General features: G+C 40.2%; 4 protein-coding genes across 9 annotated transcripts; 2 read left to right on the forward strand and 2 right to left on the reverse strand.

Annotated features, from left to right (window-relative positions):
• Positions 1 to 246: 246 nt before the first annotated feature.
• On the reverse strand, positions 247 to 17,176 carry IDS (iduronate 2-sulfatase). 2 transcript variants are annotated; one of them, XM_072876566.1, is made up of 9 exons: positions 17,157 to 17,176; positions 8,463 to 8,599; positions 7,229 to 7,406; positions 6,271 to 6,359; positions 4,843 to 5,043; positions 4,062 to 4,232; positions 3,275 to 3,401; positions 1,571 to 1,744; positions 247 to 862 (listed from the first exon to the last, which is right to left on the reverse strand). In XM_072876566.1, exons 1-9 carry the CDS (start codon positions 17,158 to 17,160, stop codon positions 360 to 362), a joined length of 1,584 nt encoding a protein of 527 aa, XP_072732667.1. In that variant the 5' UTR covers positions 17,161 to 17,176; the 3' UTR covers positions 247 to 359. The 2 variants fall into 2 exon arrangements, with proteins under 2 accessions (XP_072732667.1, XP_072732666.1); XM_072876565.1 differs by lacking the exon at positions 17,157 to 17,176 and adding an exon at positions 9,320 to 9,517 and having other exon boundaries at positions 248 to 862.
• On the reverse strand, positions 17,169 to 48,684 carry LOC140658330 (protein EOLA1-like). 3 transcript variants are annotated; one of them, XM_072876572.1, is made up of 4 exons: positions 48,200 to 48,684; positions 47,323 to 47,606; positions 45,681 to 45,894; positions 17,169 to 17,301 (listed from the first exon to the last, which is right to left on the reverse strand). In XM_072876572.1, the coding sequence occupies exons 2-4, from the start codon at positions 47,573 to 47,575 to the stop codon at positions 17,184 to 17,186; spliced, it is 585 nt and encodes a 194-aa protein (XP_072732673.1). In that variant the 5' UTR covers positions 47,576 to 47,606; positions 48,200 to 48,684; the 3' UTR covers positions 17,169 to 17,183. The 3 variants fall into 3 exon arrangements, with proteins under 3 accessions (XP_072732673.1, XP_072732675.1, XP_072732674.1); XM_072876574.1 differs by lacking the exon at positions 17,169 to 17,301 and adding an exon at positions 34,675 to 34,888 and having other exon boundaries at positions 48,200 to 48,679; XM_072876573.1 differs by lacking the exon at positions 17,169 to 17,301 and adding an exon at positions 34,675 to 34,891 and having other exon boundaries at positions 48,200 to 48,679.
• TMEM185A (transmembrane protein 185A) lies at positions 29,995 to 41,257 on the forward strand. 3 transcript variants are annotated; one of them, XM_072876569.1, is made up of 7 exons: positions 29,995 to 30,149; positions 32,964 to 33,140; positions 34,554 to 34,761; positions 37,534 to 37,617; positions 38,568 to 38,744; positions 39,078 to 39,201; positions 41,013 to 41,257. In XM_072876569.1, exons 1-7 carry the CDS (start codon positions 30,112 to 30,114, stop codon positions 41,255 to 41,257), a joined length of 1,053 nt encoding a protein of 350 aa, XP_072732670.1. In that variant the 5' UTR covers positions 29,995 to 30,111. The 3 variants fall into 3 exon arrangements, with proteins under 3 accessions (XP_072732670.1, XP_072732669.1, XP_072732671.1); XM_072876568.1 differs by lacking the exon at positions 29,995 to 30,149 and adding an exon at positions 31,111 to 31,169; XM_072876570.1 differs by lacking the exons at positions 29,995 to 30,149; positions 41,013 to 41,257 and adding exons at positions 31,111 to 31,169; positions 40,072 to 40,133.
• LOC140658328 (uncharacterized) lies at positions 42,782 to 44,727 on the forward strand. The gene is made up of 2 exons (XM_072876567.1): positions 42,782 to 43,336; positions 43,992 to 44,727. Exons 1-2 carry the CDS (start codon positions 42,782 to 42,784, stop codon positions 44,652 to 44,654), a joined length of 1,218 nt encoding a protein of 405 aa, XP_072732668.1. The 3' UTR covers positions 44,655 to 44,727.
• Positions 48,685 to 70,586: the final 21,902 nt, after the last annotated feature.

Consider the following 70,586-nt stretch of genomic DNA (forward strand, 5'->3'; position numbering starts at 1 on the left):
CACAGAAATTTCTCTTTTTCCACCTTTCACACCAGCAGTTTCAGCACAGATAAGGAATTTGAATTCTTCATTCACTACAGAAGAGAAGACCACAGAGATGTTTCAAAGTATGGGCCTGCATACCCTGTGTGGCCTTTTCAGAAGTGCTGTGAGCTTGTGTTTGAAAACATGACTGCAGAAGCTCACCGACTACTTCAGTGTAACAAGGGCTGTAACAAGACAGAGGCAATAGCTAGTGTTATGATACAAACAGGATTTTAATTCAATCCAAGTGTTTTCTGTACAACAGAAAGGTTTTATACAAAAAAAAGGAAGTGTTACTTCAGTTGCAAGAACATGCACGAGGAAGTTTCTGAACCCTAGTGCTTCAGGAAGCCAAGAATTTTTTTGAAAAAACAACCATGTGAGGTATTGTTATAGATGTTATAATCCTGGTTTGGATCAGTCTCCACCATGTACAACTCTCCTGCATGGACATCCTCAAAGTTAGCACTGAAGTTGTTAGGATTAAACTGAACCCATACAGTATACCTGTAGTCAACTGTACGCATGGAATAGCCCATGATTCTGATGTCTTTCAGCTTCGGCTTGTCAGAGTTCCACTGAGGAGTGTCTGCAGGCCGGGGATATTGGCTGAAAGCAACTGGTTCTTCATTGAAACACCTGTAAGTGTCGTCACACCCATCCTTCTCTTCCTCCACCTTCTCTTCAGAGGCATTAAAATACCGGACAATGCTTGCCCCCTCAGTGCACAGTGCAACGTGAAATGAAGTCTCTGGGCACACAGGAGGAACTTGCAGGCCAGCAAGTTCAGCAAGCGTTGAAAACAGAGACACAAGCTCAACCACTTTTTTGCTTTGTCCTAGAAGAAAGATCAAAATACAAGTTATGGAACATGACTGTTTGACAGACACTGGTGGAACATTTTTAGAAACTTATTCTGATAATTAAGTCGGTGTTTTATTGAAAGTGCTTTGTACTGGATTTGTGGGGTAACAAAAATCAAGGCAATTACGGTGTGGCAGTTAGCTCTGAAGATGCTAGTCTATGCATTTATGAAGTATTTTTAACAAGAAAGTTTCTGCACTTATGTTTCTCAAATGTGCAGCCTTCAAGACAATAATATTCATTACTTTGAAAAAGAACTCTTCAGAAAGCCAAAGCAAATTCCAGTGTCAATAGTTTTAACATGAGAGTGCCTCTATCAAAACAGTTTCAATGCCATCATTTTAAGTACAGATGCTACACAGAGAATGTTTACTAATCACTGTTAGAAAGACAGCAGCCGCCACTACAAAAGGTAGGTCAAGTATCCTCTTAGGTGTCTACATCACACAAAAATAAATCACCTGCTGTGTTAACGCAGACATCTAGCTGTTTCCACTAAAGCAGATCTAACCAAAGTAAGAGTTTGTGTCCAAGGATTCCCTTCACCATCTTGTTCTCCATCAGTACAAGCAGCACAGTCAATGACACTGACTCAAGCTGCCTGCAGGCAAAGTATCATTACATCACCACCTCCCCTTTATATATATCCACTGCAAAGAAAAAATAAATGCTGGAAATTTACCTTGAGGTACCAAGCCTAAAATATGGCTAAAAGGATCAAGGTAGGGGAAGACCCTCTCTCCTTGACTAACAGAGGAAGTTGTCATTCCTGGTACATAAAACATCAGTGGCACACGGGTAGCAACATCAAAATTGCTGTACTTTGCCCATTCACCATGTTCTCCCAGGGACCATCCTAGATGACAAAGAATACAATTCAGAGCAGATACTGGGTTGTAATTTAGTAGTCATTTCTTTTTCACTATAAATTGACTCTGGCTGTTGAGGCCACTAGTCTGTTATCACGGTTATATTAAAAGGCAAGTAACAATCTGTATTTACATATTACAAGATTTTTCTCTAATGTGAAAGCTATTTCAACAGCCACCTAAATCTTGCAACTTGATACTCTTTTATTAAGGAAATAATTACACCTTCCCTTATTTCCCCTACTCTAGATTAGAATTAGGAAACCAGCATTAAAATAGCAGAAAAGAGGAACTGGGGTGTGTTACAGTGCCTGCAAGAGTCTCCAGATCAACTCCACAAAGCACTCATTTAAGTTTTGGGCAGCTGCCAGCTCTCCAATACTCCTGTTAACGCTGCAACTGAACATCCCTTGGAGCCAAGGCTGCTATCTATGCCAGACTGCCGTATCAGGATGTTACCCCTGAGGAAGCAATAGAGATCAAAACTCTTTAGCTCTCCTCTTCCTCTTGGAAGAGATGCCAACATGACTTCCTTCCAGGCAGATTTATTGCCAACTTCACTTTGGGGGAAGACAAAGGAGCTCTATGACAGCTACGTTAACACATGATCTTTTTGGATCACTTTGCTAGCCATGGGACTGGAAACACCAACTGTTGACAGTTAACCACAGCAAGGAAAAGAGGAATTCAGTTTACAACGGAAAGTCCAAGTCAAAGTGGCAAGCCAGAAGGAACATCTAGAGTCACTTTAGCACCAGAAGTACTAATCCCATTGCTCTACAACTCATAAGGGCTTGTTTATACACACACACTCACAGAAGTCAATGCAAATTAACTAAATACGTGACTTTAAATTGATTTAAGTTAAGCCATATCCTAACTGTTAAGTCAGCTAAGCCATCCCCCAATTAAAGGGATCATGAGGAGGGTATTTTAATGAGAATTAGAATATTGAAACAAACATTAAATGCTCGAGGTATTTGTCCCACAATTGAAATTCAGGTTTTTTACCAGCAGGATCCAGACTGTGCAACGCCTCAATTATGAGGGGGGAGCCATATTACTATCAGTTTAGATGCTCTGCAAGCAGCAATGACAAGTGCAAGAAAACACACTTCAGCAGTTAATGAGAAAGCCTGTCACCCACTGTACCAGATGGCTCTACAAATTGTAAGGGGGGAGGAGTGGTCGTTATCCTCTCACAGCACTGTTCCCAGCAAGTCACTCCTTGGACAGGAGGTGGGAATACACCAAGCTCAGGCCAGTGTCTTGAAAGACAGTCTCGTCACTCACTAGCAAACCCTCAACCTGATTAAAGAGAGGTGCCTGCAGGGGGACAGGACTGTACAGCCACAAAAGCCTGTGTCAGTCCATTTAATTAGAGACAGACTAGCCAAATATGCAAGGTATGGTAGCTCTCCCGTACATTATATAAACACACACTTGATTAGTATCCCAGCACTGAGTTGCACAGTTAAGTTATTAACAGTGAGCTGGAGAAAGATCTAAATGTTTACCATGATCAGCAGTAAAAACTACTATTGTGCTATTTGAGAGTCCTACATCATCCAAAGCATTCAAGAGCAGACCAACTTGCGTATCCAGGTAAGAAACTGCTGCATAATAGCTCTGACGAATCTGCCGCTGCAAGTTAAGAAAACAGGGGAGAGAGGAAAAAAGTTAGCTTTTCCCCAGACACACACACAGGAAAAGCAGTGGGTGGCTGTGTAAGTAAAGGATTTTACTTGCAAAGCTTTATTTCTTAAGTGTCTGAGGCCCGATTAATGTCCCAGAAAAGGTAAACAGGGAGGGGGCAGTTAGAAAATTTTATCTATCTCCTAGAAGTTCTTTCAAGCAAGATGTTGCAAACCAATCAGTTCTGCTTCTCTCAGGGTCCAGTCAGTGCAACCTTATTTTGGCATAACCACTGGACAGTCAAGGAAAACCTTGCAAAAGAAGATACACCGAGTGGTGGCTTGAAACAGATAAACAGATTCAGATAATGAAAACAAACACAACATTGGTAGCTGCTACATACATTCCCTTATATACAAACCAGGAGCACATACTACTATCACTATTCGACAGCCGACCTCTTCCTCCCTGCCCCCACTAGCCTGACTGCAGTTACAGTGAAGGTTTGTGTACAAAGCTAGAGGTGACAGTATGCAAGGCAGGGAATTCGTAGCATTTGCAAACTGTCAGTTGCTGAATACCAGGGAACATGTAAGAGCAGCCAACTGCTCCCTTGCATTTGAAGAAGTTAAGGCAGTTTGACTTCAGTGCACTGTATTGACAGCTTACCTGGAAGTCATCTGGAAGTGGTCCATAAGGGAAACTAACATTTAATGCTTCCACATCATCCCTCTGTCTGATATCCGTCCAGGGGTTGTACGCCACAGGAGGTAGTTTCTCAGGCACCCAGGGATCTGGGGCTAATGTGATGTTTTCCAAGGGGTACAACTTCAGAAATTCCTTTACAATACAAACACACAGAAAGACTGACCTCTAAGGTCTATTGTAAACTTTGTGTTGTAAAGCAGCAACCATATCCCCTTGCATGACCCTTTAATATTCTTACAGTTTACAATGCTTCACTCCCCCAGAGTGTAAAAGGTAACAATACTAGGCTAGTCAGCCCCAACCAATTCCTGAAAAATACTGAGTTAGTAAGTACCTAAAAACAGCCTCCTGTATCTCAAAGCAACACTGAAACAAAAGGTCCAACATCACTTCCTCTGAAATGAGTAGGAGTTTTGCCACCAACTCAAACAGGGAACGGAGTACAAGATCTTGTAAGGCCTCATTATGTCATACTCCATCAAGCTGAACACTATCTCCATGCAATAGCAGTCACTATTACGGCGGTAGAAGCCTGGCTTTTGGCTGAGTGGTCACAACTCATTCTCATTAAACATTCTGAAACGCAACACAGGCGACTGCTAAAGTTACACCAAATCAAGGTTGGTTTTCAGCTTGCCTTCCAGAAACAATAGCAATAAAGCATTTATTGCTGGAAACAGCTTTCAAAAGCAAAAGCAAAGCTTGTCTGAGTTCCTTTCCCTGCAGGCTCGAGTTTCCTCACCTGTGGGTACCTCAGTGGGATATGTGGTTTGTGGTAACCAACAGCCAGGAAGAATTTTTGCTTGTTGGTTTTCATAACATTCAGTAAGCGTATGGCCTCTTCAGTGCTCTGAATATCAGGCAAGGTGCCACTAGGCATTTCTTTCACATCCACTGGGCACACCAAGTTAGCATACAGTTTTCCATCTTTTCCCCTACAAGTCTTTAAAAAAAAAAAAAGAATTAGTTAAGTAACTTAACTTCTGTAAAAGCAAAGAAGAAATCCTCTGTTCTGTAACTTTCAAACCAATTTTCTTCTCAGTCCTTCTACCAATAAAAGACTGCAGATTGGATACAAAAAGGAATTTCACAATTTCTTTGAACACTAAAGGTGCCGAGTACATTAGCATACAGCTTCAGGAGTTGAAGAATGCAACTTCCATGTCTATGGAAAAGCAGAATCCTCTCTAAAGCTGCGCAGAAGATTAAATGTAGTCATATGGGAAAACACACAGTTTCCATGATGAATAGAATCTCTGACCTATTGGCAAGAAGGAAGAATTTGGTTACGCTTTATATGTGCGTTTTCACTCCTTCTGATCCCAAGAGCTCCTAGAACGCTGCCTGGAAGCTACTGACTTAGTTTGAGCAAATGCCAGCAGCGGCTGATGTATAATCAGTGAAGAAAGATAAATTAGACTAAGCAGTTGCCAGGAAAAGGTGGCCTCAGCAGGGTGTTTGGGAGAGTTGCTAAATGAACACAAAGAAAAGCATGTCATGGATGCAGATACTGTTGTTGTTAAAACCAGTCTTTTTCAGCAGTAAATGCAAGAACAAAGCATCACCAAGGCTGTCTGTAGCCTCATGGCTGGAGCTCCTAGCTTTGCAGTGCATAGACGCCCGCACATGATGCTATTGCAACGTTTGCATAAACGTAAAACAGATTCTTTTGGGCCACGCTTAAGAGTAACATACATTCTAGAGAACTGAATCGGACAATCAAGTTTCAGATTATTTAAAGACTATTTTAATTACGACCTCGACCTGCTCAGCCCTGAGCTCTTTATTGAATGAAGTTCACCAAGCAGAGCAAGATTAGTGTGGAAGTTGATGACTGCACTTTTCAGACAGAGGAATTCATGACCTAGACACAAATTAAGACCACTCTTTCTTGCAAGCACTTTTGTATCTCAGTAACTTCAGTTTCCAAACACTAATTTAGAAATACTTAAAATATCTGCAGGATGGGCACATGCATTAACATGACACACAACTGAAGAGACAGGCTTTCTTTTGGAAGGCTAAGAAACAGAATATCACACTGGACTAGTTGTTTCCCTGCACAAGGTTGCAGTCTCAAAAACTACAGAGTATAGCCTGTCCTTGACACAAATAACTTGGTTATATCCTGAAAACCCTTCTTTGTTAGGGTCCCACAAATCGCCCTTACCTTATCATTTTCATATTTTTCAGTTGAAGGATGAAAGGGTGGAATGGACCAACTGTATGGATAGTCATCACTGTAATTGGATGAAACCCCTGAAAAGGGTAAAGACATTAGAAATGCTCTAATAGTTCACTGAACCAGGAAGAGCTCAAACCCAAGTTTAACTTGTTTTCAGGGTTTTTTTTTTTAAATATGCTAAATGATCTGTGACAATTGAGAAAAAGAAAACCAAGAAATAAAAGTCAAAAAGTTTAAGACAGACATTTTTCCCTGAAATACACCTTTTACTGGTGAGGGAGACTCAAGCCTCTTGAAGAACCTTACTTGAGGGAACAGCAACAAAAACCCCACCAAAAAAACTCAGGATTAATAACAGTGTTCATGTATACCCTTAATTAGCTTTACTATCAACTGAAAGTTCATATATCCACACAAGTTTAGTTCTGGGGTAAAGAACTACCAAAAAGAGGGTCAGTATTACAGTATTTTTCAACTCAGTAGTGTTATTGCTTTTTAACTAGTTAACTAATTTCCTATTTAATTGGTAGTATTAGTCATACATTCTATATCTCCTGATCCAGACAGACAGCCTATTGTGACATATGAAACATGTATATGCAGAACTAAGATAATGAGGCTGTTCAGTAATTTCATCTTCAGCAGATACCTAACTTCCAGACATATTTTTAGGATGTTAGACATTTATTCCCACAATCCCTAGACAAGATATGAAACTATTCATTAGACAAGAGTCATCTAATATATTCATCTCGAATGCCTTAAGATTTAAAATTAAGATTTAAAGACAACCTACAATCATTGTACAATCTGGCTCATGATTATGATTTAGGTTGTCAATGTAGACAAGAATCACACAGTTGATACTTATATGTAAAGTCTGTTTGTCAGAATATACGCATTAAGCACGTTTATGTTAAGCAGATGACAATCCAAACCATACCAGGATGAAAAACTTTCCCCACAGACAGGGTCACGTAGCCATTCTCCTTGAAATACTGGGGCATCGTGGAATAGTTTCCTGCATGTACTCTCCAGTAGGAGTAGAAATCGTACAGCCGGGTAGTATCAGGTCTGCGTCCAGTAAGAAACGACACTCTACTGGGAGCACACACAGCTTGCTGAGGAGAGAGCCAGCCAAAAAGAGAATCAATTTGGAACAAAAAGCAAAACACACATACGAACTGACTTAGGTGTAGCTGGGCAAAACATCTGAAGGCTCAGGAACTGCAACAAGTGTTTCGTATCACTTCAAGGTGGAATGAACAGCATCCTTATTAAGAATATTAATTCCCGATTGCAAGCTTTTAGCAAGATATATGTTTACCTATCTATAATTTTTCCTCGAATAACCAAAGATTTTAGTGCTTAGGAACTGGTTATGCAGCAAGTAGCGCAAAAAAAAAAAAAGTCAGGTTGCCTTAAAGACAGTGCTTTTAAAATCTAGTAGCTCACACTCACACAGAATTAAGCAGAAGTGGCAGATGGACTGTGCTGACAAAAGCCCAAAGTCTAGTTGATCTGGACTGCCTTGAGAATAGTGAAAAGGATAAACATACAGAAGATCCAGCTTACAGTCCAAAGGCCTCACCAATTGTTTCAGATTAGCAAGAGCCAAGAATTATTGCTTTAAAGTCCTAATCCCCAGTCAGAGTTAGACTCAAACTTCTAATTTCTTAGCAGAGAGAAACTTGGGAATGTAGGCATCCTATGCAAAGTATTCAAGTAAAGAGCAATTTGTGAGATTTTGAGTCCTGTATTTAAAGAGTGATGCTTATCACACAAGCTGTCCCTTCATAAAAGTCTATAGAATAGATTTCCTCAAAAGAAAAAATTAAAAAGTAAAAAAATCATCTTTGTTTATAAACAGTAGAAAAGAAAGAATTCTGATTTAGTAAAGCAGCACTTTGCTGCTAACAGTGAAAATGTTTGAGTGACATTACGCTCCTCCAAGGGCTACACAAATATCCTCATTCAAATACCCTGTTTTCATTTTTCTCACCTTAGTACAGATCGGTTCATACAGTACAGTTCAGCCCAACCATTTATTTTCTACTGGAAATACTTAACGTTCCTAAGTACCTGCTTTTTCCAATGGTCTGCCTAACACCTACTGTGATAAAACCAGTAATTATTTTGCATAAAGAAAACATTTTTTATTAAGTTCTTTATCTCACCTGTGCATATGCATTGCTGAACAGAATACTTTGAGAAGCAAGTTGATCAATGTTTGGAGATTTCACCAGCTTATGTCCATAACAGCCCAAAACAGGACGCAGATCATCCACAACTATAAAAAGGACATTCATGCCATCTATGAAGAATCATAATTAGGAATATATTAACTTGAGCTCCAGTAAGCAGAGGCTACTTTATGCAGATTTCTTTATCAGTTTCTATCCTGAAGTATACTTAAGAAAATAAATAAATAAAATCCGCAAGAACATCTAATATCTTTGGAAGGAAATGTAAACGCTGGGATTAATTCCTTCAAGGTGTCGGAATTCTTATTTGGCCTAGAGAGAACTACAGTGGTTTTCACGGCCCTTCCTATGTCATTGCTTCCTCCCATGGTTCTTTCTTCAGCTGCGTTCAGACGGCTACAGAAAGGTGCTGTGAATGGAGAGGTATTTTATAGCTCTACCTCCTGCTGCATTCTACAGCCTACGAGCTTCGAGAGGGCTGTTAAGCCACAGGTCAACCTCGGACACTGTTACGCTATATAATCCTGCTCCAAACAGGTAACAAGAAAACACTTTTAAAACATTAATTACATGTATACTTTTAAAAACGCCCTCTCCAGGTGGCAAGCCGCATCACGGCTCAAGCGGCGTACGACCTGCTGAAGGCGTTTAGTCAGCAACCGGCCAAGCTGCAGACGGAGCCCTGCGAGAGCCGAACCGCGAAGCGCCCGGGACCCGCGGCCAGGGCCCGCCCGGCCGCTGCCCTTGCAAACCCGGGGCAGCTGCGGGGACGCCAGCGCCACGGCCCGGCCCTTCCCTCCCGCCGCCCAGGAGAACGAGCCCCGCCGCACCTCCGGGCCCCGCCGCCGCCCCGCGAGTGCGGAGCCGACGGGCCGCCGCCGCCTCCCGGGCGAAGGCGTCGCGGGGCAGCCCCAGCAGGCAGAGGCAGACGCGCAGGCAGAGCCAAGCGGCGGCGCGGCGGGGGGCGGCGGCCGCCATCTCCCAGCGAGGCCGCGGGGGCGGTGGGCCGGCTTCAGGCCCTCCCGAGGGCGGGGCCCACCCCGGGCCCGCCCGCGCCCCAGCCGCCGGCGCAGGCCCACTGCCAGGCCTTAACCCTCCCCGCTCCAGGCGGCGCCGCCGCCCGCAGGACGCCGTTCCCCGCGCGCCCACACGGTGGCGCCGTGGCGCCGCGCAGCAGCCGCGGCCGGGCGGCGGGGGCGGCGGAGGGCCCGGGCGGCGCGGGCCGAGCGCGGGAGGGCCGCGCCGCGGCAGGGGAGCGGCCGGGGGCAGCGGCGCAGGGCCCTCTTCCTTCCAGGAGCCCTGGGCGGTTACCGCAATAGCTCCCGGGGACAGGGAACACCGGGCGGCATTCCCACAGTCAGCTCCTTCTCCTGCAAAAGGCGCTGGGGAATGAGGAAATGAAGGTTTAGTACTTAGAGAAGCTGTCTCGGAGTCGTACTCTACTTTAATCCTACTTGCTAATCAGTTCTACAACCAGTTAGCGCTTACTTTTGTTCTTTAAGCGAACACTGTATTTCCAGAGTTTCCCCAAGATGGAGCAAGGCCAGGTGCGCGCCGGCCGTTAGTGGGAACGCCTGTTCTGTGGAGCGTGCACGTCTCCTGTCAGTGCTCCTGCCTGGGACTCGCCCTCTGCGAGATCTGGAGTCAGCTGGGTGGGCTCAGGTACTGGCCTGCGCCGAGGCTTTCTGCTCGGTGGCTGTCGGCCGGCAGGGCCTCGCTTTCAAGCCGATTGACCTTTTTTTTCCAACTTGACTGTTGTAGTGGTCTAGAGGGCCAGTAGAGGACAGAGAAGTTCTGATCACTTTTTTCACCAGTCCTTCAAAGACCAGTCTTGCCTTTAGCAGACAGAAAAGCTGCATATTGTCCCTTCCCCATAATATTAAAAACTTCAGGAAGAACTAGTTTTAGAAAAAGCTCTGAATTTTTAAATGGTTTCTATCTTTCATTGTAGAAGAGAGAATAGATTTATTGCCAGTATTCCTGTACAACATAAACTCACTACTAACTATACAGATGTTTCCCAATCTACAACTGCAAGGTTGCCGAAGATGAAGATGGTATAATAAGGCTGCCCACAACAGGATTATAAAAGAATTAAAAGACCGTAACTATGTAGTCTTAAACATTTAACAAGCAGGTGAAGGGATGACAAATATACCAATATTGAAAATATACAGCCAACTTTTCACTCACTCACATGTGAAAACTACTATGACCATGGTACCCGTGATGGTATGGGGATTTTTCTTTTTTAGCAAGTGTTAGGTTCTCCTCTGACTACAAATGGCAGATTAACAGTGAAATGTACTGGCAAATATCAATGTCTTTAGACTGTTAAAAAAAATAGGGGAAAAGCCTCAATTTACAGCAAAGCAATGCATCTTTAATAGAAACTATAATTTTATTCTTTCTGTGCTTCAGGACTGTATCGGTGGCTCTTTCTTATCAAAATTAAAATGTTGGCAGCATGAGTTCTGAGACAGAAATGCCTTAATTCATCACCTTTTTTATACTGAGGACTAGCATTTGGAAAGAAAATCGATAGCTTAGCGTGAAAAGTTCAGATAGCAGAGCCTGCCTCATCAGAGGCAGGCAGGTAGGTGGATTAGTCCTTCTGTGCTGCTGGAATTGTGCAAATTGTGGTATTTCTGCAACTCTGAAGCAGATAAGCACTAAGAGAAATCACCGTGAAAACAGTCCTACTGTCCAGACTTTCCTAGATGCTCCTCTTTTTTCCCCCACCTAGAAATCTTATTCAAAGGGAATATAAAGATTCTGAAGGCTTGTTTGGGATTTCTGCATACCCTGCTGCTTTCTCAGAGGCAGTAGATTTACCAGATGCAATTAATTCACAGCATGTCCAATACATAAATAGCAAAAAGCACGCACAAAACTTGATGCCTTCTCGAGATATTGGATATACTGTGCATGTGCACATCAACTGGAGAATACACTTGATAAACCAAGCTCTTCTTGGGTAGGTTGGATCTCCTGCACGCTTGCTGTGTTGGTGGCTCATACAGTATCTCCCATACATGCAGGCACATACACTTTCTCTAAACTATTACAGTGAAGTTCAGTTTTACGTGGATCTTACTCTTCCTTTCTACACAGACTGGAAATGCTTGAATCAAATCAAGAACCCTGTTACTACAAATTCAGTTACTACCGAGTACACGACATGCAACCAAATCATGAATATGAAAATTCAGTGTATTTGATGATTGCATATTTTGGAATTAATTTTGTGTATAAGCAGGTATATCTCACAGGTAGCAGCAACTCTCCTAGCATAGATCAGCTGCTGGAAAAGCATTGAACAGTGCATCCCCAAGTGACACTTCTCTTCATCTGGAGACTTTATATGGAAAAAGCCAAGGAATTATTTTGCTATTGCACATGCATTTAATTACCATAACGCTTGCCTCTCTCAAATGCAAATATGTTAAGTGGTACTTGATATGGATTTCCTGGTTTGCCTAACATGAGTATTTAGCAATCATCTCAAGTTCAGTCCACTACAAGAACAAATTACACAGAAAAATTCTTTTTCAAACAGCACACAAGTTCTGATGCTAAAAAGCAAATTGGGATGATGCCCTGTGAATGACTGCGGACACTGAAATCACAGCCCTAATAGTATGTCTTGACAAACTGGTCCCACAGCTCAGATGTCCATTCCACCCCGGATGTATGGGCATCTGAGCTGCCTGTCATTCAGCTCCTGAACTAAACCACTGCTGTATTGGGTGTGATGAGTCAGGAGTGTAATAGGAAAGATTAAACCTAAACCTTGCCTGAACTGGAGATACCTTGTACAACACTCCTCCTTAGTCACTCTGCTAGAAGTCCCAGAAGCCCTTATGAATGTCAGTCTCCTCCACCTACCACCACCACTGAATATCAAATCTGACAATGTGATAGCTTAGTAATAGGCTGAGGCACATACTGAAGCTTTAGGGGTCTACAGTAGTGCTTGCACAAGTGTTAGTAATGTAGATGAGGCCACCAACATAACAGCTAAATATCTTAAAATCAACTATTTTCTATGACAGACCCACATTAAGACATGGTAAAAATTCAGCACAGCAATTATTTTAGTGGGAAAAATCCTAGTAATGCAACTCCGTAAGAAATGGCTGTACTATCAGACCCACAGTAGATCTTATAAAGTAGCATTTTCATACCTGGGGATGCTTTCCAAGAAAGGTTCCACATGTACACTTCCTGTTTAAGGGAGGATTTCATCAGTTTTGTTTGGAAACTGTAATTCTTTAGTGTTCAAACTTCTTGAGCCAAAACCCAAGAAACTGATAGGTAACAGTCTCTCAAGTCAACATCTAAGGAATAGGTTATAAAGAAATTAATGCAAGTATCAGAGAAATAATTGCATTTTGCTTTACAAAGTATGTGATCAGCTTGGCTGTCTCTGCTGTTCCCCTCTGCTGCAAAATGGCTTTGATCCTTCTCTGTTGGATGGAGGACAACAACATGCCAAGGAATAGCTTCCAAGATGGGAATCAAAACTAACATCAAGATTTGCAGGTTTTCATGTTCTTCATTTCCTCTGACAAGGAAGATAAAGTGTGTTTTTGAGACTAAGTGAATATGGCCAGGCACTATAACATAACCCAGGTGTTGAGCTCTGCCTAGGAAGATGTCTTGGCTCTTCACATATGTAACCTGTCCTCGCACATGTCCCCTGTTGATTTTACCAGAAGCTGCATTTGGCTCAAAACAGTAACTGCAAATACCACGTTAGATTCATTAGCAACTCTAAGGAATTCTTCTGCGTCACTCAGTAATTCTAAGAAAACAGGTTTTCACAAACAAATGGCTGGGCACTGTGATCAGTTCATTCAAACTCTCAAAGAGCAATGCTGTTTTCAGTGAATCAATATAACTAATCACAAATCGATTATCATTTATTTCTCATGCATTATAGAAAGTATTGACTAACCACTACAGGAAGCTTCTGACTGGCAAATTTATTTATCACTAAACTGATTTTTTTCAAAAAAGCACTGTTTTCCTTTTTGTTCTATGGACTGTTGAAAGTCATTTCTGTACAAGTTCTTATGAAGAAAATGAGAGAGGCCTGTTAAAAATATTAACACCTGCATTAACATCTGTAGCCTTCTTTGGCACATACGGTGAGCAAGTGAAATACCTATAGCAAACATGGAGCTGCCTGAACCACTGAGACATAATGTTGCTAAATCTCTAAACAGCATTTTTATTTTTGAAAGATTCCACAGCTCTACTTTCAGAACCAAAGCAAACATACTTTTAAGTCATCTGTGAACATTAGCACTCAAGGATAAGCTAAAAGCATCGTATCAGAGGCATCTGCATAGAATTTCAGTTTGTTAACATTCTTACAATAAATGATAAGATACCATTGTAGTCTGTCCTTGCAGTCTAATCTGCAGAGCTATGCACTAGAAAATACATTGCAGGCCTTAGATAATACATTCCTAATCTGAAAATACTCATTATAAGCCTTCATTTCCTATACAGTCATTTCTCCATGGCTGAAGCGCGTCATGCAGATCTGCTCACGGGCAGCACGCTCTCTCTCCCCGCCAAGTCCTAGGTGAGCAGTCTCACACAATGAGTTTTCCTAAGCCCATGTAGTATCAGAGCTGTTTCTAAGACACTATTTAGACTGACTTCAGAGTACTGGGCAATAGGTGTGGCAGGTGCTGTTACCACCACCAAAAGCAATGAATCAAAGGCACACCTCAGTCACGGTTTCTCCCATTTCCTGTTTGGCCTATAAACATGGCAAATTAGATACTACCAGCTCCATCTCTGATGTGCTGGCCAGAGAAGCGATGGGTGGATTGAGGAACTGGAGTTCTTCCTGACCCTCCCTGCACCCATGTCAGGAAATGCGCCTACAATTCAGGTTATGCTCAAAGAAATCACGCTGTCCCAAGTGCTTAGTGAGGGCAGACAAGCACACTGCAGCGTAGCCCCTGAGAAATAACTTTCATGCACATAAGCATTGACACAGGCAATTCCTCCAGTTACATGGTGAGTACAACAAAGAGATAAGGCCTGCAAACAGGAAAGCCTGTGTAAACAAGATGCCATGTAATACTACTGAATTCTTTAATGTGGGTACCTGGCAAGGACTGGTCTATTATTTAAACATTTACAAACTCTGTTTTGTCTGCTATTCTGGATTAATAGTTGCTGCAGATTTTAGAGGGTATTTTGGATGGCATTCTCAGTCTAGTTACAAAATACAGTTGTTAAAAAAAAACCAAAAATAATCTGACCCCCATTTATTGTTAATCGTGAAATCTAACCAACCCTCTATTCCTCTTGTTACAACTGCCTTAGAGGGGAAGTGAATAAGCTCATCAGGACTCAGGTATTGCTAACAGGGAGGTCACCTTCTTCTGTTAAGCAACGCTCTATTTCAAACATTAAAACCTTGCAATTAGTAACTTGACAAGGACACCAAAGTACACGACTGCTTTGCTTTGACTAAAGTGATGTTTCCTGTAGTGTCATTCTACTTACAAAGCATGAAAGGAGCGATTCCTGCGAAGATGCGGATCCTGCCTCCCATATGCATGCAAACTGTGGGATGCAAAGCAAGTGTCATGAAGGGGGAAGCACAGGGGAGGATAACCAGGGATCTGTAATTAGGCAGAGCAAGGCAGAATTAAAAATTGCTCAAGGTTAGGATAAAGCCTTTTAGAAATTAGCAAGGACTTGCTACTCTTTAGGATTCTTCTAATGACACTTTTTGTCATGCTTGACTAAAACAGAACGGTGGTAAGACCAAGTTACATAGAACTAGCAATTGTAATTGTGAGTAACAATGTCTTTTGACAAGATCAAATTCTTCCTTCCTCTGCTATCTCCTTTCTTCACAGTTCACCTTAGGGAACAGATCTGTGAGGTAGAAGATTCAGAACTACAAAAAAAATTTTGCTCACAGCTGCTGTAGACATTTCTTGCACTGCTCTGAGTTTACTGTGTACACAGCAGGAGACTGGTTCTGTTACTGTGCCAGTAGCTTCCAAATTCTGATTTGCAAGACCATACAAGCTGCTCTACAGCTACCCATGAGTTAACACTGTTTCATGTGCTGAAAATGGCCTATACCTCCAGAAGCGTCCCGTGAACGTGCCAGATATGACTCCAGTACACAACAAGCTCCGCAGCAGGCTTTCTGGTCCACCAGAAGAAAAATTCTTGAGAACCACATTTCCACAACAGTCACTTTCCCAATTCAATATGTAACACATCAAGATAGGATCCACAATGTATTCAGAAACTGGCACTTCCCTGAGTATGACTGCAGGATGGAATAGCTTGTGTCTGGTTACTAAAATCATGATTCTACATTTCATTCTTTTGTTAGCATAAAAGGAGACAAAACTCAAAGATTATTTCTGTCTAATCTGCATTCTCAATCTCCTACCATAATAGCTGTCAGTGTACTGGATCCCAAAGGCCCTATGCTGAGTTTACTCAGCACTTTTAAGCATGATACTTCAATGAGGTAACTAGTCCTTTCTGGATACCATCATTTTCCCTTGAGTCACTGAGACTCGAAGGTGTTTTGCAGGTGTTTGATGAACAGCTCAAACTAGTATGCCCTTTCCAAACACTCTTTTTCCCATAATTTGTCAATAACATTCTATGGTCCAAAAGGTTCAGGTAAAAACCACAAAGGCACAAATAGGTCCTAGTATGTGTTTGTTCAAGTGAAATAATATCTCCGATCACTTTTTACATAAAGGACTTTCACATGTACCATGTTAAGTCATGAAATGAAACTCATGAGCCACCTTTGCTTTGAAATGCTCTAGCAGCAATAAGCTTTGGAGAACAGATTTGCTGGGGGGAGGTAGCCATAGTGATAGTGGGGAGCAGCAGGATATGAAAACTCCAAAATCCATCAGAAATTAACTGGAAAACCAGGGGAGTAAAATAAAGACAAAGCCCCTGCAGGTCTTAAAAGGTGAGACTGAACATAAATTGTAACTTTATAAGCATCAGCAACCAAAAATAAGTATTGATCTAGCTGTCAACTTTCATGAACATGATAATGCTACAAGCCTTCTTTTAAAAATAAATAAATAGAAACCACTTTGCACATGCTCAGCACAAACTCCAGCCTCAGCTGAGCAAAATTTTCTGCTGCTCCAGGCAATCACAAGGGAGGCACAGAACCAAGCTGCTAAGGAGCGAGCAGTTGTGATCTGGTTACTGCTTCTGCAGTGCTGCCTCATGGGCAATGCTCCTGTCTGCCTTTAGAAGCTAGCAGGCGAGGGAGTGTGGAGGCAACTGCGAGCTAAGCTTTCATGCTGTTTCAATACTTTGAGCAGAGAAGTGTTTGTTTCTTCACAAAGAAGATTTCATCCCTTTGATAAAAGGATGGAATTAAAGAACAGGGAGAAATGGGAGACAAACAGATTATGGCCCAAATTGTGGTCACTTATTTTGCCCATCTAGAACCTGATTTTCCAACCTTTTTGTTGTTACGTAACCCTATGATACAGGTTTGAATGAGCATAGCTCCTCATCATTACTACTGCAGGTGTGAGTGGCCTAGGTCCCAGGATCTCAAACACAGATGCCCAGTGGGTAAGGACTACAAAGTGGGGAAAAAAGGACCAGTGAAGCCTGGTTTGTACTCACCCATACACAGGGTAAGATTCAATTGCCTTAAAGGAGAACATTCTTTCTCTTCCTTGACTTCTTCACAGGACACCTTTCACCTTCAGCAACAAAAGTATACGCAAGGTGATGCTTCACTAGACAACCCCAACTTACTGCAGGAATCCTGTGGGGAAAAACAGCATGTGATCATGTCATTGAAGATTGCTTTGCAACAGCCTGGCTGTGTGAGAATACCAATGTTTTAAAATGTTTTCTTCTTGTAAGACATACGCATGTTCACTACAATACAAGTTAAAAACCAAATCCCTGGTAGACGTATGTAAAGCTGAAAGCCCAGGGAAGATAAATCACCTCATTCTGTCCTCTTACTTAGTCATCATTTGTGAGTTTGGACTTGGTAATCCAACACTCCTCTTTGGATCACTGAGCTGGAGCTTTCTGATTTTTCGCTTGCATTTAATTTGGACAGCTCCTAGATGATTCTGAAAGGTCATCTTGCTAGATCTCAGACCTGAAACCAAGGTAAAAAAAAAAGTGCTCATCTCTTTGATCTTGTTCACTTTCATTCCCTGTCTCCCATCCAATTTTGTTAACAATTGGTTTTTTGATTCATGGCTGAAACATCAGAGACTTAAGTGAGTTGTATTATTTTTAGATATCTTTGTGTGTCTTTTCAATGTGGTGAGATATAAGTAGGTCCTTGTCAAAGAATAAAATGCAGCAAGTAGCTGGTTAGTGTTTTATCTCTGTAAAAGCCATGTAAATTTGCCACAATCATATCGACATTTAACCTGATCCTTTTCCTTGAATACATTGCAGAAGGAGCTATGTTATATCCAATTACTGATAAGATGAAGCCTGATTTATCATTGTCTTGCATCACTGGCTAAAGTATATGTTGCACAGTGTTACTACATCAGGGTGCCAGTATTTTAACCCACGTGCTATATTGCTGCAAATTATTACACTGCTGCAAGGCATGCTGAATGGAACTCACCTCCTGTATAAAAAATCCAAAAACTGTTATTTGGTTCAGTGGCATTTAAGCATTTATCTTGTGCTATCTGGCTTGATTTCTGAAAGAAGCCAGAGGAGTCATGGACAGAAATCTCATTTGAAGTCAGTGTTATCCAGACACGCAGATCCTTGAGATTCTTGGAACACCTGACTGGTGTCAGTACTAAAATTCTTAATGTGAATAATGCTTTAGGTAAAATCACTAGGTGCCTTTACTTAAAAAAGGAGGAATGTAAATAGTTAGAAGCTTAGTGTTGCATGCAGAACTCCCATCAATTTCCCTAGGCATAATACGATAGGCACAATCAGTTCCTTTAACTCACAGACTCTGCCCCTCCTGGTGAAAGGTTCCGTTCCTAGTGCAATTTCCTTAGTTAAAATACAAATCTTTAATGACAACAAGAGCTCCTAATTTTCATAAGAGTTGACAAGTCAGTCTTCTCACATGAATTATCAGGTCAAGGTACAGCTCAAATTGCCTTCCCTTCATAACATGCAGGACTGATCAAGTAGAGGTGGAGTGGAAGTCAACAAAAATAGCAAATTTAGAGAAAACACAAGCAGAATTGCACTGCAATTTTTAAATTACTTAGAAACCTCATGTTAAACACCTCTATATTTTTCAATGATAAGAACACAAATATAGAATTAAATTACTTTGTGTTGGACTAAGGTGATGGTATTAGTCAACCATATAATCAATTTTATAGCAAAACAATGGGAATTTTATATCAAATATTCTACCTGTACAATCAGTCTTAGTTTACTGTATTAAAATTAAATGCAACATTTAAAGGTAAATCAAAGAGATGCTGTATTTCTATTATATAAACTACTTAATGCATTTTTTCCCAATTGTAAATTTATACAATTTCTTATTCAAAAATACTGCAGATTAAATGTTCTCTTTTCTATTTATATAAGGACTGCTGCAGATAAATTTTTTGGTAATAAGAAACATGAAAAATTTTAAAAATAGCAAAGAAATATGATGCTTTGCTATCTAAAAAAACTATTTGGTAAATTCTAGTCATAGAATAAACTACTGCAGGGCAGAAAAACTGCACTTTGGTTAGCTGTGTTTAGAATTTGGATGACTATTACTTTTGGCAATTAAACAAGAACAAAGTGTGAGCTGAAAGAAAATATGAAAATCAGCACTGTGCTAACTTGAACAGACAAAGTTCAATAGCGATTAAAAAAACCAAACCCTCCAAGGGATGTGACAGGAATATCAATGAAGAAGGCACATAGTGACGGTGTTTAAAAAAGCCATTAAAGGAAGCAAAAATCAAATCTCACTAGTTCCTGGATCTGTTTACTTTAATTAATTAAGAAAATGTTACTTAAAATACTTGATGAATATAGCACACTGGTCAAACTAAAGAAATCTAAACCTGGGCCAGGTTGACCTGTGTCCTCCAGTTAATAGAACACAGACCTGACTTTGACTTCATTTGAGTCGATAAGGATACCACCAGCACCACGGATTTTTCTAAGACCCATATTGGGCTCCCACTTCAGTCACCACAAAGCACAAAGCTACTGTGGGGGTAGTTTGTTGGTCACTATGTACTGAAATCTCCAATGCCGTAGAGACCTGACAAGTCAACTGGCACAGGAGCTATGCCAAAAGCTAGAAACACAAGAGAAAACCATGCTGCTTCAATGACAATTGAGATGTCACTGAAAGTATCCATAATTCTAAACACTCATGACACTGGCAAGATATATTTGCTGTGGCACCCACAGCACTGATTTGAGATGAGAGGAGGGCCTAGGAGGCTTGCAGGTTGTTCTTACTGTTTTAACGTTGATAGCATCTCTAACATCTCCCTGTGCACATGATAGCAAAAATCCAGTTTATTCAGTTTTCTGTTGGGCTGGAGGTCTCTTAAACAGGCTTTGTCTCTTGGAGCTAAATATCTCTCAGTTGGTGTCTTCCTGAAGAGGTCACTTCCTTCTTTTCTCAGAATCATATCTCCACTGAGAAATTTATGCAACTTCCTTAGTTATGGGTTCAGCTGGTCCAAGTAGCCTGATAGCACGATAGGGTTGAAAGTTAAACAACTGCAAATAAGTCATGTTTTGTGCTGGATACTATGCATGGCTTTTAAGAATAGAACATTATATTAATTTTGCCAGGACAATATGTATGATCTGATCCACCATCAAAGCCTAATGGAATTAAGAAGGCCTTGAAGGAAAGCATTGACTCTGATAAATAACCATTAATAGGAGATTGATAGGATTTATTTATAGAGCAATGATCCAGTGCTGCCTTTTCCAACTTTATTTCAACAGCTCCTAAACACAGTGGAAGGAGAAGGAGTGGCAGAAACCTCAGGCACAGAGCATCATAAAAAATGGATAACTTTGAAGCTGTGGTGAGGCAGGAAAAAGACAGACTGCATAAGAAAAGGGGCATGGAACATGACTTGTTTAAATGAGCTTCCTCTCAACAGGAAGACAAGTAATGAGTGAAACTAGCTGAACAGTTTAAGATGGAAAAGTATAATATCTATAATTAAAACAGATACATCTTTTGCAGGTGATGTCAAAACATTGTGTCAGGTCCTGCTTTGGCCAAATAGCTGCACAACAATGCATTTTCTAGCATCCCACTGGCAGAACAGCTTATGAAATTCATAGTGTTTTAGTAGTATAATTTGCTTCACATCACAATCCTAGTTGGCATTAATATAAACAGCAACTTGCTGAACTACTACAACTCTACAAATAGGTTTCAGGCTAGAGTATATTAATTTAGGGGCACAACATCCAATAGACAGATGCAAACAGAATGATTTAAAGCCTTTGCCCTTAAACTAACTTCCCAAATAGGACACAAAACAATATTCTTACAGAAATTATTGAAATCTTGATTGAAACTGAAGGCCCTAATTTCAAAACTAAGGAGCTGCACGTAATGCCAATGACAAGAACATCTGTGTAGATATTAGATCATTACTGTTTTTAACTGTGCAAAATTACAGGCTGGTCTAAAGATGTTATAATAGATTGAGCGATCCCTTCTTTGTCAATTACCAGTCAATCTCTGTTTATTCTGTGAACAAATATTAACAGTAAGGCCTACAGTAAAATCAACAGAAATTCAAATGAGGATTTTCAAAGCTGGAGATTTGTTTTTGTAGACAATTTGATGTTCCGTCATAGACCATGAAAGATGATCCTAGAAACAGTTCATGGCTATGCTGTCAGCCACATAACTCACTCATCACTGAACTGCTGTCCTCCCTTTAAATGTTACTGTATTCCAGTCATCTACCAGTGACACTTTGAGAAGTCTGTAAAGCAAACAGGACACATGAATTATAAGGTATGTTCGAAACCAGTCAAGGCTGACTGCCAACAGAAAAGCAAGCTTGACAAATTAGAAGGCTGATTCAGGTTTTTTTTCCTTCACTTAACTTTGGCCAGTCAAGGACAGGGAACCTCCTGGTTTATGTTTTTTAAGCAGAATAAGAATACAAGTAGATGGCTTATGAAAGCAGTAATGGCAGTGACTATAAAATAGACACCATATATGACTTTTTGAACTAATTTGAGGAACTAGATAAATGGAATGCAAACAAAATGTCTGTTTGGTCTCCAACATAAACTATCTCAGGGGATTCAGTTCAATTCCTAGTGTTCAAGTCCCAACCAGCAGTAGACAGGAAGTCTTAACAGAAAGCAGATGACTTGTTCCTTCTTTTATCCCCTCCCTATATTCTTCCTCCCACCCTTAAATCACCATAAAATGTGTGAGAAAAAAGAAATCTTATAAGTCTTGAAGTTCAGACAACACCTTGGTTTTTCTTTGCTGCCCAACTCTCCTCAACATCACCCTCACAAGTGTAGTATCTAGGCATAGCAATCAAGAAACCTGAGGCCACCAAAAGATCTAAGAAAGCCCCTAAAATCCCCAATGCCAGTTACTTGACTGCAAGCCAAAAATTTAGCCTTAGCTTTCCTGAGGTAACAGTACGAAAGTATGTCACCTGAGCTTAACCACGAATTCAACAGAAATTTAATCATGGCTAATGACATAGTAACACTTTCAGATTATTTGAAAGTCACAGCTTCAACATCCAATTGAAGGGGTAAAAAATTAGGATATAACAATTAATACAAAAATGTCTCTCTTTTAATATCGTATCTCCTATGAGCCAGAAAAAGGGCAAACAGATCATCCTAAATCTCAGAGGAATCAAGTTAGAATTGAAAGGCAGATTCTTTGACTTATCTAGGGGTCAAAGGTATTGCTGTTGTTTTCTCATTACCTACTCTAATACAGAGCTTTTACTATAAAAAATCAGCTGTTTTCTTGCAGCACTATAAACTTTGGATCGCATTGCGAAGGAACATGTGGATTAATTGCTGAGATCAGGAAAATAAATCATTTTCATTCCTATGCTATTAGATTTACCTGAAGGTGAACTGCTGCATAGAGATGACATCAGAGTCTTCTGTGTGCGTACCATGCCGTTTTGGTTTTCGTTTTACAAGGCACAACCTAAATGAACATGTATCCTGCACTAGCCACATCTCAAACTACTTTGCACTGTCTCTCTCGGGTCTGAAATCCCACAGCAGTCCTGCAAATGGAAGTTACCATACTGTATAAAACTTCCTAGATGCAAATAAAATGTCTTTAAAAAAAAAAAAAGACCATCTGAGCAAGTTAAAAGCCTCTTAAAGAAACTTACCAGTCAGGCAGAAGGAAACAAAACCATTTAATTTGGCTCTGAGTAGAAACACCACTCACTGAGAGTTGCCAGCTGCAAGACCAAGCAGTGTAAGACAGCGAGTGCCCTGGGTATGTACATACGCATGCACACAAACCTGCATTCCCTGGCACCCAGGACCTGTCAGCCCTGCGCCCGGCACTGGCTCCAGCCTCCCAGCGCAGCTCGCTTGCACTCAGACATAGTTGTTGTCCCTATCCCTATGTGCTGGGTTTGGCTGGGGTAGAGTTAATTTTCTTCCCAGTAGCTAGTAGGGGGCTGTGTTTTGGATTTGTGCTGGAAACAGTGTTGATAACTCAGGGATGTTTTCGTTACTGCTGAGCAGGGCTTACACAGGGTCAAGGCCTTTTCTCTTCTCACCCCACCCCACCAGCGAGGAGGCTGGGGGGGCACAAGGAGCTGGGAGGGGACACGGCTGGGACAGCTGACCCCAGCTGACCACAGGGACATCCCACACCGTATGGTGTCATGCTCGGCATATAAAGCTGGGGAAGAAGAAGGAAGGGGGGACGTTTGGAGTGATGGCGTTTGTCTTCCCAAGTCACCGTTAGGCGTGATGGAGCCCTGCTTTCCTGGAGATGGCTGAACACCTGCCTGCCCGTGGGAAGTGGTGAATGAATTCCTTGTTTTGCTTTGCTTGCGCACACGGCTTTTGCTTTACCGGTTAAACTGCCTTTATCTCAACCCATGAGTTTTCTCACTTTCACTCTTCCAATTCTCTCCCCCATCCCACCAGGAGGGAGTGAGCGAGCAGCTGTGTGGTGCTTAGTTGCCGGCTGGGGTTAAACCACGACAGTCCTTTTTGGCACCCAACGTGGGGCTCGAAGGGTTCAAGATAACAACAGGTTTGACTGGAATGTGCTAGGTCAAATTTATAGCTGTTATTGCTGTTTAGCTATTAATGGGCAGGCTTCTGTGTTTGCCATGGGGCTTGCTTGCCTTACTGTATATTAGAGTCTAGTGCTCGTTAGTGGCTGCTTTTTGCTTTCCCTGCTTGCTGTACTGCTGTACGGCTGATCACCTTACTCTGCTGTGCCTGGGAACATTTTGGTAACAGCAATGGCGATGCGCCTGGGCTGGCAGATGGCCAGGGCATCGCTGCTGTTTCTGTGCTGCTGTCCTGGACAGGCTGGAACTCCAGTGTGAACTCGAGTTGAAGGGACTGTGACCTGTGGATGAGTCCGCATGGGAGCAGGACACCCCCAAGCGTCTGTGGCTGTGAACAAGTCCACATCAGAGCAGGTACATCTCAAAGTGTTTGTGGCCATGGTTATGTCTATGCCGCAGCAGGTATACCTCTGAAGGGACTGTGGCCCAAGGGTAAGTCCACACTGGAGAAGGTACACATCGAAGCATCTGTGGCTGTGGATAAGTCCATGCTGCAGCAGGTACACCTTGAAGCATCAGTGGCTGTGCAGGAGGTCATGCTGGAGCACCTCAAAGCTGTGGCCATGGATAAGCCCACAACAGAGCAGGTACACCCCTGGAGGGACTGCAGCCATGGGTAAGGCCATGTTGGACCAGGTTTACTTCTGAAGGGACTGTGGCTGTGGGTCAGGCCATGCTGGAGGAGGTCTATCTGTGAAAGCATTGTGGCCCATGGAGAAGGCTACGCTGGAACAGGTGCACCTCAACGCGACTGTGGCTGTGGATAAGTCTATGCTGCAGCAGGTATACCCCTGGAGAGACTGTGGCTCTTCAATAAGGCTCCACTTGGAGCAGGTACACCCCTAAGGGACTGCAGTCTATGGATAAGTCCAAGCCAGCGCAGGGGCAAGGGGAGGAGTTCATTGCAATGTTAAACCTGATAGTCTGGTCCAAAGGGACCAGGGTTGGAGACTGTAATGGAAATACCTTTAAATTGTTGTAACCCATGATCTGAGTTGCATGTTATAGGAATTACTATAGCAGGAACCACCTGAACCAAGGGAGGACAAGCCTTACAAGAAGCAGTGCAAGTGCAGCAGTGACCCAACCTGAGCTGGCTTTGGTGCCCAGTAACTCCACGCAACACACCACCTCTCCTGCCCTGAGTGACCACCATAACAGATGGTGTCTGGACTAATCAAAGTCATGGAATAATCAAAAGTCAATGGACATTTTGTGGACATTTGTGGACATTTTATGGGCATTTTATGGACATTTCACAGGGGTGGTCCACAGACTAAGGGAATGGTATCTGTATTATATCAAAGGATGGGAAGCGGGGGGTAGTTAATGAGGATGTACTGGATAGTGTGGGAACTGAGCATGACGTAAATGGTATAGAATAAGGGGTGCAGAATGTGCTGCTTTTGGCTGGGATAGAGTTAATTTTCTTCACAGTAGCTAGTATGGGGCTATAGTTTGGATTTGTGCTGGAAACAGTGTTGATAACTCAGGGATGTTTTCGTTACTGCTGAGCAGTGCTTACACAGAGTCAAGGCCTTTTCTCTTCTCACCCCACCCCACCAGCGAGGAGGCTGGGGGGGCACAAGGAGCTGGGAGGGGGCACAGCTGGGACAGCTGACCCCAGCTGACCAAAGGGACATCCCACACCATATGACGTCATGCTCAGCATATAAAGCTGGGGGAAGAAGAAGGAAGGGGGGGACGTTCGGAGTGATGGCGTTTGTCTTCCCAAGTAACCATTACATTACCAAAGATGGCTGAACACCTGCCTTCTGATGGGAAGGAGTGAACGAATTTTTTGTTTTGCTTTGCATGCACAGTTTTTGCTTTACCTGTTAAACTGTCCTTATGTCAGCCCACGAGTTTTCTCACTTTTACTCTTCCGATTCTCTCCCCCATCCCACCAGGTAGGAGTGAGTGAGCGGCTGTGGGGGGCTTAGTTGCTGGCTGGGGTTAAACCACGACACCCTACAAATGTAACAGAGTATCACACAGAGGACGAGCAGGATGGTGAAAACGAGGAGTGCAAGGAAGACAGCCTTTGCCACCAGGGACACCATGGGCTGTATGTCCCTAGGTGAGGGTGGTAAGCTGGGACGCAGCAGTAGGCACTGCTGTACGTGTGGATGTGTGTGTCTGTGCCACACATGCATGGTCACATCCCAGGGAGACCTCTGGGGCCCCCATTCAATCCCAGCCCTGCCTGCAAAGTCCTTCTTTCCACCATCTTTTCTGTGCGCACTGCGTCCCCCCTGCACAGCACGGATTTGTTGCTTGCAGGGAGAACAAGGTATTTTACAGGCAGAAATATGTCACCCAGCGTGTCTGTCGGATCCAGCAGCAGCTGCTAAGCAGCCAGATCTTAACTCTTCCTCTGGAGGAGAGAACGGGGAAAAGTCTACGATCCTACAGAGGGCTAAATTTTCTATGTATTCCTTTGGGGGAAAAAGCAGATAAAGTGAGTGGAGGTTTTCTCAGCTGTGGTACCTGCAGGTTGGGTCTGACAGTGAAGAGCTGTATTCTTTCTGTCTAGTTACCTCCTTTTTTTTTTTAGCTTAGTCTCTAACATGTTTTCTGTAACTTGGGATTTCTTTCCTAGTTCTTTGTCCATTGTAGGAACTATTTTGCTGCCTGGGCAGTCAGCCAAACATTGTAAGTGCAGAAGAAATCTTTCTTGATTTACTCCTACAGACCTTCATGAATATTCTTAGAAATGGCATCCTGCTTTATTAGCCTTCTGAATTATTAACAGTTCTCAAGTTAAGATAATTCCTTGTTAACATTATTTTGACTTTGTTTTATGATTGCATCTGGCTGAGGATAATGCTCTACAGGTAGTGTCTTGTCTAGTAGCTTCTTTATGCATTGCAGTAGATGTATTTTATCTTGGATAAACACATGATGCATAATTGTTCTCTTTTCCAAACTAGAAAGGCTCAACTTTTGAAAAAGCAGAATGAAAAACAAGGTTCTAGTTTCCAATTTTTCAAGCCTGCTAATTCTTTGGTTCCTTAGAAGCTTGTGTATTGCCCTGCCACAGGTTCTATCATACGGGCACTTTTCATCTTATCAGTCTCTGGAGACTGCCTAGCCCTCATCCTTTCCTTTCCTTCTCTTTCCTTCCATTATGTTTTCATGCTTCTCTCTCATCCTGATTTCTTACCAATCTCCTCACACACCCTGCCCCCTGCCATTACTGTGCTGGCATGTCCTTCCTTTCTTGTAGACTTTGACATACCCTTGCCTTATCAGAGTTGAATATATTGTGCAGAAAGCTCCTGGTGTGGAAGTTTGTCAGCTATTTGTGCTGTTGCCAATGGAGTTAAAATTGTATCTACAATTTGCCAGTGAATATCTCCAGATGAATCACATCTCCGAGTAGATCGTATTTACTAATGAATACTGCCAAGGGCTACAAGTAGCTATGGCATTTAATAAATCACATTGCATGTAAGCCTAGCTTCTTAGCTGGTATAAATTACCAGTCCTGTTAGCACTGGATGAAGACTTAGACCATTTACTTTTCAGTCCTTTTTTCATCTTTCTGCAGAAGCTAGAGCTTAAGACATGATTGATTTTTTCTTTTATTAGCATTTCACTTGCAATGTAATCTTGATTAGTGAGGAGCTATGGGGATTTTCAGTTCAGAAAGAGTCATCAGATAATCTATCCCAATATAGAGTCATCATATAAACTGTTCTGATCTGCTGTATAATTTCATAACCCTTGTTACGATCAAGCTCATTGACTTGAGTTTGATTAGCATATATCTTCCAGAGAGGCACCCAGACTTCATTTAAAAATGAAAATCTCCTGTTTCTCAGGGTCATTTGTTCCAATAGCTAATTACTTTCACTTAAAAAACAAAAAAGACAAAAGAAACCCCATCTCTCTCCTCTCTAACCAGTATTTGTTTAGCTGAAGTCCTCAGCCTTGGTTCTTGTTACGCTTTTTCTAGCTTGGCTGAAGAGTCTTTTAGTACCTAATATTTTGTCTCCAAGAAGGTACGTACATAACATAATTAAGTGATCAAAGTGTCTTTGAAATACACTGAACTCCTTGTGACAATTTTTTTCTGAGCATTTAATCACTATCTGCACAATTTTCAACATTCGTCCTGATGCAAGGACATTTAAAAGGCTGATGTGATCAGTTCCAGAATATGCAATGAAAGTAGTTCTCAGCCTTTTTAGAATTGACTTTTTCCTTTTTTTTTTTTTTTTTTTTTTTCTCCTTTTTTCTTACTGTACACATTGCTTCATATCTATAGTAATAAGGAAATGTATTGTACAGGCAGTTTCCACAATAATAAACCAGAACTAAACTCTTGAAATCATGTCCACAGAAGAGGGATTACCGATAATAATGTAGTTTAAAAGAATGCTGATAGAAAAACTGCCTCCTTCTCCATGTTACTTTTGCATTCCATTGGGCAAGTGTACTATCCAAGGACAAAGCTAAATAACACATGAAGGCTGCTTTTAGTTCTTCAGGCAACTTGCTGGGTAATGCTGAATAAACAAGTTAACCTAATTTTTTTCTGCCTTTAAAATAACACTTTGAGATTTCCTAGTAATTTTGCTGGAGATAAATTTAAACAAGCATTACATATCAGTGCCCTAAAAATCAGCTGGACATTTAAACAAATACAGTCAGGTGAATGTTTCAAATATGAGTATACAAAGGAAAACCAGCCATAAAAAGGGTGGTTTGAGAGGGGCACATCCCTAGCTGTTATTCCGATGCGACTGCAAAGAAGGAGATTTGTCTAAGACTTGTCCATTGCTACCTCTGCTTCTACCACCCAGAAGGAGCTAAGCCCACAGTGGGTAGCATACGTAAGTCCAAAACCACTTCTTCTGTCTCCTTGTGTTAATTCTTACTTTCCCTGGTATCTTCCCTTCCAGCAGCACTTGTTAGTGTTTCATTTTAATGTAAGATTAGCCTGTTCAATCCAATGATGGCCAGATATCACTATCAGTTAATGGGAAGGTCCCTGAAGACAACCAGGCACTCATGATGTGTCCAAATAATGCGGGATTTAATGCTATAATATAATATGACAACAGCCATGTCACAAATTGCAGCAGAAACTAAGTGGCAGAATCACAAACAAAATCTGCCTCCAGATCCTCTGGGCTTGGCTTCACTAATAGTTTGAAGAATGTCTGATGAGGATTTCTATTAACACATACAAGACAGTATAAGCTTACTCAAGTGTGAGATAAAACACAAGTGCACAGGTAACAAATATGACATTTTGAACAGATTCAGAACAGATTACCTAAGCCCAGGTTTTTAATATAACTAAGCTCAGTGCTTAACTTCTGAAACGCAGTCATAAATTTAAAAGGAAATAACACAACCCGAGATAAACACTGCTGACATGACCCCGGGGTTGCAAGAAGAGGATGTTCCTTTATGTCTCTCTGCAGCAAGCCTCTTGACAGAGTCTGCATGTGAGCAGCCAGTTAGCGCACCCAGGCTTTCTGAAGCACAAAGTAAACACAAATTTAAGTCTATAAAGGAACTGGATAGAAACAGCACTCTTTACCACGCAGTCTGACATATTGTAGGGGGGGTTTTTTCCCCCTTAAAGGCTGCAGAATTGTGCTTGTCCATCCAAAACCTTTTTAAACGTAAGCCAAAAAAGGCCATAGTGATTTCCCAAAACAAAGTTAACTGGTTTTCTTTAATACATATTTGAAACGTTTCTCAGCGAGCACTGGATTATGACAACTTTTAGTAGAGCTGTTCCCTAAATACCAAACATACATCGCCACATGCCCCAAAGGCCACCGCACTCCCGACCACTGCGGGGAGCTCCCTGCTTTCGGCCTGGCTCCCCTCAGGCGTCGCTCCCAGGAGGCGGCTTCAGCGGGGAAAGGCCCAGGCCGCCCCCTCCCTTCTCCCGGTAGGGAACGGCCTGCCAGCCACCACCCCGCCGGGCCGGGCCTCGGGCAGGACCCCAAACAAGGCCTGCGCCTGCGGGTCTGTGCCCGGAGGGGTGCCCCGCGTCCGCCGGCGCGTCTGCCGGCAAAGCTTCCGCCTAGCTTAGGGCGCATGCGCGATTCTCCGCAGGACGCATGCGCAGTACTCGCCCGTGAAGCCCGGTGGAGAGGGCCGCCCGTTTCCCGGCAGAGGAACGACGCCGTGGGGATGTGGCGGGCGGCGCGCATGCGCGGGGCGGCGCGGGCTGCCCGGTTCCGGCGGGGGCGGAGCGGCGGTGAGGCCAGGCCAGGCCAGGCTCCGGTGGTAGCGGCCGCGCCATGCGTGCCTGGTAGAGTGCGGCGGGGGCGGAGGGTTGAGCCGCGATGAACCTGCGCGGCTTGTTCCAGGATTTCAACCCCAGGTGAGGGCGGCCTGGCGCTTAGCGGGCGGCTTCCAGCCGCGCCGCCTGGTCGCGGCCCGTTCGGCGGGCCGCTGCCGGTCCGCACGGTGGCGGAGCGGCACCTGCCTCGGTCCCGGCGGCTCCCTGCCTCGGTCCCGGCGGCTCCCTGCCTCGGTCCCGGCGGCTCCCTGCCCTGTTGCAGCGCTGCTGTTAGGCGGAGGCTCCGCTCCCCCGCGCCGGTAGCGGGACGCGTCCGGAAGCGGCGGCGCGGCGCGGCCCGAGCTGCCGCCGGGACGAGGCGGAGCCGGCGGCGAGGGGCGCGGGAGGAAGCACCGCCGGGCCCGGCTCCGCCGCCCCTCCCCGCCCCGCGCGGGGCAGAGCCGGATGCGCGGGGGGTCTCGGCGCGGCCGTGCAGCGCGGCGGGTCGCCTGGGGCAGCAACCGGCTTCGGCAGCGTTAGCCCGGGAGCGCGCTGGGGAGCGGCGCCGGCCCGGCCTGGAGCCGCCTGGGTGTGCGATCCCCGAGCGTTTCAACGGAGCTCGGCTTCAGGCGGCTCTTCCGTACGGCGGGTGGAAGCGCTCCGGTACAGGCGGCTCGGGGGGCGTTTTGAACGCGCTGTTCCTGACCGGCGACCTTCCCGACGGCCGCGGGTGTCGGTGCCTGCTCCCCTCGGCTGGTTCTTGATGGGCGGTTGTAAGCGCGGGCGTCCGTCGTCTGGTTTCCAGGCAGAATTCCACTCATCTTTTTTGTTTTATTATGTAACTTTCTCAGATTACTCCAAGTCTCATTCTGGTTTTTGAGTTGTTCAGCTTGGTGATCTGGGGTATAAAGCTTTATACTGGAAAGCAAAGTTGCCTTACGCTCCAACACGGGCATTTAGCGTATGGTAAGGGCTCATTTTTTGCAGGTGTGAAGGCATCGCGCTTAACAGTCCTAGTCGAGACACGGGGAATTGCTGATGGTGATTCTTTATTCTGGGCTCTCTTACAGTTAACAAGATGACAGTCACTGCAACTTGGGCTTCTGCTGTCTTGCCAAGCAAGTACGCATACATGTAACTCTTAAAGACGCTAGGAGAATGAGCTTAATTTTACTGGTTTTGCTGTTACCAGGTGTTTTAAGACCACAGAATAAAGGCCTGCAAGTAACTTGCGCAGGGTGGCATGAAATACTGAGAGTCCTGGAAAAATCTTGCTTGTGAAAGAGGCCTTACATGACTGCAATTACAAAAAGCTGTGTTCAGTTGGTTGTTTAGACAAACAGAAGGGTAACCAATGCTTCGGGAAATGCATTGTTGCAGAGAGGTTGAAATAAACAATTTAAATATGCGTGGTTGGAAGTAATGGAAAAGTAGGAACAGAAGTTCCAGAAGTTTACACAGTTTTGTTATTGCTAAGCAATACTTGCAGCTTATTCGGATGTTGTCTGAATGATGAATGAGCAAGCTGAATGTTGCACTTGTGCAGATAACTTAATCTTGAATGTTTTGATGTTTACTGGAACACTCAGGGAGCACTGGTATTTTACCACATGGCATTTTACTTCTGTATTTGTTGAGGAGCCAGAAAAAGTACAAATTACACAAATATCGAATGCTGGAAAAGTATGAATAGCCTAAGAAGCTGAGGGATCTCTGTTGCTGTGAGGAGTGACTGTTGTTTTATGTCATCCTATCCTGAGGTAGTTTCATCAAGCGTGCGAGGAGATGTTGACACAATAAAACTGCTTTTTCTTATTAAGGAGCAGTTAAGACACTTGTTCTGAATAGAGCCCAAGCAGCTTGATACCTAAATGAGGCAATGCTGATCTAATGAATGTTTTATTATTTGATGAGAGTGACAGTGGGTAGTTTGAGTTGTGCTGTTGGAATAAGGGTAGTATTCCTGACTATTGCTGCTTTACTCTGTAGCAAGTATTTACTCTGTTCCTGAGATTATCCATGTTTTAAAATACATCTAATTACTTCACAGAAGTGGTGTTGAAGCCTAATTATGTGTTTTATAAAGTAGTCTGTGATCCTCTGGTGAATGGGTGGGTGACTTTTTCCCTTCCTGTAGTGTGAGGAAATAGGTACTATGTAATTATTTTGTCTGATTTTTGGTAGTATGAGCAATTGCTGTGCCACTGCTCTCAAGTATTCCAGATACATTTATTCATTCTTAAGTTGACTAGTTTATAAAATATATTAACATAACTATTTTAAACTTGTAAGCACCATCCTCAGTGTTCCAGTTAGAAATTTCACTCTATAATCAGTAACTTTGTTAAAAGTTTAACCTGGGTTTTTTATGTTGCTTTTTTTAAACTGAATGTAATAATTTAAAAAAAAAAAATCTCTGGTGTCTGCCTTATTACATTATGTAGTAGTTTTTAATCTTTAGTTAAAAATAGCGTGGATAAAATTACATAAATTACGTAACTTAATTTTGAATGTCAAAAACTCTTATTTGATTTGTATGAAAGAACACCCTTTCTAAAAACATGTACAACTGGTATATTTCTGAGCCTCTAATACTACAGCTCCTGACTGGATCCTTGTGGGAGGGAACTATTTATAGATGTCCATTCATTAAGTTTGTTATGCAAGAATGCTTTTGATGTGTTCCCTTGAAGCAGTGGTTTTATAAGTGAAAGAGATGACATATGCTATATTCATGATTAAATATTTGACTCTTCAGAACTGATTTGATTCTTTGCAAAGAAGTTTGACGCACGTTTTCTGTTAGGAAGTATCCTGATTAAATTTCAGCTATGACTGATTTTCTTGTTCTCTACAAAGTTTGTGTTAGATTGCCTGCCATAATTTCTGACTCTGTTTTCTTTGCTTCTTTAATAGCAAATTTCTTATTTATGCCTGCCTGCTGCTTTTTTCTGTGTTGCTCTCTCTACGTCTGGATGACAAAATTCAGTGGAGTTACTGGGCCGTATTTGCTCCCATATGGCTGTGGAAGTTAATGGTGATTGTTGGTGCCTCAGTGGGAACAGGAGTATGGGCCCGAAACCCACAGTATCGGTAAGTTGAGGGTATTTATTTTGCAAAACAGAGGGAACATAATGTGTTTTCTGTACTGAATCAAATTCATAAATAGGTTTTTTTAGCAACATAAGATACAGCATCCAGAAAGTTTGTTTTCAACATACTTAAAATAATTATCAACCTATAGTGTATGCAAACAGCTTTATGCACCTAGCTGCAACACTTTATCACAAGCTTCAACAATATTGTCTTTGGGAAGCTAAAACTTCTCATGGAGTGACTTTTTGTGCTTTTCTGTTAGAACATTGGGAATTCTTTGCTTTAGTATAAGCCATGTAGAAATATGTATCTTTATATGCACTAGGAATATACTATATTTAATTGGATTATTTTCTAAATCAGTTTCCTTAAATGTACAGATCAGCCTGAAGAAATGTTGATCTCCCCTCCACCTCGGTGTGTGTATAACCTCAGTGAACATATGGATGAATATTCAGTGATTCTTGAATATGCAGTGAACAGAGAATTTTTTTCAGGCTTCAGTTGCAGTTTTATAAGAAATATTCGAGTAGTTTAATACACTAATATAGGCAAATGTGTGACATTTGCAAAGTAAGATATTTGTGGGAACAAATTCTGTAAATTCCTTTTCATTTTTGTCAAAGTTGTTTAACATTGATATTTTAATTGTCAGTCTAAGGTAAAATAACTTTGAGACCTTTAAATATATCAGCATTTACTTTTTTGGTAATCCAAGTAGGATGTGAATTTGAACACGCTAGGGGAAAAGAAAAACTACCTTAAATGAAGCGCAGTAAATCAGTCCTCTCTTCTGTCTATGGTGAATATGAAATGAAAAATTTTGTGCACGGGTGTCATTCTGATCCACTATATTGTGTGGTTTAGGTCTTGTTTGCCCCTTCTAGTACTGGTTCTTCTTGTGTAGGAAAAAGTGTGGTTTCTCTGAGTGTGCTGTTATTTTACAGACCTTTTACTTTTTAGTAATAGGTAATACTCTCTTGCTATACGCTAATTTTGGTGAATAAAGAAATCCTGGGGGCAGATGTTGGTTCAATGAAAGCTGGTGCAGGAACTAAACAGGTAATTTTAGGCTTAGCTTATTTCCTAACAGCCTGCATGATAGTAGCAAGAAATCCTGTTTTATCTGCACAGCTACGGAATCCTTAGAAAATTTCCAAGTTGTAAAAATCCCACTGCCCCCTTTGAGTAAAATACTTTAAATGTGCAGCTTTATGGGCAAGAAATCCTGTTACGTCATTCAGGAGTGTAGTTTAATAGTGGCTATTTGGGCATAATGTGTACGTTTATTAAAAATACACGTTAATATCTGAAACTTAACAATTGTAAACAAATTGTCTTGGGATGTTTGCAGGATAGTGGGCTTTCTTATTGACAAGTGAACTGAATGCTTCCTTATCCTCTCTTTAGAGCAGAAGGAGAAACCTGTGTGGAGTTCAAAGCTATGCTAATTGCAGTAGGCATCCACCTGCTACTGCTGATGTTTGAAGTTCTGGTGTGTGACAGGATCGAAAGAGGAACCCATTTCTGGCTTCTGGTCTTCATGCCATTATTCTTTGTATCTCCAGTGTCAGTTGCAGCTTGTGTATGGGGATTCCGACACGACAGGTCTCTGGAGGTAATGCTTCATTTGTTATGTGTAAAATTTGTGGCAATGCAAAACTGTGTCAATTCAGTTCCAGTTTATCTCTCGGTAAAGCATGATATGGATGACTGCACCAGTTGAATTAATTGTTGGCACTGACCTGCTAGAATGAAAAATCAGGATCAGGAATAACAATTTTTTCTAATCTCTTCTAGTTTTTTCAACTACCAAATTGCAGCATGTTTTAAACCTGCCTTTTTATTTTTGTGTGTTAAAACAACTCACCACAAACTCTGCAATATGGGCTAATACTAGATACTTAAACAGAAATTACTGAAGAAAGTTCTACTGATAGTAAGCACTGCCCCTAGGCAGAATGGAACTTCCAGAGCCCTAGGTAATCAGGGTTGAAAATTTCTTACTATCCCAATCTGTGTGCTTAATCTTTAATTTGGGCATGCGGATGGTAGGCATAAAACAGTAAGTTTTTATTTTCTGCCTCTGTATTCTTTCCTCTTTAACTCACTCCTTTTGGTTTTGTAAGAATTTCACAACGATTCTCAAGATCTTCCTGCGGTTGTGGCATTTTGCAATAAGTTTAGAATTCTTACTGAATTGATATTTTCTTAAGGAATTTTTTTTTGCTATATCCCCAAACTACCCCAATGACAATTAAAAATCTGATATTTAGATGAGGTTCAGCTTTTTCAGGTTTTTTAATTTCAAGGGAATATTTCTCTTAACATTAGCATAAGCTGAGTTTATAACTAGAGAGAGAAACGTTTTTGGTAAGTGATTGTTAGGATGGCTGGTAAACTGATACCTTAAATTGTTGATTTAAAAATATTGCAAATAGAATTTCATTTTGCAGAGTTCTATTCACAGTTAACCATTCCTAAAGTAAAATCTGTGTAGATGTATCTGCCTTCTACTGGATGATACTTGATTACCCATTGATTTACAGATGACTGCACAGCTGCTAAGTACTGGCAGAAAAAAATGGAATCCACTCACCCCTAAAAGGCAACAGCTGTCTCAAAGAAAATAAATTATGCAGTTGAACTGTCAACTCATTTTTTTACTATTTTGTCATCTTCACTTAGTGCTGTTCTATTTTCTTTTCTTTTTACTCTGGGAAGATTTCATTATTTCCCTTTCATTTGCTAGAAACATGAGGGGCCTGTCTTTAATCCAGGATATTAATTTTTGGCATGAGTAATCAAAGTCATTGTTAATCTATTACTATTTTCATAATTATTTAATCTGAAAATATATTGTCTGCTTGTTCCTATCCTGAAACTGATTAGGTGATCAGTAAGTACATAGTGAGGTTTTGTCTAGATATCATGGTGGGCTCAGAAAAAGCTTTCTTTTATGTGTTACACTATTTTTACAGTCAACAAAGCACCATTTATTTAAGGCATATTGAATTCATTAAATATTGAGCCTAGCCACTCCAAATATACATTCACTTGCCATATATAGCTCATATGCTAACTTGATTCTGAAAATTATTTATAGCAATTGATCCTCTGATTTCTTTTATTTTTCCCTCTATTTGCTCTTGCAGTTTTCATGTTGCTCGGTCTTATGCTTGAGTGTGGGGGGTTTTTGGTGGTTTATTCTTTTGACGTGGTACAGAATTATTTTAAATCTAGTTTTTCCAGTCTTTTTAAAATAACCTGAACTTCAACAGCGAAGACTTCAGTGCAGTCTCGGAAGTAGGCAAGTGCCTGCTGCCTTGGCTTTTTGACTCCCTGTACTGTGAATTTCGAAGGCATTTATCCAAGAGATCGTAGTACGCAATCATGTATGTTAGTGAAAAGTAGCATGTAGTGCCTGCCTTTTGAGAAATAGTACATTTCAAAGATGCCTTACATCCCTACATGTTTTTTTTAAATGGCAAATGTTTCTAGCTCACACTCGAGCTTCGGTTAGTCATTTCAGATAATAATGCTCTGTTTGATCATTGAAATTCCTATCCATGTAGGGTTGCCCATAAACTTCAGAAAAAGAATCTTGCCAAGTTTGATGGTGTTTCATTGTTTCACTTTGTTCAAGCTAGACACAAACTTGATTTTTTTAAAAATATAATTTAGGGTTAGTTCTCATAGTGTCAAGCGGGACACAGGAAAGGTTTCATCAACATTTTTAATGAGGAGTATTGCTTTTCTGTATTGCCTCAAAACCCAAGTGGCTTCAGTGTAATTTAAAATATCTCAGTTATACAGTAAATGATTGAATTTGGATGTCATCTTCCACTGTTCTATGTATTTCTCCCCCCCCACCCCTGATAGAGCTGGGACTTTTAAACTGGACTGTTGGCAATTAAACCTGTGTAACTCTCATCTTTACATTACTGCAACTACAAAATGATATCTTTAAAGATAAATTTTGCTAATTTTAAATTGAAGGACTTTTTACTACTTGTTAATTTAATTCTAGCTGTATTTCTTATCTGAAGAAAACACTTGAAGTTGTTTTCTGATGCTTTGCTTTTTTCATTCTGCTTAGTTTGGCTTTTCTTATTTCTCTAAGCACTCTAAGTATTGCAGGTAGTGCTTTTATTTTATTTTATTTTAAATACCAGGAAGGTCTTCAGGAGGCAGCTGCCTCTACAGTTACTGTATTGGGATCACAGCCTCCCAAATTTAGGGATGCTTAGTAATATCTAATGTAAATGCAAATGATGTTCCATATCGCAGTGGTAGGCATGGAGTCAGAAAAGTCCTTTGACAGATTCTTGGTTATCTTGGAAATAGCTTTATCATGCTAAGAGTTAACTAATGTATTTTCTTTTTCTAGCTGGAAATCTTGTGTTCAGTCAATATTCTACAGTTTATATTTATTGCACTCAGACTAGACGAGATCATCAGATGGCCGTGGCTTGTATGTAACAAGTGTTTTCTTCTTATCCTTGTTTAAATGCTGAATTTCATAAAGATATTTACTATAGGGAACAGTTAATGTATGATCAGAGTCCATGATAATATTTTTGCTTGCTTAACAATCCTTCACTGAAGGTCTGGCATTTCAGTCCGTGGTCAAGGGGAACAGAGGCTGGTTTTTGGGCATTTCATCCTTCCAGGGAGAGGGATGTGCCATCAACTGCAATTAATCTCTGATCAGTTGTCAAAAGAGAAATCCTAACCAAAAGTTTCCAGTGGGAACACTAAACTAGCCATTAAAATTATTGGTGAGTTAGGGAATGTGTTGGTAAATATGGTGTGGTAAATAACGAGTTTTATTTGTTGCGTTACCATGCATGTAAATCCACTTACTGTGCAAGTGGACACTGTCAAAACTGAGATCCCCTGTCCCAAGTGCCTTTAGAATACAAAAGCGCTGTTTCTGTGTCCAGGTTTTTGTAAACTCCCATAAAACTGATAATCTGGCATGATTATGACTGTCCTTTCTGTTTTCCAAAAATCTAGGAAAAGGATCTAATTTAGAAACTGTTTCTAGTAAGGTGTCCAGTGTAGAAAATACTTGCTAAAATAAATTTCAAGTACTGTTGGAGCCCACTTAAAATCACAGAAGTCTTATTATTAAAGTTGAACTACATTGACTTAATTTTAAATTGTTTCAGCTTGATGGGGTTTACAAAGCTAACTGAGGAACCCCAAGAGCTCATATGGCTTGTAACAGTGCACATGGTATGTGAAGCTTTTCTGTTAGAGATTGTGTTAGCTAAAGAGCATTAGACTTAAACAACTTTTTCTTGTTTGGACTTAATATGTAGACTTGCTTTATTTAAAAACTCCACACCTGAAACAAATCAAACTGATAAAAATGTATCCCTGTTGGGGGGGAAAGCAATTAATATCTTTTTCTTTCAGGTTGTTTGTGTTCCACTGTGGATCTTGATGTCCTTTCTGTGTCTAGTAGTGCTCTATTACATTGTATGGTCTGTTCTGTTCTTGCGCTCTATGGATGTGATTGCTGAGCAAAGGAGGACACACATAACAATGGCTGTCAGCTGGATGACAATTGTAGTTCCACTGCTCACATTTGAGGTAGGAAAAAGCATAACGAGTTTTATGTATCTTGTTCTTTTTTTAGTGAGTAATGAATGTTGCTCTGTCTCTTTTTGAACTTACTAAAACGAGAATACTGCTTTTTGTTTTGGAATAAAATATTAACAGTAAATATGAAAGAAAACCAAGAATTCTACAAAGTATTTTGAGTAAAATATGCATCACGTTGGAACTGTAACTACGTGTTTCTGTGGAGGCCGTTTTTCTTCACAGATGTGTGAAGTTAAAGATCTGAGATCAGCGTATGTTTTAAGAAGCTTGAAAGTGGGTATTGCAATTAAACTGACATTGTGTAATTTTTTTGCCATTTAGATCTTACTAGTACACAGACTGGATGGGCATAATTCTTTTTCCTTTATACCCATATTTGTTCCTCTCTGGCTTTCGCTGATAACTTTAATGGCAACAACATTTGGACAGAAAGGAGGAAATCACTGTAAGTATTTAAAAATCATGGAAACAGATTGAAACTCAAGGCTTAAATGTTTTTTATTAAGACTTGTATTTTCAAAAAGGGCTTTTTTGTGTATAATCTCTCATGAAAGAATTCAGATGTGTCTGTTACTATTGTTTTCGGGTGATTTTAGTAAGTTTTCAGTGTTAATAGTGTCTCTCGCTTTTTTTCTTATTCCTATAAGAGCATGACTTCTGCTTGGACTCAACTTGAAATCCCAATGGGATTTTAATTGTAACTTAGCCTTTTATCCTTCCTTATTTCCGTGGGTTTCCTTCTCACAGGATATGAGTGGATCTTTCTCCTCTGGGTTCTGAAAATAGTGCAGCACCTACCCTTTTTAATTAGCATTTGTCCTAGTATTCTCTTTCCTCTTTGGCCAAATAGTGCTCTGTGCTGGTTAGTCGTAACTTCAGTTGCCTGAGTGGCCAGTGTAGATTTCCTAGGCTTTTATCCCTACCACAACTAGCACTGCTGAAAGGAGCATTTGCACTTTCAGACATCTGATGTTACTGAACCAGTGCAGATGAAAAGCTCTTCCCATCCACGTTGCAGTTCATGTTCCTTGTTGACAAGGCAATAAAATTTGTTAGGATTTTTCAGAGTTGAAAGGAACCAGCTGTGATGTTTGTTATATAAACTCAGTTTTGGTCTGATTGTGAAGTATATTGAGAATTTCTTTCTTCCATCGTGACTAAGCTTATCTCCATACATTTAGTTTACTTTTATATTGTTATTGCATGGAAAATCGTTACTGGTGACTTTTTCTTTTTTTTTTTAAATGCATGCCCTCGATAATTTATGGTCAAATTAGTCTTTTGGAAAGCCACATGTCTATTTTGTCTTCTGTAGGGTTAATAAATATTCATGTAAATTTTAAAAAAAGAATATTCAGCTGAAGTGAGCCTCAGAAGACTTGCATGAAAATCCACCTTTCAAGTGCTAAGCAAAATACATCAGTTGGCCATGAAGTATAATCTCTGCAAAAAGATGGGTTGTATGGGATCTTCCCTGGCAAATGCTTAATACTTGCCTTCGTTCAGTGTGAAAGATTTGATGTGGGTAGGCTGTTCGTTCTAACACTGACCTTTGGTATTGGTTAATAGAGGACTGCCATCTGCTGAATTACAAGTGCCGCTTACTTAAATGCTCTCTTTCCAAGTCTTTGCATATAGCAAAATACATGACAAACACAGTGTAATGTTTTCTACTCTAGCACAGGTAATACCAAGGATGAGATACCCCTGGCATCACGTTGTATTTGGCTAACAACAAAAGTATTCGGGGAATACTGAAATATGTGCATTTACTAATCTGTGTCTGCCTATGCCATCACATTCCCTCTGGTATTGTAACCTATAGATATAAAACAAAAGTTGGCATGAATATCTTCCCATGTGGCACTGATTGCTTTGATTGAGATGCAGAGTCTTTTGTGTTCTTTCTCTGTGTACTGATGTGATCTGACACTGCTTAACATGTGAAATGCAATGGATTCTTGCTGTGGTAGTATAGCTTTAATTTATACACATGGATATACACACAGACATGCATGTGCAGACATGCAGAGGCATGCAAATGCATGTATATATTCTGTATGTGTATCTGTGTGTATATAATCTGAACTGTAATGTTGTTATATGATAGGTGTAAGTAACAACTGAGAAGCAGTACTAACAAATTTTATATTCGTATGCAAACGATCAAGAGAAGTTAAACAAGACTGCATAGTCTGCCTACTTAAGTAAATTTTCATTCTGTTCTGCAATAATGTGAAATGATTTTTTTTTTAGGGTGGTTTGGAATTCGCAAAGACTTCTGCCAGTTCCTTCTTGAAATTTTCCCATTCTTACGAGAATATGGAAATATTTCTTATGATCTTCATCATGAAGATAATGAGGAAACAGAAGAAACACCACTGCCCGAACCACCAAAAATTGCACCAATGTTTCGAAAAAAGACTGGAGTAGTCATTACACAGAGTCCTGGAAAATATGTGATTCCACCTCCCAAATTAAACATTGATATGCCAGATTAAGATGACAGTAGCATATTAAACTTGAACTGGGAATCAGCAGACAAATGTATTTAATCTCATGCCTTGTCCCAATTACTTTAAAATAGGTATTGCTGACTCAGTGGCTTGGATTACACAAATCAGATCTTGAAGATAATCTGAGAGCTTTTCCAGAGATATGTGGTGGTCTAATTTGTGAACCTTCCTAACGGGTTGGTTGCACGCTTGCCTGTATAGTATTTATATGAACATTTTAGCAGTGTAATATATTGTTTAAAAGTCTTGTCGTGTACAGTATAAGTATTATCTAAAAGTATTTTTTTAAAAACCCTGTATGAAATGCCTATGCTATTCCAAGTGTCTTTTAGGTCCTAAATATACACTTGATTTCCATGTCTGGTTTAAATGCTTTGGGGACGTCTTAGTATAGTACCTCTTTACTACTTTTTTGTTCAGCCACAATCATTGTCTTGACCACAGAGGCACAGGAGTGTTGCACGTCTCAGGCAAGACTGGAAAGCTTTTTGGGGAGGAAATAGAATGTATAGCAACTTACATGATGTTTTTGAGTTAGCTATGTAAATTTTCCTGTAAGTATTTCAACTTTTGCACTGGCTTGGGAGTTAAGTGTTGCTTCTGTTGCTTTTCCAGTTTCATGTTTTAATTCTTCTTGAGCAGCATGTACACCATGCTCCCATTAGACTGGTTGTTTAGTAAGCTGTTCCTTCTTGCATAGTGCGTGCTGTCTATGCCAGAAACATTGGTTGTAGGTTTTACAGCTGCTGGTTAGCTGCTGTAAATATCGTAGCTTGGTCTTCATTACCAACTTCGTAAGAGTGTTCGTGTAAATGATTACACTTTTCAAGATAGGAACTCATTTGTGTTGGTATAGCATTTTCTTGTTTGAAGAAAGACCTCCTTTGATAGACTGTCTTGGACTTCCAGGTGCTTTAGAGAAATTTAGTCTTTCAAACCTATACTCCAGTAGCTTATAACAACAGATGTCAGATACTCCCACATCCTTGCAGCTGCTCTTTGTGTTTAGGTGAACCCACAGCTTGGGTAGTTTAAATACCATGGATCATGTTTCCTTAGTGTTACGATGGCAATGAGATAAGAGCAAAGAGTGTATGGACATTTCTGCATGTGTAAAAGGTGCACACCTGAAAAACTTAAGAGATGTGGCACTTTCATTCCTAGCACTGCAGACCTCCCTCTTCCTCCCTGTGGGCCAGCTACTGGTTGAAACCCAGCACAGCACTGTCCTGTCACTACACTTGAAATTTTGTTGCAGTTTTATTTGCTTTTTGGCTCTTGAGTCAAAAAAAAAATAAATCTGTAAATGAAAAGCAACAAGTGCTATTTAGCACTTGTTGCTGCTGTTTCATGTTGCTAGGAAACATGCTGCTCTGTGATGTCACGGCAGCGCAGCACGGGTGTCATAGAGATGTTTGAGAATTTTCTCTTGGGATTCTCAGTCAGTTGGTCACTTCCTTTCAGCTGGCTGTCTGGCAGGACAGTCTAGCTGCTAAGGTAGCAGTTAAGATGGCTTCAACTGAAAAAATTACTCAAACTGAGAAAAAAGAATTTAAAATGGAGCTTTCCTCATTGGAAACTTCATGTGATTCTGTTCTGGACAAGGAAGTTGATTTGTCAGGCTCGACTTCTTCTCTCCAGACAGCATATGACAAAAGAGCACCTAGTGACACTGCCTTTGGACCACCAATAGAAGAAAGGTCTTCACAGACTTCCACTAAGCAACGCTGGTCAAAAAGAGAGCGTCTGAATTTATCTGAGGAGAGCTCTAGCAAAGGCGATGCCTCTACCTGCTTCAGCTTTCTGAAGAAGCTCTGGGACGTTGTTGAAAGTGATCGGTTTGAGTCCATTTGGTGGGGTGACAACGGAAAGTGTGTGGTGATTCATGAAGAACTGTTCGAAGAGGAAGTACTAGCAAGGAGAGGACATCTGAGAATTTTTGAAAGTGAGAGCATGAAAAGCTTCACTCATCACCTCCATCTGTACGGGTTCACCAGAAAGCTGTGGGATTTTCAAAAATTGGGCTCGCGCAATGACTTGCTAGCAGAAGAAACAGCTCAGGAGGTATGCTGGATCCTCTACATGCAAACTAACTCTCAGAATATTCTAGTGGGACAGATTTCTGTTACAGTGAAATGAGCCTTTACTACATAGGAGACGAGGATGGTAGTAAATGTTCCGATTGTCATTTGTTTCTCGGCTTATGTTCAGGAGGTTTTGAGGTAGCATTTCTGAGTAGTAGAAATGCTGATAAAATATACGTTGGTTATTTCCAATTACTTTGAATACATAAAATGAAAAGATACTCTCACTGTATTGGGATTTTTTTTTTTTTGTTTGCCATGTGTCTTGCTGTACCAGATGTGCAGTTTTCTCATGGCATTTGCTGAAGGCTGAGAAGGTACATGTCAGCATCATCTAGTTACCTACATGGTCATTCCACATTAAAGTTGCTGAAAAGTAATGGTATTTGGGTTTCTAAATCAGTTTGCATGCTTTTGAAAATCCTACCAAGCAGCAGAAACACAAGGCTGGTTACTACTTAACAGGACTGTATCGCACCATTTTATTCAGCCTAAACTTCAGGTTTAGAATGCCCCCAATAGTCCTTTTTAGCACCCACATTTCTCTTTTGCAATTAAAATTCTTAGTTCTCGTATCTTTGTGGTTTCCAGTCTCAAGATGGTGGCGACTAACTCTTTTCCTTTGCATTTTTTAGTTTCACTTCTACTACAACCCAAATTTTAGAAGACATTTTCCTCATCCGCTAATGAAGTATAAGCGAAGCTTTGGTCCAAAAAATCAAACACCAGCAGGATTTTCACCCAACATGGATTTGCATGCACGCCACCGGAAAAGAAAACCAGATGTTGAGCTTGCGTGGGAAACCACTTCTGAGGAGGAGAGTGATCTGTTTGCAGCAGGTCCAAGGGAGAACATGCACACCTCTGCACCCAGGAAGACCGCACCTGCCAAGCGACGTGCCAGGGCAGCTACCGGAGTCAGACATGCCTCTACATCCGCGTGCACCGCTGCTCTGACAAATTCAGACCCTGCGGCAGCAGTAGGCAGGACGAAGCTCAGTCCTCTGGCCCCCTCCCTTTTGCTGCAGCACAGCAGCCCCGGCCCGGCTGGCGTCCAGGGTGCTGCTCCTGCTGCCGCTTCCCCAGGTCGTGCCGTGCCGGCCGTGCCCAACAGCCACTTTGCACCAGGGCTGGTACCTCCCACCTCTCCAGCTGTGCTGGCAGCAGCTGCTCCTCTGTCTATGCCAAGGCCACCTCGGGGCCAAACTCCACCATACTGCCACTGCCCAACTTGCACTTGTGGTCCAAACAGTGGACCTGCAGGTGATGGCCTTGGACCCCAACCTGGGGCATGCTAGGTACCTTCCACAGCTCTTTTAGAAGTGGCATAGTCCAAGGGAATAGAGTCTCCTAAGTGTTCCAATAAACCATCTGAATACAAAGCCTCTGCCAGTTGTTCTGTCCTGTTTTTATAGCCATGCCTGTGCCTGGCCTTGCTCCAGAAAGTCAAAAGGATTTTCATTGTAATGCAGGGTGTGGATTTTGAGAAACTCTAAAAGTGACAAAATTAGAGATTTCTATTTGCTACTCTTCACACTTGTCTTGAATTCAATATTAGCTTTTCAAAGCTTACTAATATTTTTCAGCTTAAGTGAAAAATATTATAATACTTGCTTCATTTAATTTTGAACAAGCACCTTCTTTCCAATAAAGGCCTTTCTACAAAGGCTGTCAGGTCACAGGGCCGTATACTGCAGATTGCTCCCCCCATGATATGCACATCTAATATTCCTAACCTGTGAATGAGGAAAATCTGGTCCTTTCCGGAAGTTTTACATGTACAGCACCTAACACACACCATGCACAGAAACCTTGTCCAGCAAATCTCTGCCTCTGTTTGAGAAGCCCCTAGGACTGGCCTTATCTCAGATGCTTGCTTTCTCAATGATCCCACAACTGTCACGTTAGGAGTGGGCTGTGAGACAGATGTCATATTACTAATGGAAGCCTGCTTTCAAGCACCATTTTTCTGAATGGTCCTACAAACTCTTCCTCATATAATCAGATGAATGCATCATATAATATGGTTGTATTTACTCATGTTTTAAATTGGCACACAAGATCTCAACCCTGTCTTTAAAAAAATTGCACTTGGAGTTATTTATATAGGAAAAATCTAGTAAACCAATAATTCTAGTAATGGTCATAAAAATTACATCTTGTTTATTTTGCCTCAAAAAAGCAGTTCTTCAAATGTGTTTGCTCTTTCAAACAATTAGTTTTGGAAGGGAATCCTAAACAACTCACTGGTATTCAGGATGCTGACTTGTGAATTACAAGCTTGCATTTAGGCAGGAAAAATAATAGTGAGGGGCAACACCTACGCTTCTGAAGGGATCAGTTCTTCGGGGATGTCCACCTGCCACACACCTTTTCCCCCTCTGGCAGGAATCGGTTCCAGGAGCCATCTTGGATTTGAAACAACAGTCAAGTATTTCTGTTCTAGATTACTGAGGACAGCTTTGTTTTCCAGCTCCAGAATCTTTTCAGGAGGCAAGTTTTCTGGATATAGTGATGTCTCTCCAATGTCAATTAATCCTGTATTATAAAATTAAAATATAAAATTAGTTGGCTGTTTGATCTCCTAGAGAAAAGTTTTGCAAAAGTAAACCTCCCCCAAGACATACTAGAACGGCTCATTTGTTACCAGAAGAACACAGTATGAAGTATGCACACCTCAAACCAGTGTCATTCAGTGCAGAAGATGGCCTGTGTGACTGACCTTTGGTTGGTGAAGAACAGGTGAACCATGCAGTTATAATATTCACAACTCGGTGATACAGAATTCTGTTAAAAGAAGCCTGCATCTAAGGAGATACAGCTGCTACCAAAATTTCAGCACTGCATTTGGCCTTGAAATGGCTTCATTAAAAATAAAACTCTGCTCCTATCAGGACGCTATTCTATTAACATTTTAAAATTATTAAACTATATGGAAAATCCTGCTCTCCAGAACCCTTTTAATGTCGTGAAAGGGAATTTCTATATTGCTTAATGTTTAAAAATGTTAAAATAAAGATCAAAGAAGCTTTGCTACCTACTCCACAATTGAGCGTGCAATTCATGTCAAGGTTACAAATCTGCATATTACTTAGTACCTAACAATTTTCAGCGCTGTAGAACCAGACCAATTTTTTGGTGCAAGTGATAGAAGTAATTTGTTGTGCAGGAATAGCTAAAAGTATTCAAATGAGAATGCAAGATAGATGGTGTAACAAAAGATATCTACAAGAAAAGAGTGAAAATGAGCGCTGGATAAAATACAGTGGATACAGTGCAGCAACATACATTGTATTTCAGCACAATATAAGCAAAGAAACACCATTCCATCCTAACTTTGTGTTACAGAAACAAACTTCTTCACTGCCCAAATAACAAGAGCAATGGAACATTTGTAGAACTGAAATAGGATTTATTTATGTAATACTCTAACATGACATGCAAAGCACTGCAATGTCATGACTTCACTTGACTAAGAGTACTGTAAAATGGATTCAGCAAGAGTTCCTAAGCTCAAAATACAAAAAGCATGGCATTTACATTTATTATCATGCAACAAAATAATATGCAACCCACATTATACTATCTTACTGCATGACAAGTTAGCACAAATCAATTTTATTTCTTGTACAGACTTTAGAGTTGTAGCCTAAAGTTTTTAGTAGAGTGAGTGTATTTTAAAAACTGAGGTCTGACTAAAATTCTTTATCCTAAAAGTCAAAGATACTTCCCATTTCCAACACAATGAAAAAGAATAAATTGTATTTACAACTTCCCTCACAGACTCAGCTTACAGTGATAAGGAATCAAAATAGCCCCCCAGTCACAACTCAGGCACCACTCCTTCAAAGTAAGTGTTAAAGCAATGTTATAATGAGCATAACTGTGTAAAGCAGACGTGTATTGGACTGAAGCAAGTTAACAGACTGAAAGCTTGCTTGGAAAATATAATCCAAGGTTGCTTACCTGCAATAACTCCTCTGCCAAATTTTTCACCTTTATCCAACAAATCTTGCACTTGTTTTGGTGTCATACCAAACCTATTCAAAAGAATCGCTCTCCATGTTTCATCTTGCCAGTCCTTAACAGCTATATGAATAGCAATGGTGCAGTTCTTGTAGTCTGCTAGCAAAGGATGCCAGCGAGTCTCTACTGTTTTGACTTTGTTTAAAACTAATCCTGCATAGGGCTGTCGGAAAGAAAGGCAACCAAATTTCATCGTTTTCCTTGCATCAGAACCCGTTTATTTCCTATAAACAAACAGACACCCTGAGATTAGTCTTTACAAACGTGTCTGTGACCACGACAACCTAACAGAGCTTCCTGAAGAACTGCCCTGAAGATCAGGACGACGCGACAAACCGAGCTGCGCGCCGCCTCCCCGGCGGGGCGGATTTCCCACTCCACGGGGCCCCGCTTCGCAAACGCCGCCCGCCCGCCGCGCTCCGGGCACGGGCCGCCCTGGGCTGCCGCTGCCCGCAACAGCCGCCTCAGCGCCGCCAGAAACCACCCCGGCCTCGGGGGCCGCTGCAGCGGCGGGCTGGTGCCCCGCGACCTCAGGCATTGCCCCCGCGGGCGGGAGTTAACGGGGCACCACGGTGCTGCCCTGCCTGGCTCGGCCTGGCCCGGCCCGGCCCGGCCGCGCAGGCCGCGCTCGGGAGCCGGCTGCTCCCGGGGCCGGAAGGGGTTTAAAGGCCCGCTCCTCAGCGGGTAGCCCGGGGCTGGCCCCGGAGGGATGCAATCCTCCGCGGCCACCGCCGCCGGCAGGGCCCGCGTCCCGCTCCCTCCCACGGCGAGCGCTCCGCCGCCTCACAGGCGTGGAGGCCCCGGGGCCGCCTCCTACCTGGCGCCGCCAGCTCCGCACCCTTCCCTCCGCTCGCGCGGGGCCAGCGGGCCCCGCTGCCGCCCCGCTGGGTGCCGCGGGGGGAAGGTGGGTGACGGGGAGCGGCGGGGCGGGCGGCCCTGCTGCTGCTGCTGCTGCTGCTGCTGCTGCTTGTGGGCGGTGTCGCCGGCGGGGCGGGGGGACGGGTTCCCGCGCTGCGCCTCTGCCGCGGTGCGGGCCTTCGCTGGGGCCCCTCCGCGCGCGGGGCCGCCCGGGGGGCTGTGAGGGGAGCGGCGCGCCTGTTGCGGCAGCCGGCGGCCTCCTTCCGCGCCCGGCTGCGCTGCCGAGGGAGCGAGGCCGGCACCTGGCCACACGTATTTTCTCTTTCTTTGGTTTTTGCCGGTTATCCCGCGAAAAGGGCGGCTGTCTCACCCCCAGCTTCCCGCTGGGAAGTGAGGGTGGCGGTTAAGGCCTGGCGAAGGCTTTCCAGAGGAACGTGGTGCCCGGGGTGTGCTTTGGTGCTTGCTGGGCTGTCTCCTGGCTGCGCCGCAGGAGCGTCCGCTGCTGGGGCTGCCCGTGGGCCTTGGCGCTGGTGAGCTTTCTGCCGGTGCTCGCCATCCAAGCCCCTGGGAGTACAATGGCAGCAGAAACTCTCCGGAGTGCCCTTCACTGCTGCAGCACAGCACGTGTGTCCACGCTGGAAGGGTGTGCCGAGGGCCCTGCGCCGCTAGGAGTAACTAAAAGCCATTTGGCACATAAAAACTCGGTGGTCTCGTACCTCCCTGCTTTCTTTGGCCACTGGCTCATTTTGGATAGAATGTCCCGAAGTGTTTTTGCTCAACCCTACTCTTTGAGGAGAATCGCATTTGTATACTGTTGCCATTTGAAATGTATGTTTTGCATCCATGTCTTGCCTTTCTAATACAAATATTTTGAACAACATAGTTATTGTTTTACAGCAGAGGTTTTATCTGTGCTATTTTCATTGTGATCCCTGGTAGGCCATCCCTGGCAACAGGGACCGATATGTGAAGGCCTAGTGAACACAGTAAAAAACAGAGACCTCACAGTAAAGGATAATTTGGAAAAGAAGGGGGTTAAAATAGATGTATGGTCCCACCATATTTGTTCAGTTTTAATGGGATAAGCAATTTTTATTTTTTTTTTGTCAGTGAAAACCTGTGTTTTAACAGAATTCATTTCCAACATAGACAAATAAAGTGACCTTATTAAGGCAGACCCTAATGCTGAATAGCGAGAGGCTGTGAAAATGGCTACTGATGCAGCAAGTTGAACAGTTGAGATCCTGCCTGAATTTCTGCAGGTATAGAAGATAAAAAAATGCAGATGCATCTGTATCCTAACAGAAGTCACAGGAGAGTCATCTTTCCTGTAGAGTCACATCTATCAGTTGAGGCTTATAAATACAAGTAGTATTTGGGGAGTTTTGCCGTGCATGCAGCATCTTAGAGAAAGAAAGAAGGGAGGAGAGAAAGGAGGAGAGAACATTCACAGACAGGAACGAGTTTGCAGTATAAGTAAGGGGAGAGGCAAGAGAACAAAGGAGGAAAACTGAGAGAGATGGAAAAGAAAAAGTAGTAATATTTACCCAAGGGAAAGAGAGCAATCACCAACATCAAGTCCTGGTTTTGAATACTGGTTTCAGTGACTTAGAATTTCTCCCATGCTCTGTTGAACCACATTTTTAAACCATGAGAAATCTCAAAATTATTTTAACAATTGCAGGAACTTGGAGGTGGAAAGAGAAAAGTGGTCTGCCAGAATTCCACTGAAAGAGAGGTGGGCTGTTCCTTTACTTAAGAAAGGCAGAGGAACTTCATACAGCAAAAGGCAAGATTAAAGAGGGGGGTTTTTTTGTCCAGGTGTATGACTTTGTGAATAACAGGTGTTTATCAGTAAAACTTTGCCTGTAACCTTAGTATTCTGTAACTGCACTGGACAGCATGGTTAGATGATTGTTTTCTGATGATAAGCACTTCAGATAGCTTTTATGATAGCCATTTTTGCTGTACACTTCAAATATACCTTCAGTGAATTTTGTGTATTCTAAAGTATTTTATGGCTGATAGTATTTAACTGTTGAGACCTATTTTTTCTTATTACCATTTTCTGAAATTCCTACTGTTCTCATTATCCTTTTATTCCCTGGATATTTCCAATATCTTGTTCAAAATGTTCCAGATGGAATAATTCCAATCCTTTATACAATGCCATAATAACAAGAGAAATGAATAGACAACGTGAATTTAAGGTCATTGTAGTTTTTACAGGGTTATTGTTTTAAATGTTCTTTGGCTTTAAGCTATTTCCATCGTACTAGATGTGCATGGTTAGTTGAAGAACCTGTTGAATCTGTTGAATCTGTTTAGAGTTGCAAGTATGTAATGAGCTTTCATGCTTTTTTTGGTATTTGCTTTTGGTATTTTTCCACTGCATAATTACAGTTTATGTGAGGGTTACTTATTTTGGGGAAAATACAGGCCAGATTTTTTTGTGTTGTGTAAGTGTTAGCTTTGTTTTGCACTCATATGACTTGTAGCAGGATTTGTATCATGTGTTTCATCACATAAATAAAACACATATTTTCTTGATTTAAGCACAAATCTCCAAGGTACTTAAAATCTCAAGTGTAACAGTTCTAAATAAAATGTAAATAGCACAAGACTTGTGTGCAACTACCAAAGGTGAATAAATACTATGTTGAAAATCTCCTGTCAGAAAACTAGCTTACTTGGTTTGTAGAAACCTTGTCTGATATATTGTGACATTCACCAGAAGGCTTAAAAACAATTTATAGCAGCACCTAAATAAGGCCCTAATTACCAGATTTTGTGTATGTGTTCAGCCTTTTGTGTGATGAGTGGTAAACTGACTTTAGTAGGTTTCCTCAGGATATAAGATTATGATTTGAACTGTACAGCAGTGAATATGAAAAAGAAAATTAATTCTGATCTTAGCAGATGATCAGCTTATGCTTGACATCCTAGATGCATGTAATTGTTTTTTGGTCGCTGTGGCTTTCACATGCTAACACCAATCCCAAATTATCTAGTCTTGGCACAGTACCTCACATGATGACAATCTCAACAACAGGAAATTCTACAAGTTGGGTCTATACTTCTGTAAAGTATACTTCATTTCAGTGTCTCTAGCTTTCCTTAGGGTGTCCCTAATTTTAATTTTGATAGAATAAAGACTGCATAATTCCAATTACAGAAGGTGTTACTGCTTTCTGTGGAGCTAAAACAATGCCTAGTGCATCATTTATAAAGACTCAGGTCTGATCTCATCTAGATAGGCAAGCATTGCTGTGTTTCTTGTCAAATCTGCTTAGTAGCTGATTTTACATGATTCAGTACACAGCAATAGGTGCTGGGATATCTTGGGTCAAAATCAGGTCAAGGTACTTGATCAGATACAGTTCATTTCAGAAGTGGGTAAAGATATGGTGCAGTATGTTCCAGGATACTGGAGGTCAAAACTGAAATTTCAGCTGTTAATAACCCATGAAATACAATACAATACAATTATTTGTATCGAGTGGTCACTATTTAATAATCAACATCCACAAGAAACTGGAATATATTGGCATATGAACATCCATTGCATTTTCCTGCATTTTAGAACATCAAACTGTGAAGTGGGATGCTGTGACTCTGTATTCTTTTGGCAGCAATTCCGTCTTAAGGACTTCTACCAAACTCCTATATTTTGCCCCCTTTCCCTTAATTTTACTCTGTCTCTCATTCTAATATTGTAGTTTACGAAGCCTCGGTACATGCTGGAAAACCAGCTTCATATTATTCTTATACTCAAATAAAGAATTTCCAATTTTTGAATGAACCAAAATACTTACATTTTACCATGCTGTTCTATATTTCTTTGTATATATTGTGAGAAATGATGACTGGTTTAGGTGTTTTAGTAAACATATCTCCAGTTTGTCTAGATGATCCTCTTATTTCCAGATTTGTTGCAACACTGCATTTTCTGAACAATTCTCTGAAAATGTGAATCTGTGGTTCCCTCTTCTGTTTTTCAAAAGTACACACCTCACACACCCTCCTGCGAGTGGAGTACATCTCTGGTTTGTAACACATCACTGCCATTACTACCCTTGTCAAAAGTTTTGGCATTATAAATAACCAGTAGTCATAGTTGTTTGTTACTTGTAGCGGAGTTTAATAAGGTTTCTCAGTGTGCATAGCTTGGTGGTAAATATGTAGTTGTATTTCAGAGTGCTATTCAAGAATAAAATGCATATATACCAAATTTTCTCTTATGCAGGTTTCAGTATGTTTTCATAACAGATCGTGTGTGTATGACAGGTCTTATATAAGAACATATGCAGTGTTCTTTTTTTAAATACCCAACATGAGAGCATAAGGTAGAGTGTGAGCATTAGCCTCTAGTATTTGTTTGCAGTCAAACATACTGCGTTTTGTAATGGTATGTCGTAGCAACTGTTTAGTGGTATGTAGTAGCTAATATACTAGAAGTTTTTTTCTGATTTGAATATAACTTCTTGTCCATATCACGGTTTCTGTACAGAAAAAAACATTCACTTTATCAATATTAATGGAGGTAGTGTCATTTGAAAATCAAGTGTGTCGCTGTGATGTAAGAAAGCCTTGATTTAGAATTAGCTCCATAAATCAAATTAAAAAGCATTATTTCTTTTGTACAGAACAAATACACTTACTGGACAAAGAGTGCAAGGAAACTTTCTGGCACATTGCCAGAAATTAAAAATAAGTCTAATGTGTTTTGGCTGTACTAGGTGTTCTTTTCTGTTTGCTCTCTTCTGTTCAAGCAGTTGAGTGTCTTCTAACTTCAAACACTTGAATACGGGCAGAATAAATGGCTTCAGAAAATACCTGCATGCACATCTTTTTAGAAAATGCTTTGGGTGATATGGAAACATGTAAGCTGGACCAAGATGAATTGTGTGAGAGAGATTTAAGAAGGATCCATTTCTGGAGTCAGACAAATTAACATTTAAAACAGCTTCTAGTCACATAGTTGCAGCCTAGGTGGAAACTTCAAAAACTCTTTTCTGATCTTCCTTTGGCTATGGGAAACATTAATGTTTTTGGAGTATATACATATGAATTTTTGGCAAAGGGACATGTGTTTAGTCATATTCCTACTGTGGATGCACCTGAAGCTGCACACATTGCTTATATAGCTTTGCAGGGTATGCAGTGGAAGAAAGAGCCAGCAGTTCACATGTACTGAGACAGACTAGATGTGATGCAAAGTAGCAACAGGGATTTTATTCTTATTAGCATGGGAGTTGAACTGCTAAGCTTCCATCGTTGATGAGTTTTTTTCAGCCATTTGATTGCAAATTACTGGGCTTTTTGACTGGATGATAATTTATCTCAGAAAAAAATAGGACATACATAATACCTAGGTGAGTGTCTGTGTACTTAGAACATTATTTCGGTGATATTCATGTTGCATTCCAGTCTCTGACTTTATGGCACCCTTAGTCCTCAAAAGTTGTCACAAGTGCCTGATTTTCTTACTTGTCTGAGACAAGGAGGCAAACATTGTTATTTCTCTCCAGAATATTACATTCTGATTAAAAAGTTTTCCAAACACTGATGTTATGATTTGGAGCTCCTAGGTAAGTGGGGTCCAAAGATTTCCGATAGGCAAATGTCTTTGCTCCCTGCACCTATGGTTATTTTTCTGTGCTATTTAAAGCAACTAAATATGTATATAAGGTACCACTCTGTGCACTTTTTTTTTTAATAAAAGGTTCTTCTCAGTACTATACAATGTGCTAGACACCCCTAAACCCCCCACTCCCTCCCCAACATATGCAATGTCCTGCTATGTCATTTACATATATGCTTTTACATCAGGTCTTGCTGCTGAATTTTCCATGTATTTGAACTGGGCGTCAGCTGTGAGCATGAGACAGGCCAGGTCTGCTGGGGAGTTTTATCTGCATAGTGATTTATTTCTACACTTTAAGGTTGCTAATATTCAGAGACCATCCTGGTCCTTCTGCTTTTCTGAAGGTTAAAAGAAGGTCGTAACTATAGGCTGAACTCCAGGCTAGCTGATTTAGAAACACCTTGTGTAGCTCTCTGTAGCAATCTTTTTTGGTTGAGCATACGTGGCTTCATGCTGAGGTAATCTGCAGGGGAAGGAGAGCTTGTAGTAATGAGCTCTCCTTCCCCTGCTGATTATTATGTCCAATCCACAGGCAACTCTGCAGTATGTGGCTGCATAAAACATTTTTAAAGATAAGACTGATCAACACCTTTGTATGGCCATGGTTCCACGACCAGGGTTCATGCCTTCTAAAATGCTGAAAACTTTTTTTTAATGAAACCTCACTCCTGCTATCAACTGATTGATGCTGTCCATCCAGCTTTATAATTATTTCAGGTTTTAATCTGTTTTCAGATTCAAGGTGTTACTGGAAGTTTTGAAAGATCATTTAGAGCTATGTCTAATAGATGGAAAGTTCGCACTGTCTGTGGCAGCTAAAATATGAATTACTTCCTTTGTTTCCGTAGTAACATCTACCTTATGACACTTACAATGCTTAGGAATTCTTCAACAATTTCTGCTGTGTTTGGCTAAGTACCTTTTCATTCTGTCTCATCAGGAGACACTTAAAGGAAGAGGAGAAAATGAATTGCCTCACCGTTTTGAATTAATCACAGAAGATATTCCTGGCACAAATGACAAGGAAAAGATTCATGTGCAGAAGCAAATGCATTTTCAAACTGGTCCTGTATGTTCTTTTGTAACTAAAACATTACATTTTGGCTATTGATAAAACTCTAATAAAAATGGAAAATGCAGTTTTCCTCTCTGAATTCAAACTAGCAAACTAACTAACTAGCAAACACTATCTTCCCTGAGAGAAGTGTCTCCACATCAGGGGTCAATCCAGTTCTGTTTCTTCTTGGCTTTTTTGGTTGGGTTTTTTTTGGTGGGAGGTTTTTTTTGTTTGGGTGGTTTTTGTTTGGTTTTGTTTTATTTTGGAATATTGGTGTCAATATAGGCTGTGTTAGAGAAGGCACCAATAAATGGGTTCTTATATTACTGGGAAGGATGTTATTAAAGAGTTTAGGAAAGATGTTGCTTCTAGCTGATACAGGTTGGTTTTCTGTTCTTACTGTCTAAAAATATTTGAGATAAAATGGGAACTTATAGAACAGATGTGCATATAGATGCCTGTATAGACTTGATGTGCATGTTTATGATCATGATGATTAGAAAAATGTATAAAAGCCAAATCTAGAACTAATTGGTTTGCTGGGCAATGGTTAAAACTGTTTTTAGCATTCTACATAAGATTTAAAAATAGATAGTTAACTTCTGACTTGCTCTTTTTAACAAGCATGTGTGTGTATTACTTTAGTGAGTTTTGTGGGTTTCACTGCAGCAATAACCATTTTATCTGATTGTGGCTGTTGGTTTTTTATATGTTTTTTCTTATATATAAGTATTGAATATTTAGGTCATATTTTAAAGTACACCATCTCATACTTTCTCTGCATTTTCTTTTGGTTTTCAGGAAATTTTCATATATATTGGACTTAAATGCTCTCTTAATGGTCAGGTGTCTTGATTTCCACTTCCCTGTTGTCCCCATTAGCAAATACAGAATATTTTCATCATGCATGTCTACTGAAATGAAGTGTTACCTTTTCTTAGGTATACTTTCAAAGACAAAGCAGTATACTATCAGTTATTTCTACAGTGTTAATCTAAATCTACACTGGAGTACTCTATATTTTATTTTAATCATTAATCAAGATGTCAAATGAACCTAATTTCTAATACATCAGCCAGCAGAAATTAAAATAAAATATAGGCTGATTTTGTCCAAAATCTGAACATATCTTAATTATCAAAGTAGTTTTGAATTGTAGGCTTATATGCCCTTCGTTGTAAATAAACTCTATAAAATACCTTGTATTCTATCACAAAAACAGAGCTCAACATACAGCTGAGCTCTTAAATAAGATTTTTTTTTCTCTTCAAAGTTTAATATGCATTCTTCATTTCTTATAGTTAGGTGAGCTGAACCACATTTTAAAAATTTTGTTCATTTAATGTTGCCGTCTTCTCAGTACGTATGTTTCTTAGTCTTTTCCAGCTTTCCCCTAGGTGGCACCATGGCCACAGAACAGCTCCTGCAGACTTCAGAGCAAGGAACTTCCAACTGCAGATGCGTCTGCTGAGTGATGCAAACACATTTTCAAACACTACTTGGTCGTCCTTCTTTTAACCACTTGTACTGTTTCTCGGAGACAACGTTGTTTCCATACTAGGTCAGAAATAGTAGTGATTAGAACATGGACAACAAATTATTTTAGTAGTATGAACTATTATTTACTTGAAAAATCAACTTGGAAGTATCTCACGTAGGTAATTTAATTCCTTTCCATTAAGGGGAGGGAGGACACTGGCACTTTGTACAATGCAATAGACTATGGCACACTTGTTGCTTATTTGGGTAACAAAGTACTACTGTTGTCTGTATGGAGCTTCATGTTACTACATGCTTCATTTAGATCTGTTTCCTCCTCCCAGCTCCAATCCTAGTCCTGCTTTACTGCCATTATTACCAATTCTTCTGCACCTCATGCATTGTTTCTTTAGCCCCTAAGTACAAATACCTGTGGGGTAAATGAAAGTCCTGCTTCTTGACCATGCTAAGACTAAGCAAAAAGAATTTAATCTGACGATCTGAAAAGCCACATAATTAACTTTTGTGGGAGGACTACACTGTATGATCATTAGATATGTGTTTTGTCTTCATATTCAATGTCAAGAAAGCATACCAGTTCTTCTTTGGAATAGAGGGCGATAGAGATTTCATGGTGAGGAGAAAAGAGAAAAGCTAGTCCTAGCCCATAGTTTTGTTACAGGTGGAGGAAGCCTTACGTCTTCTGAGATATCTGACAGCAAAATAGGAGCAGATGTTTTGGATAAAGAGGAATTGTGAATCTTTTGCAGTTAGTGTTTTATTGACAATAGAGCTTAAGTTGAAAGGCAACATGATATCCGCTGCTCAGTCCTACAGGTTATTTGAGAATTTTCACATAATAAAAAGGGTGATGGGATTATTATTGTCTCTGTATATGATGGTGTCTAATCAGAAGTTGATATTATGAGAAGTTTTTGCCGTCTTCTATTTGGAGCATGATTCTCTTTTTAAATGATTTCTAGAATAAATAAAAATAATTTTTGTTGGAGTTAATGCAGCTATCATAGTGAGATCAGAACTGTGTCCTAGAACACTTGTCTTGGAGACTTACCGCAACCTAGCTGAACATAGAAGAACGTTCATCACGCGGGCAGATTATTTTTACCATATAAAAATACGAGTTAGAAATGACAGTAAGCAACAAATAATGAAATAATTATAAATTGTACTGCTCCTGAGTCTGTCATTGTTGGTGAAAAACTTGTTCTTGATTTTAATATCTGCACAGTGGTAGCTGTCATCTATTTGCTATCAGCTGCAGATTTGAAGTGCTATTAACAAAACTCTAGAACACTATTTTTCCACATATTTTCTTCCTGGTTTTCTTCATTTGTTAGACTGATTCTTTGTGTCTGTGTCTACATCAGAATTTACCAGGGTGCAGAGCTGGTGCTGAGAAGCTGGTATTCCCAGGATTTGTATTTCAGGGGATCAGACTAGCTCTGATCTGATCCCTTGGGGTGTGTTTCACATCTTACAATCATTTGCTTCAGAAGTTCCTGATCTGAACTAAAACACCAATATAAATGCAACCTGTATCTACTGTATCTGAGAGTACCAAACTGATGATGTCCCATAAGCAATGTGTAGTTTAAGGTCTATTCACACACACGTGTGTGCGCACTTTTGGCATTTTTAATAGGTCCGCATTGCCTAGTTACACTTTTGAAAAAGTAACAGTCCAACTTCACAACAGTGAAATAGTGTTGGCTCGTTGTTGTACCAAGGCTCTTTTTGTCAGAGATGGAGAGAGAATGGTTGCTCGGTAGCAAATTCTAGCTCCTTTTCTAAGAGCATATTGCTTTACTGCTCATCTAAGGGGCTTTCTCAAACAGATCTGATTTATATGATTGCTTAGCAAAGCAAAGCGTTACCAAGTTACTTTCTTCCATTTTAATACAGCAGTGATCTTGTGAGTTGAAATTCATATCTGGAAAGACAGTATTCTTCTGGAGCTAAATTGTTTCACTTGGTGCTATGGATCAGTATTCTGTTGATCAGAAATGCATTTCTGAGAGACATGAGTTCTTTCCAAATATTTATTGTAGTTCTAGTTTATGGATTTGGAGAAAGTCCTAAAAGCAGAAGATAGTCTTTTAGATTGATGGGTCTGGTACATATATTCTATGTTTAATATATGCTTGTATAGTGTCATTCCAATGGACTGGCAACTTTTTTGTCTAGTTGCTGGTCAGATAATAATGACAGAAGTAACAGTATGCAAGATTAGGAGTACATTTATTGGTAAAGAAAGAGAAAGTCAGGGCTGTGTGGCAGAAATTATAAATCTGGACTGGGCTGGTCAAGGTGTTGTTTTCTAATAGAGAATTCAAGCTTTGGTACTAACCTGAGGCTGTCCAGAACCCTAGTGCCTGTAGCGCCCTGTGATGTTAGTTCATAGGGTTTCTATAAAATGTAAACTTGAGTGCTGCAGTAGTAAGTGCAATATCTCTGCTTCCTTTATTTCATTTCTTTTTTTTTTTTTCATTTTGTTACATTATCCTGTCATTTCTTAAAGTTCATGTTTCTTTTGAGTGTTAGGGGTTTTTTTCAACCTAAGTTTATTAAGTTTGATATTTTACAGGAATAAGTTCATGTTTATACTCAAATTTAAACTTTGTGATTAATCTGTGCATGTTCCCTTTTCAATGCTGTATGAATAATGGTTTTTGCTATCATTTTTTTTTGTTTTATCACCTTGTTTGCAGGGGTTTGCTAATAGTTCTGTATTTTTACCTTTATATAACAGCCAACTTTTTACAGTATAGTTCCCTTAAATATTTTCATTCCTTTTGTAATAAGTTTAGCCTGTGAAAATCTGAACATTTTTAATTTACACGTTCAGTCCTGAGAATGCAGACAGAAGTTTGCAAAATGAGTCAGTCAGTCATATCTAGAACTCGGAATCAGCAAGTCTCTTGCTATGAGTCTCATCAGAAGGAGGTGTTACCCCTCTGGAAGGTGTCTTTTCTCTACTTTCTTGTTAGGCATCTGCATACATGAGGAACGGATCTATATAACTAAATAAGTAATAATAATCCTCTGTGGCATTTAAACATCTGGCATGCTTGAGTTTAAAGTGTGCACAGAAATTACCAGAGTTAAAACTAAATGCAGTTAAATCTCTGCAGAGCCTGAAAATAGCAGGTCTAGATATAAATATTTAAACCTACTTGAAGTCTGATATATCAATTTTGGCAGCACTGAAGACAGTAGAGCCTCCAGTGTTGTTAGTGCCTGTGAAAATGGCACAGGGCAAATGCAATGTAACAAAGTTTTGCAGCTTTAGATTCCCACATGTAAATTATTTCTATGCCCAGTACTTAAAATCTAAAACCACAACAGTTTTTAACCTCAGGAGCTATGGAATCATGCTGATGTAAAAGACCAGGACTGTGAAGCCACTACAGTATTTACTTCATCTATAATCTATTACATACTCTATCGCTGTTTAAGATGGTTGTACCATACATCACAAGCTACCAGAAACAGTCACCTATACTGTGTGTTCTGCTTAAAGAAACTGAACATCCTTAGTAACTTGCATGCTGTAGTTGTGTTCTATTTGTTTTGTTAAATGCCTACTTCCATTTTAGTAAGGTAACATTTACTTCAGTTAATTTTTTTTTGCTTGTAATTGCCAGTTACCACAGACAGGTAGTAATTTCCTATGCAGCTTCAGGAACAAGAGAATAAACAAATAGCTGCTAAGTACTGGTGTGTTTTCACACAGTGGATGCTTCCCCACTCCAAACTGTAGTTCTGCAACACCACAATTTTTAGCCAATCTATAAGAACAACAAACCATTGATTCATTAGTATACTTTTTAATTGTACTACTTATGAATCTAGCTATATGTTTTAAAACATTCTTCTTTGCAAGGAAAATTATTAATAAAAGTAATCTTCAGCTTTTTAATAATGAGCCCTTACTTTTGCATTTCTTTTTAAATCATTGGGAAAATTTTTTTACTTCATTGTTGTAGGATCATGTACATTTCTTTTTCTTTAGGCTGGGGTGATTCTTCAGTTCTTCATCTGAGTGACTCTTAACATCTTTATTAAAATATATCTTGCTCTCTAGTAGTTTTTCAACCTCTACCATGGTTGTGTTTGTCTGAAAATGATACTTAAAGTTAGACATGCTAACAGCTGAATCCTGTGTAGTTTATTCACATAAATAAGTGGTTCCACTTATTTCTACTGGTGCGTCAAGTCAAAAGAACCTGAAGCTCAAGATCAAAAGGTAATCTTCCTGGTAAATACGCAGCATATAGAGAGATAGCCTTACAAAACAATTTTATGTATTAGCATTTTCAAAATTATCTACATAGAGGAACCACTGAAATATAGCTTTATATTCACTAGGACTAGACTTTATCTGTCTAGACTTAATTATGCAAAGTGTTATTAAAACTCAGTGGTATATTATTTATAAACAGATTGATCCATAAGGACATATTTATTTGGCATATAGAGAATCTAGTTTGTATGAATTTTGATCTAGCGGATGCTGTTTGGCTCTTTTACGTCACAGTAAATGAGGTAAAATGGGGTACTGTGTTTGTGGCCTTCACAAACTGTGCAGACTTCCTTAATGAATTTTAGTTACCACTCTCTTCTGCAGTATCAAAAGTGTCCCTACTCAAGTTCTCATACACTCCTGAAAGAACAAGCTGTGTGTAAGGACATTTCCTGGAGAAATATAAGAAAGAATTGATCCTCTGCAGGCAAGGGGACACTGACTTCCATGTGATACCCTGCTGTACTCGGTGGTGTGTGCTATTACATGCAATGGGTCTGATTTCAGTCAACAGAACAAAACATTCAGGGTTGTACTTTGGCACAATATGTATACGTGTATGACCGATTGCCATTAGCAAGAGATGTACGTGCCCCTTGTGTGTTTATGTATATATGTACATGCATAAAAACATATGTAAGCTGGGAAGGTATCTTACATTAAAAAAAGTGTCTGCACATATGAAAAAGATAGTGGTTTGTATAATCCACAATCTGTATAACTCAAAAAGGGACTGTCTTCCTAAAGCGTTCTCTCTTTTAGTTACAAGTTCAGCTAAGTGATCCATAAAGAGTAAAACTAAAATAGATTGAGTTTAGCAACTAAATAAGCCTGGAACAATAAAAAGAATTGTTATTTTCTGTCTCTTTCATCCTTCTATTTCTTTTTGCATTTTTATCTTCTTGCCTTGCATCTTCCATCCTTGTTGGATGATGTGACAATGAATCCTCATGAAATCTTAAAAACTGAATGCTAAACTGAATTATTAATAATTGAAGCATCATTACGGTCCCCTTCTATAGCATGTGACCTATCCTGCTCCTTATTGGGTTTCCTGCTCTGGTTATCTGTTTTTTGGTTATAGGTATTACTAACTTCTAGAACAGGGTCAGAAAAGACGGTTGCTCACATAAGAAGAGAGGTAATGATATATTTAAGTACATATAAGTGAGTATTAAGAAATAGTTATTTTCTTCTGCTTCCTGTTTTCTTTTTCTATTACTGTATATTGGGATAGTTGGAAAGTATTTCTTTCCCATTTTAACTGATAGCAGCTACTTTATATGGATTTTCATTGTTTTGTCATTTTAATTTACATTTTTTTAATATTTTGCCATTACTTTTACATTTTAAGCTTTGTCCACAACCTCTCCTAACCACAAGAGCTCTGAGAAGCTGTTGTTTGTTTACTTTAAGACTCCCATCTGCCCAAAGGAGGATTTGGGGAGAGACTGATAGTTTCTCTGCATCTCATCTTTTAGTGATTCTGTAGGCCTTCCTCATGAATAGCAAGTCATAAATGTTTGGATTTTGTGTGTGTTTAAGTACAGGGATCAGAAGTAGCCATTTCAGTTATGATACTCTACTGGGAAGACATTTGCCTGGAACTCTATTTGAAAATAACACTGGCATGCTAGTTCTCCTTTGAAACACACACATACACACACACCATGCCACACCCATGCTTTTGCACACACTGAATTGCCAAGTGATGAAGAAAGGTAGCGATAACTATTAAGGATGCAATGATTGCAAGATCAAGTCATTGCAGAAGTCTCAGGTCATTACACAGGGTCTTAAAGTCCTTGCAGGTTTCAGAAACTTCTAAGTGTCAGTGATGGTAGCTCTGGGAAAGGACCGTCCATACCTTCTAGAAAAAATTCCAGGTCATTCCATCATTCCTGTGTGGTATTCCAAAGGCTGGCATTTGACAAGTAAACTTCAAGAAAAAAGCGTAGAGGAAAAAAGAACAAGTTTGCTTATTCAATAAATAACTTCCATTGCACCTGTTCAACCCTAGTGTCATCTTCCTAGGCTTCCTGTGTTACTTCTGTTCATGCACTTAAGGTTCAGTCACATGATCCATCAAGATGACTTGATCTTATATTGATTCATTACAGTGCACAGGCCCTGGTGACAGTGAGAAATAATTTAATAATTATAAACCCCATTACTTTGGAAAATATTTACAAAACTATGTGATGTAGCTGAGATAGAGCAAAGGATATCTATTTATTTATATCTATATGTGTGGATAATTTTTGTTAGAGGTGCCTAGAAATCCAAAATTACAGCAGAGCCCCTTTGTAATAGCAGTGCATATGGATATTTTCAGAACTATGTGGGTGGCTAGAAATACATCTAGGCTCCTTGGTCTGCTCTCTGAATTGGTTGGATGCAAGCCAGGTAGTCACACTACGTTGGACATCATGCTGTGCTAATGCAGTTATCCAACTGTCTGAAATGCAGAAAAACTTGCTTTTGTATGCTTGTTTTTGTAAGCATATTCCAAGCTGATTTTTTTTTCTCTTAGAAAACTCCTATTAATTTCAATTGGATGTGTTACTTAAAGTTTCTAATCAGTTTTTAAAATTTCAGACACACACCAAGAAGACAGTTTCTGCCCAAAACTGACATAGAGAAATGAAACAGCAAAAGATAAAATCATCTAATCAAGGTCACACAGGAAATCTATTCAAAAGTATTAAACAGGTCTAGAGATACTGAGTTCTGGTTCAGTTTTTTAACCTTACATTCATTCTTTTTGGGTGCAAAGCTTCATTTTTCATAGCTGTCTTTTTGACATTATTGAAAGGCAATTATTACAACTGTTTAATCTGATCTCTATTTTCTATTGTGAGATAGTTATTAGTGAACTATAAAGCATTGTCTGGACCTCCAATTTGCTATTGGAATGTCACAATTTGTTTTAAGAGTTTCTATCCATTAATCCTAGCCAGAAAGTGTAATAGTTTTTCAGAACATTCAGAATAAGAACCAAGACTTACATAGATTTCTTTGTATGGTTATAAATGCAGAAAAAAATAGTAGGGTTACAGAGCTTGATTCTCTCATTTATATAGCTAACTTGCTTTCAAGGAGTGGATAATGCCTTATACAACCAGATAAGTGAGTAAAGTGAGCCTCTGAAAGATCCTGTTCAAACAATGTTACACTACATCTAACACTTGCATACTGCTGCTTCTTTGAAAATGCTCATGTTTATATTGCTTTAATGTAGGAACCATAATGTCCTTTGCCTTTTTTTTCAAAGATACTCTGCTAAGAGACTCGACTGCTACTGTCATGACGTATTGTAAAGATAAGAATTCTGTACCTTTTTAGACGATCTTCTTTGATAGTGTGTTTAGAAATTGAGTCAGTACAATGAATCATGATTTAGATAAATTCAGAGTTGCTGTACATCTTATGAACGTATCTTAGAAGACTTCAACAAAGGTTTATTGTGAGTCTTTGCAGAAGGCTGTTAGTAAAAATTATGGATTGCATTCAAAGAACCATCTCACTTTACCACAAGATTTGGTACTTCTTAAAAGGAAACTATCAAGTTTTTCAAGTTAGCATTTTTTCTGTGTTAAGCTCCCAATATGACACTTCTAAACACAATTTATTTCTAACTTTATTTTGCTCTTTTGACATGCACCATTTCTTCACCTCTTTAATGCCATTGGCATATTTGGCTTTAGGTTGTAGTTATTTTGCACAGCAGTATGAGTCAATGATGTCAACATGACTTCAGAATAAGGTTTGTTCTTCAGCTTAGTGTTCCCACTGAAACCTTGTTGAGGTGAGCTTTTAAAATTTTTGTCAGAGACATCCATCTTGATAAATATCTGTACTGTTCTAGGAAATACCAGCTATTTCATTCCTATCACAGGCCTTTACCTTACCTTTTATATGTATTATTCATCAACATGAAATAGAGCAAGCATGAAAAATAAGGTGTATGTAAAGTTTGAGTTTTCTTAAATGCGTTTTGCAAATTTTAATTGAGTCAAGCATGTGATTCTAGCAACCTGAACTGAACTTGTTCTGTAAGCTGAAAATGGAAGACTATCCAGTGATCAGTCTGTGTGCTGCTTAGCTTTCTGTCTATGACAGCACTGAAGAAATCTTGAAATATTTTTACCAATTTCTAAAGAAATTTTTAAAAAATCTTAAGAAATCTTAAGATTGCCTATGTATTTTGTGAATATCTGTCTTAACAAAGCTGAGTTAGAAGCCATGATTTTCAGCAATTTAAATATTAATTCCTCATGATTGCAACTTCCATGTTACAGTCTCTGTGCAAAGTTGTCATTTTACTTTCATACTCATCTGGATAACTATTTGGCACAACATAACTGGCCTTGGATAGTTAAAGGGTTGTTAGTGAAAATGGAAAGAATGAGAAACCTGAAGGCCGTTAAAAGAAAGCTGCCAACAGAAGGTTTTAAAAGCACATCTTGTGTATATCCACATGTGTTTGTATCATAGTCTGTAAAATTGTTTGTAAAATACTGTGCTCAGTATGTCTAAGCCATCTGAGTCAGCTTTAGTGTGAACTATTTACTTGCATTTCACATCACGAATCCACTAAACTGTATAACAATAATGGATGCTTTTTTTAAAGATCCTGATATACTGTGCTCTCTCTGACAGTAAGTGCAAATTAAGGCCAAAAAAAAAAGATTGAGCCCTTTTCAAATATTTTTGTCCCACCCAATCACCATTCTCAAGTCTTCTCATTTATTATGTGTGTATATATGGAAGAGAGAGAAATACCCCAAATCAATCTATTAAGCTAAACAACTCATGGACCAGCCACTGCACTGAGCTATTCCTTATGTAATTAAAGTCAAGCAAAGTGCAAAATAATAATTTTAAAAAGATACGTAAATAAGGGTTTCAACTGGAAAAAAGTACTGCAGTTCAAGGGACTCACTGTTTCTGGATTAGGAACATCACTTCAGTCACTGCAGAACTCAATGCATGGCTAGTTTATTTGTCTAGTGACAAATTGGCTGTTACTGCTAAAAGTGGTGATCAAATAAAGAAAAAAGGCTTAGCTGTTGGCAACTCGCACTTTATCCATGATCTCTTAGCTGAAAATTCCTGGTTGTCAGAGTTCCAGAAATCATTTGTGTGTTGTCTATAGAGCTGTAGATACCTGAAGAAAAAAAAATGCATTGTGGTTACTGGGACAGATTAGGAATAGGAAGAGAATGAAGTGTTTTCTTCTGGACAGTTCTTCACTAAATTAAATATATTACATTGAAAAAGGAGAGAAGGTTGCAGGAGAGGGAGCTGTGATGGTTTGATCAATCTGGGTTGCTAAATCCTAGAGTGAAAGAGCGAGTGCACTAGAGATTTCTGCTTAGCTTTAGACTCTTAATCATATTTGCTTTGTCACAAGGAAATTAAACTTAAAATATAATTTACACTGCGAAGCGCTAAAGCCGGGATTAACAGCCTACCACACAGGTATGAAAGATGATCTGTAAGAAGGCGCCTTGCGAGTGGCACAGGGCAGAGCCGGCAGAAGGCCAAGAGTTTTTAGCTGGGAGCTGTGGCATCTTGAGAAGAGGCATCTGTGAGCAGCAGTTGCTGCCAGCTCCCACTGAGGTCTGATCTCACTCAGAGCTGGAAGCTGCTGCCTTGCACATAAGCAAGATTCTGGGGATCAACAGCATCTTGCCTGTGTGAGAGGGAGAGTCTCCCAGTTCCCACCAAGTTTCAGCTGTCACAGTACACTTTAATTTGTAAAATATAAATACAGGCCAGTGCATACCCCTCTTGAAAGATGCATGAGCTAATGGATAGGGCAGTCAGAATAGATAATCAATGCGAAACACGTTACTAAGATGCTTTAAAAATTCTTATGTTAAAATAGCCAAAGAGTAAAGAAATATTATGGTTAATTCACTACAAATCTTGAGGATTTGTTTAGTAAATTAAAACAGTTGATATATCTGCATTTGTATTGTGCATGATTCCCCAATAAACTGCTGGTGGTCTTTAATGATGCTCCCATACCTGAAGGGGGATTTTTACTCTTATTTTCTAAACAAAACTTGCACGGTAACTATCATATTTGTGGGTTGACTGGTCATTGCTAAAAATTAGAATATTCTAGTGCTCTTTTATTTAGATTGCAGTCCTTGTCCAAGAGCTCAAGCTGTGTTCAGAATTCTGAACTTGAGAGTTCTAAATTACAGGTTATTCACAAAATAACACTTCTGCTATCTGAGCAGAATATCTTTTATTGGTTTCATGTTACAGATAGGAAAATTGAGGTACAGAGAACTAGTGCCTCTGCAAGTCACAAAACACAGTAGCAGCACTATACTGCAAATCACTTGTATCTGGAAACTTCCCTTCATTTTGAAGACGTAGCTGTAAGTAAAAAGGTGTTCCTTTAAAGAGAAAGCACAGGCGTTTGCCTTGATGACAAACATCTGATTAATAGTCAAAGAAAAATTCTAATTCCTGGGACTGTTGTGGGTTCTTTTCATATGGCTGACTGGGATGCATGAAAATTATAGCTGGACCTAAAAAGGATAGAATTTGGAGCTTAAGTTTTTGATTTTTCACTGGCTTTCTTGCATTTCTTGCATTTTCTTCTGAATGTAGTAAAGCTTACAGTCAGCTTTAATCCTTCTGGCAAAGAGTTCAAGAGTGTAGGTCTTACTCCCGTGAAGTCCTATGAATTTCCCTACTGCTGAATGGTAATTTAATCTTTTATAGTTACTGCCTGGATGGCAGAAATGTGTGTTTCCTCATGGCTGGTTCTGTGGCTTCTAGATCGGAGTATGATGTCTGTAGTACTTGATTAATATGTTTTATGCTGCTGCAAACTGTGAATCTATGTACTGAGGGTAGAGGCCTCCCAGGCCCATTTACAGGTATGAGCTGCATACAGAATGCAAACTGATATGCAGATGTTTATGTACCTCCATTGGGCTTACGTCCTTAAGCTTAGCACACTATTTTATGCAAAGTGAAAGAAGATGTAGTGAGATGCATGAAAAACTCAAGATGTTTTTCTGACTTTATTAATACTTGCATTTTCTTCCATTCTTTTATAATGTATTTTCTGTATTAGGCATATTTAATTTGCAGGATTTGTGGGGAGGAAAGTGCAATGAATAGTTTCTTTGGAGATACATGAAAAATGTTGACAGATTTGAAATAAAGCATACAAGTTTCCTACTGAGATTCATACTTACTACTGTGTGATCTGCTGTATTATCTGTAGAAAATGTTTTTGTACATCAGAGAAACAAAAAGACCTTCAGCAGATTGTTTTATTGAACTCTTAATAGATATTAAGAAACACAACGCCAGCACTTCTGCCACATTGCTGTCATTAAATAATAAATCATTGCTGTAGCTGCCTAATGGGATATGTAGCAATGCTGATGGTGGCAGTCTAGACCTGAGCTGAAGTGGATTAATTTAAAACACAGAGCAAAAATAGTAGATAGCAGTGCTCAGCAGAACAGTTTTGGGGCTAGAACCTGGTGACTAACCACAAGGAAGAAGATAATAGAAATTAGATCTAACTAAAAAATGATAACAATGTCTTTCACAGTCCTTAGATACCCTCCAACACCTAATTATGAAACTGTCATATAAGCATTAATGAATGTATTTTCAACACTCCTATTTGTCTGAGGTGTCCTATCCTAATATACAGACAGAAAGGGGAGGCACTAAAAGACAAGTGGCTTTATCCCAGAAATGATGATGACCTGTACCTGCCTTTTATCCCAAAGGAGGTATGAATGCACAGGGCTTTGGAATATAAGGTCTTATGGTACTTATTCCTAATGCAGTGCCTTAGTCACATAAGTTTTTTGGGGGTTTGCTTGTTTGTTTTGTTTTGTTGGTTTTTTGTTTGTTTGTTTGTTTTTTAAGCAGGATTTGCTAGTTTCCAGTGTTTCCAGGCAAGCAAAGCTATAGGGTTCTGTGCTTCTGCCTTGTGTCTAGCCAACTTAGAAAGTCCCATCTTTGGAACTGAGATGCGAGCGTAACATACCTAGATGAGAGCTGCCTCCTGGTCAGGCACAGTGGGTCTATCTGAGCTGACTACCTCGAGTGACGCACCCTTGATATGCCATCAGTGGTTTGGCCTGTTGTATATACAACTCATTAAGCAGAGATGTGTATAGCCATCTGCCAATATAGTTGTGTGTAGCATTTGTAACACGAAATGCTTTGTCAAATTATTAAAGTTTATCAAATTGTTAAAATTATTTACCAAATTATTAAAACCAATCTGTTCAAAGACAATAGACTGCTCTGAAAACAAGAAAAAGAGATTGTGAGGAGTCCAGCAGTAAAAAGCCAAGAAAATCAAAAGTGATTGTTCTGTCTGTGACTTTTGTTGTTGGAATCTGTATGTAGGAATCTGTTGAAATGTGCAAATGTTGAATTTGTGAAACTAATTAGTACATCCAGCCGTAATAGTAATCAAAACTTGCTGGTTCAACTGACTATGGGTTTTTTTTAGTATTAACACATCCTGCATATATGGCCCCCAGTTGACAATGCAGAGCTGCTCATACCACCAAGTTAATATCAGGGGATTTAGAAGCAAGTATTTATTGGTGGCAGTTGTGGAACCAACATGTGGTCTAACTGTGACTGGTGCTTCCAATGCTGTTTGTGTCTGTAAGGGAAAAAAGGAAAAAGTGACTGGTACTGCTCTCATTATCCTCGTACTATATGAAAACAAGGTACAGTGTTTTAATAGATTTGTTGCCTGAGATTTCTGTTGGAGAGGCCTTCAGTTGATGAATTATGGCCTTGCTAGAAGCTGTAACTGCAGCAACAAGGAAATACTGTCGGTTTTCTACAAGTCAGTGTTGAGATTTACTTGCTCATATTTGTGTAATTATAGTACCTTGCTGGCATTTTCTTTACGTTCTTTGTTTGTGGCCGCATCAAAGAATTAAGATTTTGTTTTACATCCTTTGGAAACACGAAAACCACTTTTTAGGTTAGCTATCTCACAAGTCAAAACAGGCTATCTTGTAAAATGTACTTTAATAAAATCGTTTTAAAGCATCACTTTCATTCTGATTTGCAGATCATGAGTTGGTAAGTCTTAGCATTTAAATTCAAAATTAGAAGTTTAGATGTTTCAGTGGAAAGAGAAACAGAATCTATTTGGTATTGTCTTAATAAATTACCCAAAGTAGCTACTGGGTTACAAGTAGACAAGTGCTTATAACTGACTAATAAGGCACTTTTAGTAGATCATTTATATACCAGACACAACTTCTGGTAAGCAATTTTTCCTTAATGTGAAAATACAGCGCTTTTGGCATGATGCAGCTACCTTTGATCTCTGTAAATGACTAGCAGTAAATTTGGAATGTCGGAAACTGACCAGTAGGATGTCTTAGGGAAGAGGAATGGATGTGATGTTACCTTGCAAAACCTGCAGAGCATTAACAGGCTTCATATTTTGGTGGGAATCTATGCAAGGCACTTGATGGCACTTGGGCTACATATTTGTAAAAATGCGTGTAGTAAAGCACTCTTCTTCAAATATGGCAGCGAAATTGGTACTTTCACAGTGAATAAAGCAACCTAAACTCAGTGGATAACATGCTGATGCTGCATTCCCTTCTCTTCCAGTTTCACTTCAAAGTGGTAAGAATGGGTTTTATTAGTACTTTTTAAGGCACTTAAATACTTTTAAGCATTTTTCTCCTACTTGAGTGAAATAATTCAGAAGTTTTTGCTATGTTTAATTAAAACAAGATTTTCAGAATCCTTATTTTGATAATGATTTCATTTGTGATATTTAAAAATAACTGTGCTTATTT

The sequence above is a fragment of the Ciconia boyciana genome, chromosome 12 (assembly GCF_034638445.1).
Source record: "Ciconia boyciana chromosome 12, ASM3463844v1, whole genome shotgun sequence".
In the NCBI taxonomy this organism is placed as follows: Eukaryota; Metazoa; Chordata; class Aves; order Ciconiiformes; family Ciconiidae; genus Ciconia; species Ciconia boyciana.

What these genes read in the sequence shown, in the direction of transcription:
- LOC140658328 (XM_072876567.1), top strand. Translation starts at nt 42,782, where the DNA reads ATGGCTTCAACTGAAAAAATTACTCAAACTGAGAAAAAAGAATTTAAA. An exon ending in CAGAAGAAACAGCTCAGGAG is followed by an intron (nt 43,337 to 43,991) that starts GTATGCTGGATC and finishes TGCATTTTTTAG; the next exon opens with TTTCACTTCTACTACAACCC.
- LOC140658330 (XM_072876572.1), bottom strand. Translation starts at nt 47,575, where the DNA reads ATGAAATTTGGTTGCCTTTCTTTCCGACAGCCCTATGCAGGATTAGTT. An exon ending in TGGCAGAGGAGTTATTGCAG is followed by an intron (nt 45,895 to 47,322) that starts GTAAGCAACCTT and finishes TTTATAATACAG; the next exon opens with GATTAATTGACATTGGAGAG. An exon ending in GAACTGATCCCTTCAGAAGC is followed by an intron (nt 17,302 to 45,680) that starts GTAGGTGTTGCC and finishes TTTTCCCCACAG; the next exon opens with GATTCCTGCAGTAAGTTGGG.
- TMEM185A (XM_072876568.1), top strand. Translation starts at nt 31,126, where the DNA reads ATGACAGTCACTGCAACTTGGGCTTCTGCTGTCTTGCCAAGCAA. An exon ending in TCATCAGATGGCCGTGGCTT is followed by an intron (nt 37,618 to 38,567) that starts GTATGTAACAAG and finishes TTTTTCTTTCAG; the next exon opens with GTTGTTTGTGTTCCACTGTG. An exon ending in TTCCACTGCTCACATTTGAG is followed by an intron (nt 38,745 to 39,077) that starts GTAGGAAAAAGC and finishes TTTGCCATTTAG; the next exon opens with ATCTTACTAGTACACAGACT.
- IDS (XM_072876565.1), bottom strand. Translation starts at nt 9,467, where the DNA reads ATGGCGGCCGCCGCCCCCCGCCGCGCCGCCGCTTGGCTCTGCCTGCGC. An exon ending in TCAGCAATGCATATGCACAG is followed by an intron (nt 7,407 to 8,462) that starts GTGAGATAAAGA and finishes CTCTCTCCTCAG; the next exon opens with CAAGCTGTGTGTGCTCCCAG. An exon ending in AGTTTTTACTGCTGATCATG is followed by an intron (nt 1,745 to 3,274) that starts GTAAACATTTAG and finishes TTTGTCATCTAG; the next exon opens with GATGGTCCCTGGGAGAACAT.